General features: G+C 45.6%; 2 protein-coding genes across 2 annotated transcripts; one reads left to right on the top strand and one right to left on the bottom strand.

Moving 5' to 3' along the window:
* Nucleotides 1–37,287: 37,287 nt before the first annotated feature.
* Nucleotides 37,288–48,236, bottom strand: VPS18 (VPS18 core subunit of CORVET and HOPS complexes). Its single transcript, XM_086613360.1, has 5 exons — nucleotides 48,127–48,236; nucleotides 42,177–42,318; nucleotides 41,905–41,996; nucleotides 39,297–41,167; nucleotides 37,288–38,559 (listed from the first exon to the last, which is right to left on the bottom strand). Exons 1-5 carry the CDS (start codon nucleotides 48,215–48,217, stop codon nucleotides 37,831–37,833), a joined length of 2,925 nt encoding a protein of 974 aa, XP_086469486.1. The 5' UTR covers nucleotides 48,218–48,236; the 3' UTR covers nucleotides 37,288–37,830.
* Nucleotides 48,237–57,112: 8,876 nt separating this feature from the next.
* RHOV (ras homolog family member V) lies at nucleotides 57,113–61,595 on the top strand. Its single transcript, XM_086612719.1, has 3 exons — nucleotides 57,113–57,308; nucleotides 60,794–60,852; nucleotides 61,155–61,595. The coding sequence occupies exons 1-3, from the start codon at nucleotides 57,113–57,115 to the stop codon at nucleotides 61,593–61,595; spliced, it is 696 nt and encodes a 231-aa protein (XP_086468845.1).
* Nucleotides 61,596–71,443: the final 9,848 nt, after the last annotated feature.

The following is a 71,443-nucleotide window of genomic DNA, read 5'->3' as shown; positions in this document are numbered from 1 at the left end:
GGTCCCATATTCTGCTCCTCCGAGGTCCTAAAATGACAGGCTCTCCTCTGAGATACTAATGAAGAATTCATTTGACCCAAACTGCTTCCATTCATTCAGTCTTTAGTCACTTACTAACTCGGAAATGCTCCTGTGACTACAAAACATTCACCAGTACTAAAAAGATGACAATTCATGACCCCACACCAACAACCCAGGAAACCCAAGTGACTGGCTGGCAAAAAATTTTGGCCCTTCATGCAGTCAGTGAAAGACGCTGGTTTATACTGGGCATGAGAAAAACTGTAAGGTAAAATCATAGAATCATAGAATGGTTCGAATGGCAAAATCATCATTTGCTTTCACTGGGTCCCCTCACCAGTTGGAGAAAATCTTACTTCTTCACTGGAAAGAGTCAAGTAATTTGGATAATTTGAAATGTGTTAGCCTGGAAAAATTGGGAATTTTTTGTTGATTAGACCCCCACATTTTCTTCTGCAAGGTCTGCTATCTGTGCTCCGCAGTGTCATTCCTGAGAGCCTTCGTGTCAAGCTGCTTAGAACTTGTATGGGATGAAACAGAAAATAGCACCTGGATTGTTGTGGAGTTTTTTTCAATTTTCAGCCAGAAGCATAACAGCACTAAACTACGACATGTAAATTCTTTACTTCTATATATTTTTAGACATTCTTTCAGGCTTAATGATTACTGTTGCCATTAGAAAGACAGCCAAGACCAGCTACATCTGGATTTTCCTCTCCTTAAACTTTAGCTTCAGGAATAAACACAGGTTTTATGAGTGGGGCTGGCACGTGGCATGGAGTTACAGCCAAGGGAAGCTTTAGCTGTCCGTGTCCTCACTCTCTGGTTCCTTTCCTGCAGACCTCAGTGATTACCATGGTGCCATAACCCCTCCCCAGCTCTCCCAAGCTGTCGTTGGGTGGATTAAGCTAAGATGTGATGTCTCTTGGTGCGGAAGCAGGTATATGTAATGGTGTGAGGATGGCAACTTCTGGCACAGGAGCAGGGCAGACAGCTGGAAGTCATGAGTTTGATTGTCAAACTGAATCAGCAGCTGGTGGCTGTGCAGAATGGCACTTTATGGGAGGATGCAAGGCAAATGAAGCTGCCCATTCTGTGTTTTATATCCTTATCTTACCCACTGTCCTCTATAGTTCCCTCCTCCCCTAAGAACATGAGTAACTAGCTGTATAATCAAGGTGACAGCCTGGAAGACGTTTTCCCATTATTTCTAGTAAAAGCAGTGGAGACTCATTTCTTGGACAAAATTATTTTCCTCATTGCTGTAGAACTTGCGTTCTCCAGATGAAATCTGAGTCGTGTCAGAGTCGCTGCTACAGCAGCTTACTTGGTGCTGAGCAGCCAGCTCACAAGGAAGGACATGCTTTGCCATTGAAACAGTGTTGTCTACAAAGAGCAGCGCAAAGCCAAGACTCCAAGTAGGCAGTGCATGTCCCTAGCCCTCCGCACCCCGTCGTTGCAACAGATGGTCGCATTTTTTACCAAAGCATTCCATTATTAAATGAGAAACTTGTGGCTAACAAGTGCTGATCCATGTGATTACATGGTGTATCCAGGTTTTCTCCTTCCCTTCTCTATAGATACATGCAATTTCCTACCCTCACCAGGTAAACAGGCATTTTTTCTTCATCCCAACCAATCATGTTCTAGTTATAGAGACAACATCTAAACTTACATCACAATGTTGGACCGCACGTTCAATATATGTTCCTTGGGGTCTGTGTCCTGATGGGACATAAGCACTTGTGCCTGCCAGTGTCACCAGGAAAGCTCTGTGCTTGCTCCAAAGAAAACAGTCCCATAATCTGCAAGTATATGTGTACATGTGCGTACACACCCGCACGCCCATACACACACACATCTAGTAGGAAAATCATCAGCTCTTTCCCAGCAAGATCAATTCACAGATAATAATCGATTCATGGAAAAGAAACAGGAAAGATAATAAGAGAAAACTGCTGTAAAACGCAACAGTTTGCTACGTAATGCTGTCGCTCGGCCTGCTGTCGTCAAAAGGTGAAAGTTTAAGAATGCAGCATCCTTGCCTCCCTGCACCGCATGAGAAAAGCCGGTGTCACAGGCTGCAGAAGTCAGTTGTTTTTGTGCAGGGTTCCTGTTTGTTACTCATTTCCCCTCCCTGTCCCAACACTCTGCCTCTTTAAAGCTCTTCCAAGATTCCTTATAGGAGAAGGTCTGCTGCCAGCTCAGAGCTTCCTGTTGTACTCTCAGGCAGTCTTATCGCTGCAATCTTCATGCAAACTGCAAGAGGATTTTTTGTTTGTTTGTTTGTTTTACAACCTGGGCCATTTCTAGGGACTAAGCAGTCTCTCTGCTGCTGACTGAGGTGTACACTTTCTCAGAAAATTCATTAGGTAGATTTGTTTAGTTTGCAGGTTCCAAATTAATCTGTGCTCTCGTGATTTCTACAAAATAAACACTGCCATGTTGCCTTATTTAAAAGTCCTTTAAAAAGTTCTGGTCAGGAAATAAAAGCCTCATTTTCTTATCACTCACACAACTGCAAGAGCCTCACTGTATTCCTCAGCTTCACCTGAAAGTCCGTCAACATTCAAAGTTAATGTAAAAAAAAAGGCCTCATTTCCCAGATCCTCCTTAATTTCCAGTGTCTCCTTACCTCTGCACTTGTGCATCTTTCTGTAGAAGCTGTATGAAAGAGAAGCTTTTAAAAATACAATTGTATCAATAAACCTTTCTTACTGAGTTCTACTCTGGTGCTGAATAAAGATATTGCTGCAGTGTCTGTCCTGAGGTACAAGTATCCTTGTGTTGCGAGGATACGCTGGTGCTTCTCCAGTGGCAGCCCAGCCAGCTACCAGCAACAGGGTAAGAGCACTGGCTGCAGCTGCCAGTACAACTTCTAGCCAGGAGAAGTCACCCTGAGTAACAGCTTGAGCTGGGTCAAACTACAGATGCTAAATTTGGCGAGAAGCTGGTAGCATCTTTAAGGAGACCTAGGTTTGGTGCCTCCAAGATGTCTCACTAATTGTAATAGCTATTAAGCATTGATATCTTGGATTATCTGGATTGTAAATGATAGCAAAGTGATCAGCAGCAGGACTTGCACTCAGGAAGAAGTCTCCAAGAGCAGAGTTCAGGGTGGGGAGTCCTGAATCTCAGCTCTGCCCTGTGCCCATTTCTCCGAGGCCATCAGATGCATTTCATGCTTTAAGATGAGAGGTTGCACCTGGGTACATACACACTTCTCATGCTGATGAATAAATAAGGATGCTTCCAGACACTCAGTCTATATTTGGAAAGGATTTTTCTACTGTTTGGGGTTTTTTGTTGTTGTTGTTGTTTTTGTTTTTGTTTTTTTTTAATTTAAAATAAGAACAGCAGGTAAAGGCCTAATATCCTGGGCCAGATCTCCATGCAAGATGAGTCAGGCTGAGTTGGCTTTGCTCTCCACATGAATCACTCACTCGCTGTTGTAGTTATGTCTAGGAACAAGGTAGGACTATCCCCAGAGGCTGCTCTTTGGGGAGAATTTGCAGCATTCCAGTGCTGCCAAGGAGAAGGTACTTTCTTGTTTCTGTTCTTCCAGTGAAACTGGAAGCAAATAAGTTGCAGTGCACAACCAGATGACACAGTTTACCATCTGAGATGCTGCAATGAACGGCTTGGGCAGGCTCAGGGCAGGCTTTGGTATCAGCAGAGGCAGCATTGTCTAGGCATGCCAATACAATGACCCCAAGGAGACAGCTCAAGAAGGGTTGAAAGACCTGAAGAAGTGGCAGTCTGCTCTGTGTTTGCATGAGAAAGGGTTAATTCCAGCTTGTGCCTCCATGTGGCTGGTCCGATAAAAATTGTGCTGAGTGATGGCTTTCCTTTCCCTCCAAGAGGAGAGTGAAGGAGTCAGAGCTGCTCGTGACAATCAGCATGCATGAGAAGCAGCATTTACATGACCCAGAATATGACCATGACAAATACTGCACTGTGTGGCAACATGGGCTAGGGTAGGCGCCAGCTAATGCACGGGGTGGTAAATGCTCCCTGCCTGCAAACAGAGAAAGGAAAGCTCTGTTAAAATCGGTGAAAGGAGAAGGAAATGACAAACTGCTGAAGGAAAATTCTTGCGATCCTAACTGGGCTTTGAGACAAAAAAAAAAAAAAGAATATTGAAGAGGTGAGAAAAGTCCTGCTGGTGCTCAGGAACAAACCAGCACGATGTTGTGTTACATCTCCTCGAATGAATTTGCAAAACAAGAGAGCAATAGGTAGCTGAGAAGCCTGATCTGGCCTCTCAGGCCATGGCAGCCACCTAACTGCCCGAGGGATGATCATCATTACCAGGAATTCATTAGTGAGGGCATGAGAGGAAAACAGTAGCTTTGCACAGATCTGTCCAACTAAGGATGCTGGCCATTTTGCCTCATAGCAAAAGACTGTGGACTCCTAGACAGCACTGGCCTTACAACGCGACTTCATGCACAGTGAGGATCCTGTCTGCCAATAGACTCATGAAACTGGTGGAAGCAAATTTTACCTTTCGTTTCTGAACAGTTTTACTCTTCTTTTCTAATGAGGTTGTTTCAATTGTCCTCAGAAGAGACCTGTCAAGCCAAATCTGGGCAGACTGTGACTATGGCAGTGTCAGATGGAGAAGGAGCAGGTGGCCGTGCCCCTAAGCTCTTTTCTTCCCCCACTGTCATCCTTAGAGAATGGTTAGCAATGCAGCAGCCTTGCTTTTGGCATCAGAAGTTAATTTCCTAGAAAATTATTGAAAACTCAAAATTATTCCCATTTCCCACACAGCAGCAAATAATAAACTATTAATATTATCCTGACTTGAAGACCCGTGTGGTTTGCCAAAGCAAGATAATTATTTGGCTACTTCGAACAGACCCCATCAGGCAGCCTTTTGTGGCATTCGTTTACTGCTGGGCCCCCAAAGCCTCATTATATGATGTCCTGAGGAAGATCTAGAAAACTCCTCTCTCTCCACTATCAGCACAAGACTGTGTTATGCAGTGCCAAGCCATCACATCCACTGTTCTTCAGACTTTGAACATGGTTCATCCACCGGAGCCCCATGGCTTCAGTGTTGGAGATGTTGATGTTCCTTGGGGTGCTGCTACCCCTGGCAGCTCTGGGGGAGATCAGTTCAGCCACTTTATCTGTCTACAGCATAGATGACTACATTTGGTCTAGTTGTCTAGACTCCCTTCTAACAACTGAAAAGACGTAGGGACTTCTAAGGTATGGTTCATTTCACCCTAAAGCAGAGAGCTGGAATAGCCCAGATGGTTTGCTTTCCACTGACTGAAAAGATACCTCCTGTTAAATTTGAGGGGATAAGTTTGCTCTGCCTGTCTACCAAGGCCTAACTCTGACAAAGGATTCAGCTGGGGGTCATAAAGTCCTATTTTCAATGTGAAGTCCTGGGAGAAGCTGAGAAACCTAGGTTGGGTATCTCAGCTCCCAACATGGCATGTGGCGAGAGGAACACGTATCCTGAGGGAGAGCTGCACCACAGCCTGAGCAGGGCCACCAATGCAAAGAAGTGGCTTAGCTGGTCACAATTCTCACCCTGCCACCAGCCGCCACCAGCCTTGCCTGGATGGAGAAAGGAAGATGCACTGGGTGAGAAAGCAAGATAGCCCTATAGCCCAGCCACTTCTGCCCGCTTCTGAATGCTTTTGAAAAGCTACTGCTATTATGCTGATGGTTTGGTTGGTCATTCGTACCAATCCTTCTTCAACATTCAGCCACTGTTTGTCTGTTACCCTTGCAGGTTTCCCTTCCAAGCACGAGCAGCCTCCCTGTTCCAGCCTGAATGTGACCCAGTCCTGCCAGTCCACAGAGGACTGAAAATTTATGCTGAGAAAGGGACAAAGACTGGTTTAAACGTAGAGTAAGTAAGGGCGTTTCCTAGATTGCCACAGGAGCACTTTGCATCCCATTCTTGCCTCACGTTTTCTGTCTGCCCATGTTGGTCATCCCTTCATCTGAGACAGTTTTCAAAGCTGCCAGTCTTCCTGTGCTTGTCACTTCTCCAGTGTTACAAACTTGCCACAAGTCCAGGCTCCTTTTCCAAATAATAACCTAATGGCAAAAGTAGGAGAGCAACAGAGTTCTCCTCTTCCGCTTCTGACCAGCATCAATATTTTGATAACAATGCTTCCCAACTCCCAACCCCCCCCCCTCCCCCGCCATTTGCAGGCCAGTTCAGAGCAGGGAGGGAGAAGTGACAGACAGTATTTTAAACTCATCAGTGATGGCGTGAGGTGAAACTGAAAAGTTTCTAAGTAACCAAAAGGTCTAAGTCTCCTTGAATATTCTTTAGATACTCAACCCCCTAAATCTCAGTGGAAGTCAGAGAGAATGATGGTCTTAAATGTCTGAATCACTTGAGCAGCGGATAGCAGCTCAGAGTCCACTCCGATGCCTTGCAAAATTTCGCCCATTTATAAATGAGCTTTTTTCCTGGCTTTCCTCAGTGCCAATTGAGTGCAAGTGTTGGCAAGACTCACGCTAGTTCGTCTGGACTCCGAACCACTTTGCTGAATGCTTAATCAAGCTGCTCGCCTCCCTCTCCCAACAGAGGCCATTTATACAGCAAGAGAATCAGCTGGTTGATGAAGCAGACAAGTGGAGTGGGGGAGAGGGAGTGAGCTCTTTGAATGGGATGAGAACAGAGCCACCGGCACCTCAAGAAAGTTTATCTGCCTCCAGTGCCAAGCACACACAGTGCTAATCTTTTGTTGCCATGAATATTCAAGCCCAGCTGCCAGCAACAGAGGGAGCAGCTGCAGTGGCAGAGCTGGCAGGTCCCCTCATGGTGCCCTCGCTTGCCGACCCTGGCATCTGGGTCTGTCTGGGTGTGGGGAGGGGGAGATGCTGCTTGCATTGCAGACAATGAGCCATTCGACAGCCCAGCACCATGCTTCCTAAGCAGCAAGAAGTCAGGAACACGCTCGCTCTGGAGAGCCCAGGATTGCTTCTTGCTGACATGAGTATGCCAGATGATCCAGATGTTTGGGGTCATGTGAAGTCCTGGAGGGAAGGGGTGAGTCTGGGACAAGAAAGAGCAACAGCTGGGGCAATCTAAGATTGAAGAAGCCCTGCTGCTGCTTGGAGAAGCCAAAGCAAGACAAAAGCCTGCAGGGCCCCATGGAAAGCTAGATATACACAGCCCTAGGCAGATCACAGTTCTCATGGCGCATTTGGCGACAGGGCATATTTCGTAGCAAAGCATGGCAGGCTGGTGAAACGCCATTAGAGGAGAGAAGCACAGGTCATGGACAAGTTGGCAGGTGACTGTGCTGCTGCAGTGTCATGGAAGAGTTGAAGGGGCTTTTGTCACTCGAGGTGGCAGGCAGCAGTAGGAGAAAGCCATGAACTCTCCTCAGATGGCCAACTCATCCTTCTCCACAACTTAGGGCAGCTTTTCACGGACAGGGCACTGTAAGAGAAGCTCTTCTTCTCTGCATACTCTATATAGGCAGAGGAATGTCCTGGAACAAGTGTCAAGAGACACCAGGTCAGAGCAGACATTCGTGCTGCCATGGCATCATTCTGCTCAGCACCAAAGTCATCAGAGGTAGTAATGACCCTACGCTGGCATTGAACATTGAAGATCACTGATACCCACTTTGCTTAGCAGCTTTCCCCTGTAACACACTGAAATACTCTAGAGAAAAAAGAAATGGACAAAGATGACTGGGGAAGACAAGACGAGGCTTCAAGGAACACCAAAGGCTCAGATGTCTTGCCACCAAACCCAGTGACAGGGTGGTCACTGTCATAGAATGCTGAACAGGGAACAGGCTAGAGACTGCTACTGAACTTGACACTTTTGTGCATTGAAGAAGGTGGTTCCTGGAGCCCTTGCTATGGCCAGATGTCAACTGCCGACATTTAAAAACGTATATTCCCATTCATCTGGGAATTAGTGTTGCAATGTCATAAGCACACCACCTCCTAACCAGGAGTGTGAAGTCTCTGCTCTCTGGCACATAAGTTCCCATCGAGCACAGATGCACAGCCACGAGACTGAGCAGTTCTCCAGACTTTCTTGTTACAGCACTCAGAACTGTGGAGCAGTTGATATTGCGAGAAAAACTACCAGAATCAGAGATACACAGGTCTCACAGGAGAAAGACCAGCCTTTGAAGGCTAGAGGTGGATATTGTGCAGTTACTTATTGATCTCCGAGAAAGGCGGACTGGGATTTTTGAGATGACGATGAGACCTGGGTTTGCATCCTCCCTAACAGTTTCTGTGGGCAACCCATAAGGAAAAATGAGTCAGATGCCTGCCTTGGGACACTTTTTAGGATGCCACATGGATGAGGGTAAACACTCTTAAGAATGCAACTATTCAGCACTGGATAGCAAAGTCATCTCTTGATGCTGATGAACTTGCCAGTTCTCCATTGTGTCGCTATCATTTCAAACTCAGAAAGAAAGTCTATCCTAACTGTATTGGAAATAGGACATCTCAGACAAGAAGGGGGAAAGTAGGAATAAAAGCAGGAAAAATCACATCTATCAAAACATTTAATTTCACTTTATGCTTTCTTTGTCTTTTTCTTCCCAATTTTGGGAACAAACACTAATTTCAAACAATTAATGAAATATTTTAGATTTAAGTAGGAGCCACATTGATCCAGATAAACACAAATGTAACAGTACCTTCTTGAATAACCTAATTTTTGTCTAATTGTAATTTACCTGATTTTCTGGCAAACTTCTCTTCGCAAGTAAGAGCCCAGCCACCCCACAGTCCGCTTGCCTGGCACACATCCCATTCAGTATTAGAATGGACACAGAATATAGGTGCTTCCCATGGATTTATGGCTATCTTTGTCCTTAGATTGATATTAAATGATAAACAGTTTGTGGTTAAGAGCTTTATCCCCAGCAAATCCACCTCCTCCTGCTGCTGCTGCTTTTTCACACTAAGAGGTCAAGGGTTTAGAAACTGATTTCAGACTCCCAAGCTGTTACTGTTAAAGTGCTGATATAGCAGAAGGAAGGGCCATGGTCACAAAAGGTATCTTTGTTTGCAATAATTTAAAAATGACTTCTTGTATTTCACCAGTACTGTATTTCCTTTCTCAAGGTTTCACTTCAGATTGAGCTACATCCTTCTGGCCTTAATATCATCACATATATTTTACTCCTTGTTTTTTTTTCTGTATTTGAACACATCGGTTCCCATGAAATCTAGCAGCACCAATCTGTGTAACTTTGCTCTGGGAGTCTGAAGTCTGAATTACTTCAGCCAAAGTGGTCTTGATGATCTCCTGTTGCTTTGAGATGTTAGTCTGCACTCTCAAATCCAGTGGCAGCCCCAAACACACCGGGTGTGCACACAGCAATGCTGCTGTGCCACACAAGCACACTATAGATGCCATAAACATAAAACAAGGCTCTAGCAAAATGACTCAGGACACAGCTAAACCGCAAGGGACAAGACGAGGCAGATTCCCCTGGGGAAAGTGAAAAGGTGGGTAGAGCTTTACCTGAGCTCACCTTGTGACACAGAGCTCTGGGACAGATTCAGCATGCTCCAGATGTGGCCAGTGTCCAAGCTTGTCCTGCTTTGCTCCATGATGGGCAAACACCAGAAACTGACATTTATAATGTGCCAATTCATCCGTTGGAGTTGCACGCCTGGTTTAAGATGAGATGAAATATTCAGGGCTAGACTACTAGATAGGAGAGGGGCCTGGTGGCTCCAACAAACTACATCCCAAAATGAGAAAGTCCCTACAAACACTGCCAATGCTCTTGCAAGACTCGGAGTAAAGAGTCTGGGATTGCTGAGTAACTCTCACCACAAAGCGTTGCTGTCGTGGTTTTAGGCTGATCCAGCAACTAAAACTCACACAGTCTCTCCTTCTCCAATAAAGTAGAGAGGAGAGAAAAAAAAAAAAACAAAAGGACTGAGGGTTGAGGCAAGAACAGAGGGAGCACCCACCAACCATGGTCCTGGGCAAAACAGGCAGCGCTTTTCTCAAAGCAAAACAGTTTATTAATGATTACTTAGAAGGACAAAGGGAAATAAAACCGATTACTTGAGAGGACAGAAAGAAACAAAACCAGATCTTAAAACCGACATCTTCCCCCCCCCCACCTTCCTTTTCCTCCCGGCTCTACCTCCTCCCCCCAGCAGCACAGGGGGCAGGGACTGGGGGAGTGCAGGTCAGTTCATTCCGTGCTGTTACTGCTGCTTCTTTCTTAAAGGAGAAGGAGTCCTTACACCCTTTTCCCCTGCTCCAATGGATCCCCTACCCACGAGGAAAAATCCACAAATTTCTCCAACGTGAGTCCAGCCCACTGGAAACAATCCTTCCCCACAGATTGCTCCGGTGTGGGCTATACCACAGTCTCGGGTACTTAGGGAGCTGTAGCCACTCGCTCCGGCGTGGGTCGTCACTCAGACTCCAGATGCCTCTCTGCCTTGCCGTGCCCCCAACACGACCATCCTCGGGCTCAGGCATCTTCTCCCCACGGGCTGCGAGTGGGTCTCTGCTCCACCGAGGCCGTCCTGGTTGCAGGGGGGCAGCCTGCTATCTCACCATCAGCCGCAGGGGAAACTCGGCTCCGGCACACCTCCTCCCGCTCCATCCTCACTGACCTGCTGTCGATGCAGCTGTTTCTCTCAGATCTCAGTCCTCTCCAGGTGAACTCAGCCCAGTGGGCACCCCGGGAGTGGGGTGCCCCCGAGTTCCCCAGCTGGCTCCGCCGCCGCCATCCTCCGTGGGCAGCGCCGGCCCGACGCAGGCAGCCGCCCGGCCGGGAGCCAGGGAGCGGGGGCAGTGCCCTCCTCCCTTCTCTGGTCGATCCTGGGCGAAGCACCTTTTCCGGTTCCCTTGTCCTGACTTAAATAGGGCAATTCGCAGAGGCGCCCTATTGGCTCAACCCCGAGGGGGATGGCAGTCTGATCCGGTGGCCAGAACTAAGCCTAACCCGGATCCAAAACCGGGGAGGTCGCAGGGAGCAAAATCCCTCTCCTGCCACCAGAACCACCCCCCCTCCACATCAAACCATGACAGTTGCAAAGAGGAGAAGAGTTTTATTAGGGAGACAGAGGAGGGAAGCTGGCAAAGCCAAGAGAAAGGTGAGGGGTCCTATTTATCAAGAGTTTAGGAAAAGATGGACAAGGGAATATTCAGACTTTATTATTACCTGTGTACTACTAAAAACGGAGTTGAGATGCCACCAAGGTGTACTGAGTACCAGGTGTAGTGGGTTTTATCCCCATCTGAAGGAGGCTAAGGGACTCAGTGCAGCACAGCCACATCTAACTCCCTGGTGCCCAGCATCCAGAAGGGAGTCCAGATCCACAGGCTGGGAAGGCACACTGAGTCTCCTCTTGAGATGGCTCCACCGTGCAGATGTAATTGAGATCCTCCAGACTGGCCAGAGGGGAAGTGTGCCCTTCCCACCGAGGAAGGCAGCTAAGCAGAGAAGGGGATCTGGGCTCCCAAGAGAATGTGGAGTCAAGGTCCTTCTTGCACTCACCTTCTGACTCAATGAGCTTTCCCACACAGTGAAATTTTTTTAACAGGAGCCCCAGCATCCTGTGTCTCTTCTCCAGCAAATACACACCTGGGAATTGGTGAGGTGAGCTCTGAGCAAGGCAGGTACTAAGTTGTTCAGCACAAATAAAACAAACTTTTTTGGGTTTGGTGATTATTTTTAAGGAGAAAAAAAACATAGATTTCAGCTAAGTGGGAGGGGAGAGTGGGAATTTCTGGGTTCACAACCTGAACTCATCTGCCTGAATGCTGTCGAACTCCCTGTTCAGACACCTAACTCTTTACTTAGGCCAAAAAAATAATGAATACAGTTAAACAGCTATATTTTCAATCTGGAAATAGTTTGTGTATGTGTTGTGGTGCGAGGGAGGGTGTCATGCAGAGACTTGTGGACTTACTGTGTTTGGTATACATATTAAAATTTCCCTTCATTCCTCTGGTTTGACATAAGATGAATTACACAGAATGGAAGTGTCTCATTTTTTGGTGATGTGGAAGTTCTCAGCTCTACATCCCACCTCCCACTGGGGGCCAGTTCAAGCAAGAACTATGCCAGGGGGAGCATATATGCTTGAAACCATCAGCTGCTCTTGACATACCTGCTGCTCCCAGAATAGGTTTGCGGAGCAGGACTAGGAGTAAGTGGCAGCATCTGGAAGGAGCCTAGCAAAAGAGGAGGCAGAACTGATGGGAGGATGAATGTGTGACATATACCTTGGGTGCCAAAACATCTCGTTGCAGCCCTGACTTGAAGGTGATCTGTGTGAAGTGGACTGATTCAGATGGCTTTCCTCTGATGTGCTCAAAGGTAGGAATGAACAATGCCAGCAATGGTTCATTCTGCCCCCTCTCTCCCAAAATTCAGCCCATGGTGCCCTTCACAGGGAAGGCTGCACCGCTGTCTGAAAGCCCCTTTCCCCAGGGAGGCTGGAAGCACTCCCTCAGCTCCCTGTTGTCTCCAACACACTGGCCATTTAAGTTTGCTAAGCCTCCCACTGCTTCCTGCATGTTTGATATCTTCCTCTGCCAGGCTAACATCTGGCCTGGTTTTCTGGTAGTTGTTTTGTAACAGTTTCTTAAGATTTTTCCTAGGTTTTTGGTTGGTTGGTTGGTTGATTGTTTTTTTGTGTGGTTCTTTTTTTTTCCCCTTCTTACCACAAATTAGTTTTAATGTCTATGTATTCAAGGGAAGAACCTGTTCAACCCACAGTGGCACTATTTGGTGCACCTTCTAAGCTCTGATCACCTAATCCATTCTTCGCTAGGAAGCAGGCCTGCCAGGAAATGCCCTGAGTCCGTAGGGTTGTCTGCTGGAGCCTGCAGGCAGCCTGAGAAAACTTTAGAGAGAAGGACCGGGCTTGTCCAAAGAGCATCTATCTTGTTTCACCAGGTGCCAGAAACAGCAACTGGACTCCACTCACTGCCTGGTGGGTGGCAATACTCCTTACAGTTTCTACAGCGCTTCCAATTTCCAATTCTGTAGAATTTCCTCTGCGTCTGCTGTATCACCCAGATGCTGCTGCAAATCACATTGACGCTGCTTTAACATCTTTAGTCCTTTGCACTGAAGTGAAAGCAGAGGGTCTTGCTGGCAAATTTAACTGAGGCTTGGCACAGAAAACACGAAGATTTTAATTCTAGATTTTCAAATGACACTAGGGACTTCACATAATGTGTTAAAGGAGATGTATCCTAACATCAGTAATTCTTTCTGTTGCACTCCCTCATTTGCAATTTTCAGAAAAATCTGTGCCCAGAACAACAAACATGGCCAAGTCCTACTATAGCTGAACCTATTCGAACCAAAATCAGTGGCATTAATTTCTAACCAAGACTCATGCAAAGAAGCCAGTTCTCCCCAAAACAAGGACAGACAGAATTCCTGGAGCCTTTCTAATATCACAGGAACAGCCTGGTGCTGATCACCCAGCCTGTGACTCCCTGTGGCTTTTGTCCTCAGAGGAAGATGGGGACACTGCCTTCTCAGATACTAGGGATGACAGGCTTTACCGTGTGCATAGACAAGAAAAGCTAGAGGATGATCCTTCTGCACTCCATGCGTCAGGCAGTACCGAATCCTACGCTCACTAGCAGACAAACCCTTCACTAGCATCGGTTGGCTGTTGAGTCACTCTTTAGAAGCAGGATATCATGAGCCAGCAACCACCCAACACACATGCTGAGACAGCTCAAGGCCGCCCATCTCACCTAGCACCCCTTCAGACCCAGGAAACTGCTGCTGCATTCTCCATGTTGACAAGCAAGCAGTTGCAGTCTCAGGTTTCACACACAATCCAGAAAGCAGCTTGAAACTCCAGTGGAGGTGATGTTTTTAATCAAGCACTCAGATTTTAGAGGTCTGTGCAGCAGCAAGAGGAAGGTTGTGCAGCTGCCCCACTACAGGTTCAAGATAACTGCAGCGCACAGGGACCCCTTGGATCCTTGACAAATGACAAAGCTTCAGTTTAGGCATGAGAAAATGATGAGGGTGCATCCCAGGGCTGGAAAGGGATATGATAGATGCTCTTAAGCCACCCTGCCTTACAGGTGCTAAACTGCTGATGTAGTTCTTTTAACTACTGGTTTTTTGTGTGGTTTTTTTTTTTCCCCCTTCTTACCACAAATTAGTTTTAATGTCTATGTATTCAACGGAAGAACCTGTTCAACCCACAGTGGCACTATTTGGTGCACCTTCTAAGCTCTGATCACCTAATCCATTCTTCGCTAGGAAGCAGGCCTGCCAAGAAATGCCCTGAGTCCGTAGGGTTGCTCTGTGTTGCTCAGATCTGTGTTTTTTAACCTGACCTGATTGCTTGTGCTCTGTGTTTGGCTCCAAAGTTTCCCCTTTCTCATGGCAAATCCATCAATAAAAAAAGTCTGGAGACATCTATAGGACAAGGACTTGAAACTGAAGTTCACCAAAGCACTTCAAGTGCTCACATTGAAGTGGGGCCATAAATCATAGTAAACTGCTCTGAACAGATCCTTGTCCAGCGTAACACTGCACCATGCCATTTTAATATGAACACTGTCTGATAGCCACTCAGGTTTTACCTGCTTCTATGGCATTTAGAGCTTCAAAGATTTAAAAAAAAAAAAAAAAGTGGGGAACCTAAACACGTGATAATGTCTGAGCCTAAACAACTAAAATAAAATATCCACCAAGTCTCTATTTTGTTGCTTTCTTAATAACATAATCATGGCCAGATGTATGTTGCCTATTTCTTCAAAGTAAACTGAATTTTAGAGAAAAAAAAAAAAAATCTCATTTTGCAATTTGCTGGTGCACTACATCAAGCTTATGCCAGAGAAGAGTTGGCTGACATGCAAATTTTCCAGTTCATGCATCTTATGGGTAAATTATCTTCTAGCTATGCTTCTATGCTTAGTTCAATACAAGAAACTTTTCTGCTGGGTCACTGAGAAACTTTATACCATGTCTGAACAGTGATTTCCTGCACGCACAGTGCATACTGCCTTCCAAGTACTGCATCACACACGTGTCTAGATACAGCTCGGTACACCCATACCAGACACAAAGCTGTGTCCCACCCAGGTCCTCCACCTGGGAATGTCAAAGGTTCCAGCAGCGGTGGGCAGTTAATAGGAACCTGGCTCAGAAGGGCTGAATGAACTACAAAAAAGGTAAAGGCATTTCCTGGCATGACACAGCTGTGAAACCATGCACCTGGGCAGATCAAACCAGGGAAGGGATTGAAGCTGGACTAGTTTTGAGCTGCAGTGGAGCTGTAATCCCAGCTGCCCCCGTGGCAGGTGACAACTGAGGCAGAGCCCGGGGTATTTTGTGTGCCTGTCAGTCATGTGCCATCGCCACAAGAGCAGATGGGGCAGGCACGGCACGCGGGGACCTGCCTGTGCAGCAAGTAAATACACAGAGCTCATTCAAGGCACTTTCCCTGAATACACTCACTGGTTCACCCTCAACCCAGTCCCACGTGTGGACAGTCGGCAAATTTGGCCTCAGGCCCAGCCTTGAGGCTGCTCTTAAAATTCAGTGTCGATGCAGCGACCGCGTCAGCTTTAGCATCACATCGCTCAGGAAGCCGGTTTCCCTGCACATGCCGAGCGGGACCGCAGGCTCCGCGCGCTGCTCCCATATGCAGATACATCAGACCAAACGTTTTTCCAAGGTAACTGCTGTTTGCTCCTCAGGGGGTTGCGATTGCAGGGTAGAAGGAACTCAACTCTTCTTGACAAAGCAAGCTGCACGGAAGCGACGTGTTAGCTCACCCCAAACTGCGAATCACTTCTGAAAAGGCAGACCTCTTCCTGGTGTGTTTATACATATAGAGAATCTGCATAAACATGCCACATGTCTAAGCACATGGACACAGCATATGCACCCACGAATACGCACACGCTCCCTTCCGTGTGTGTGCGTGTGCGTACGTATCCCTCTGCCAGCACCAGATTTCTGGCAGGCAGCTCCTTCTGCCCTTGCCCCACAAACAGCAGGCACTAATTCTCCCATCTGCAGACTTCACCCTTTTCCTTGCCTTGCTTTCCTGCCTGCCAGCAAACCATGCCCTCTCTTACCTAGTCTGTCTTGCAGCCTCCCCACCAATTCGTAAACTGGTGCTTTTTAACCAAGCAAATTCCCTGCTGAAGCCTAGTGCCATAAGTGGAAGGACGAAACGCTGCAGCGACTGGACAGCACAGCATGCCGAAGCCTGTTCGCATCTCACCTCTGCCCAACACCCCAGAGGCACAGCTGGGCACACCTGAAAGCCCCGGAACCACACAACCCGAACACGTCACACACCACTTGTCTCTACTCCGGTTACTGCATTGTGTAGCAATGACACAAATGGCAAGAGATCACAAAACACGGGTGTCAAATATGCCGATTTCTAGTTTTCTTTTGTTTTCCAAATTTGTCTATTCGTAGGTTATTGCAATTCCACATAGCATAGCGATGCTTTGGCTCCAAGCCAAAGGCAGTAGTATTTTGAGGCAGCTGACTGCAAGGTTAAAAACTGGGTTAATACATTTTTAAAAACAGCTTTAATATTAGGTGATCATCTGCTTTCCCTATTAGGTCAATCCTTTTAACCTTTAGCTTTGCTATTTAGCTGTATGCTATTCATGCGATTTCACTGTTATTTGTAGACCTGACTTCGTTCCAGCACTTCTATCTTACATGTTTCAAGGGACAGCATCAAATCTAGCCTTAACATCTGCAAAATTAAACCTTCAAGAGGACCAAATTGAGTCTGATTAAAGTAGAAATGTAATTACACTTTATTTTCCTGACTCTACACGTAAGTTTTTTAAACCCATACAAGTGTTAAATTCGGTCTGGGGTGGAGGCAGGGCAGGGGGAAGAACGATTTGTTCTGAATGATTTTTCACTCTTTACCACTTTCAAATACGAATGACAAATTTGAGTCCAAGGCCCATAACATTTGAATTTAGAGAGTTTGTAAGACCATCCTAATGTCTGTCTAAACTACATTTATACAATTATATCAGGTATGATTACCATGCCTCTTTCTAGCTCCTCCTCTCTAAGAAAAACAATCAAACAAAAATGAGAGGCAAAGGAGGTAAAGGGAAAACAATGTAGATGAGGATAACTCTGCAATTTTGACCTAAGACTACTATTACAACAAACAGTCCCAAAGCCAGACATCACATCTCTCCCACATGTTTCATCCCCCTCAAATCCTTCCTAGGTTGTGTCATTTTAAAAACTTGCAAGCTGGGACATTAAAGAGAGGCTCGGCATAAGAGGAAAGCAAGCACAGAAGCACTGTAAAGAATTAATACACAAAGACCTGTGGGATTAGTGGCTGGAGATGTACGTCTGTGCACAGTCACAGAGGAGACTGTGCAGACATGGCATACAAAAAGATTTGCCTTGAATATCAGAGCTTCCCGGTCAAGAGTTTTGCCAGCTCTGCCTTGCAGAATGGGAAGGCAAAGGCAGCACAAGCAGATGTACACAGAAACAATGGCTGAGTTACTGCCCCAACACCAGAGCCCTTCCTCCCAAGTCAGGGCTGTCACAAAGACTGGTTTGGTTTTGTTGGGGAAGTTTGTTTTGGTTTTGGAAGGATACACTCTGTCCTTGAGATTTTGGTTTGGTTTTTTTTTTTGGACAACCAACATTTGGGGCGATGCCATAGATTCCATCAATGCGGGAGCCTGCTGCGCCTTTTCTTTCTAGACTGAGCCCCCAGCCTGCGAGACCAGCATGGTGTCTCTTGATCCTTCCAAATGAAATTAGGAAAATGGGCCGCCTGACTTGCATCTGCCCTACGCTGCACGAAACGGCATTACAGAGAGGGCACATTTGCTAGGAAAAGTAATAAATGTAATTTCCTCCATGAATTAGCTGTGCCACACTGGCTCCAAAAGGGGTCGGAGGGAGAACAAGAAAAGAGCCACTGTCTGTTAAAAATACCCGCCCCTGACTTATCAAAGGAAGCGGGATATCGGGTCATACTTCAAAACCTAATGACAGCAGTTCAGGGGATTTGTTCAGCCCCATTTCTTTAGCTCAATTTTTACGGGGCACTGGGTACCTTAGAGCAAGCAAGGAGCCCTCTGTTCCTTTGAGGAGAAGGTGACTGGAGGATAGACCAAGGGGACGGAGGGGAGGGCAAAGCAGGGCACCGGGTTGTAGCCCTGGCTCCATTGGTGCCTAAAGTGACCTTGTGTAGAAGTAGGAAGAATTTCAGGTCGGCAGAATGTAATTACTCTGGTTGGAAAGTCGCCAAGATTCTGGCATTAACATCCCTACTGCCTGTAAAAAATGCCACAGGGCCAGAACTATAGATTTCTCCATTGCTGGAAAAACAGCGCTGGAGAGGTAGAGGAGCCTATAGGCTTTGTAAGCAGCTTGAATTGTTATAGTGGGGGTTGCAAAAGCAGTTAGACTTTCTGAATCTCTCTTTTAATTTAAAACCATGGCTAAGTTAAAGGAAAACAGTGGACATTTCCCACCTTTCCTCTCTTTTAGCAAAGGAAGAAGAAATTCCCACAGAACCGTGGCAAATACATCCTGGCACAACAGCACACACAGATTATTTGTGTTTGCACCAGATTATTTTTTCCCCTCTCTTCCCCTACCCTCATTGCTTTTTGCAAATCAATCTCACTCAGGACAAAGTCTACAGCAGACACAACAACGCTCGATTCTAGCACTGTCCTGACGCCAGATGAAGACCGAGGAGCTACAGTGCCCCCAACAAAACCAAGGTGAAGTTCCTTTTTCTAAGCACCTCCTTCTATTTTGCCGTGGTTCAGGGGAAGCCAAATTGAGTGCCCCACGCTTGGCCAAAGTTCTAACAGGAGCCTCTGTAGCACAAGAGGCAATAATACCAATGCAGAGCATTGGGTCTTGCTGAGTTTCATTGCAAGCAGAAACATTTTGTACGACCAGGTGTGGAGGTTTCCTATACAGGTCTTCAAAATCAAGGGGCCCGCTCTGGTGCTGGAGGAGAGGAAGGGACTTGCTAGCACAACAGCTGTATTGGATTATATTCATAATTCTCTGAAATGTACAAAAACACTTTCCAGCATGCAATCCTGCGTGGCAGGATTAGTCTTGAAAAGGCAGAAGCGAATTCTTCCCTTTCCTGGCACTCTCCCCTTGACCCACAGGGGATCAATCAGCTTGTAAGCTGCAGAGGAAAATTTGCACACAGTAAAGATTCTTTTCAGTGACAACATTTGGCATTAACTTTTCTTCTTGCAAAAGGCAGAGGCTATCAGTTACACAGAAACAGGCATGCAGTCAGGAGGACAGGGGCTGCCATAAGCAGCCCCGGGGGACTTGGAGAGCCGCATGGGTACTGCACGTGCTGTCATGCTGTGCGACAAAGTTGTGGCTGCACAGTACGACTCCATTTTTAGATCAGAGCTGTGTCTCCTCACATGATCGTTGCACAGAAGAACTTGATAAGTGAGATAGAACGGTCACTGTCACTATCTCTCGCATCTTTATTTTCTTTTTATTTTTTTTCCTTTTTTAAAGCCCAGACTCTGAAAGCAGATCACGATGAAAAACTTGTATTTTCAGAGTTAGCTTCTGTCCTTCTCTGCTACAAAAGAAAGCGTAACAAATGCTGGAGGCCCAAAACAGAAGCAAAAGAAACTCATTTTTTAAGTGTTAAGATTTCTTGGTCTCAGGTATTAGAGGACTGCCCGCCTGAGTGGCAAGACTGCTTGAAGGCCTTGAGAAGCTTGCCTTTCATATCTGAGTTGCAACATCTAAACACACATGCAGGAACACCACATTCTGTCACTGCTTTCCTACAATTTTTGCTCTTATGGTTATTCCTATTTTATGAAAGCTAATGAGAGTGATGCACAGGCTACCTCTATGAAGGCTGTCTTTTTCCCAGGGAAAAATCTATAAACTATGCCCACAGTGATACTGCTCTTCTTTGTACCCAAGAGTCAAATGAAAGTCAACTACTTATGCATAGATTTTTGATGGAAGTGCATTTGCTGCTTTTTATAACATGGGAAATGAGGAGCAGGCTGCCAAAGAAACTTGCACGACTGCAAGGGAAGCAATCAGTGCTGTTTCTCGTCTATGCACGAGGCGTTCAGTCCCAGCATGCCCAATCCTCAGAGCAGAATCCCTCCTTCCTCTACTTTGACTCACTACAATTGCATTTCCCCTGTAGCATCAGCCCACATTGAAGCCTAAACAGTTCCGTGTGCCAAAGAGAATAGTTGTACTGGACTGATTAAAAAAAGATAGATTAAAAAAAGGCAGTAATGAGATGTCACAGAACACGCAGATGAGGCCGTGCTGTAATACAGAAAAACACCCCAAGAAGAGGATAAGGATAGACTCAAGTGAAAAGAGAAGCAGGAAAAACTGACCACGAGCTTGTATTTTGGGCAGGGAAAGGAAGCTCAGCTGGTGCGGCGTTCCAGCACAGGCCAACATTATTTCAATCACAACACGTTTTAAATGGTGAAACAAAGCTGTCAGTGGAAGCATTGCCTTCCTCCGAGGCACTGTGTAGGTCCAGGCCCTGCTGAGATTGTATCATAGCAATTGTTTGATAACGCTGAAGGAACATGTCTCCACCCTGAGCTCCCAAGCCTGTAGCGTAGGGCAGTTAGATAATCATTGCAGATGCTGCTTTTATTAAAAAAAAAAAAAAAAAAGACTTCAGCATACCTTGATCGAGGTGCAAACATGCCATACATCTAAGGGAGCACCGACATTAATCTATTAAATGCTGAGTAGGTGAGTTGCCCCCACAATGTAGCCTTTAAAGTACTCCCCAGATCCTGAGGAATGAAGACATGAACCAAGAGCAGCAAAAAACCACCGAGGATTCACTAGGTGCTCACAGTGAGGTCACTGGATTACAGTATGATAGTCCCAGTGGAACATGAGGAAAGAATATTTTCTTTTTTAGAATGATAACAGTCTAACTTTCTAGCCTCCCCATGTGTGATTGGGGGTCTCACATTTCTGGATCATCTGGATTAGCATAACTTTAATCTGTCACAGTGCTCATTCTATCACCAGCTCTGGCAGCAATCCAGGCAGAGGACAGAAAACCTCCAACACACTTTCTTTGGGAGCCTTTCTCTCTCCATCCCCTTCATATACACGGTGATGGAGCTTCTTCTGACTCAGAAATAAGCCTGTCTTTTATCCCTGTTTCCTCTGCGAGCCTGAAACAGCCACACAGCCATCTGCCACGGGTATCATTCTTCCCATTTTATCATAGCATTACGTGACTCAAAGGCCACAGAGCAGGCAAGTATCAGAACGAGGAAGAGGTACTAAGTTTTTTACACTTTCGAAGAATAAAAGCATTGAGCAGATAGCAATTTATCATACGCTATTTTACTTGGTTTGGATTTGCATCAGTTTTGAGAAAAAGGTGACTGTATGAAGATTCTTTCATTCTGTATCATATTAAAAAAAAGGGGAGGGGGGCGGAAATCATCAATACTCAGTTAAAAATAGACTTCCAACCTTTATGTTGGTCAGCCCAGTAACCGAGAGCAGGAAACAGAGCCCTGCTGAACAAAAACTAGAACTGTGGCATCTCTCATATGTGCTGGCAGATTAAACCGTGCTAGGTATGAAGCAATCCTCCTCCCCTTCCCACAGCCATCCACCATGTTGCCCTCGAGTGGGGAGCAGCATCTCCATTGCAGGATCAGCTGGCAAAGAGGCATAGCAGCTCCTCTACCACCATCATGAAACAAAGTTAACTTCATAGTGTGTTTTTTCGTTATCTCCTGTAAACTATCAAGAAATAAGATGCTCCTCACCGCCAGATCCTCTTTCCTACTTAGCAGAGCTGTTCAAGCTGGCTCAAGAAGAGATTAAAAGTTGTTCTCTAAGAGTTTGAGCATTGATTTTTCTCATCCACTCAGATCCTTCCCAGTCAACACCACTGCAAGGCAACAACTCTGGGGAGAGACAGAACAGCTGGGGATCCTAATCAGTTCAGTCATCTCAGTTTAATCTGCTGCCTATACGCTAGCTGCATCATCCCTATTCTGCAGCTCTTAGCACTTATCTAGAGCTTCAAAGCACTGAGAGGCTTATGAATTGTCCTGCCTCACTACGGCCTGTCCAGGACTCAGGATGTACAGCAGTGGAACGCTTTGTGGAGGACCCAAAAAACTTAACACCATTTGTGGTTGCAATGCTTCCTGCCTCTTATTAAAGAGAAAGATTAGCCTCTACAAGTGTCCAGTCCTCTCTCAGAATTACCCACATCCCCCACAAAACACAGTCAGATTCACTCTAGAGCTGGGCCTGCTATGAAAGGGTCCCTTTAAAGACAAATTAAAAGCGTGCCATTTGTAAATAAAGCAACCTGCACCTCTGAAACCAGACATCTTCACTAGGAAGAAACGGCCTCAAGCCGAAGGCAATAAAATATCTCAGTAGGACTGTTGGAGTTTAAATTCCCTCTTTGAAGTACCACACAGTACTGTTGTTATGTGTGCTAATGAACAGCTCAACATTCTCAGGCTAGTTAAGCACTGCAAGGAATTAGAGATGCCATGTGCCAGCCACTATTTTCTGTGAAGTCACTGGCAATGCTTCTGCTGTAGTTCGACTCTCTGAAGCCTTAAAAGTGGCGCTGCTGAGGGTTTCCATAGAAAGAAGGAAGGAAGAAAGTGGAAGCAGGTGTACTAGATAAAGAATAAAACCCCTGCAATTTATTGCTGAAGAGTGCTAAGCTCCAATTTCAGCAAACACAAGTATTGAGCACCACTCTGGATAAGCACACACAAATAAGGATCAGACACATATGTAGAAATCTGAGTTACCTATTCTCTAATCCCTATTACTCCTTTTGGTTATGTTCATTTGCAAGAGACTAAGGCCAGAGAAAGCATTTAGATACATTGTAATCAATACTAAATCAACTGCTTTTGAACATAAACCCCTGCGCTTCTCTGCTGTCTCAAAAAAAGACTGCACAGGACATTTTTCGCAGGAGGTGCACAGTGTTACCAGGTGGACCAAAGCCAGGATAACAGTGAGGAGAAAATAACTGTGATAAGCTGTTAACAGCAGCTCAGTGGCTTCTAAGCTTAGCCTCACTTTTGCCAGCAGGAAAGGTTCTGGATACTGCTTCATTGAACCCACTGCCTTAAGCATCTGTTTCATCTGCTAAAGAGCAGCATTTTTGGTCTTGTATGGGCCTGAAGTTACATTATTCTGCACAGTAGCCTTGGGAACACTTTCAAGGAAACTTATGGAGAGGGATGCTCTTAAAAACCATTAAAGCCCCTCTGCTTTTGTTTCTGTACTCTACAGGCACTTGTTTGTCCTCTAAATGAACCCTCGTTCTCCATTCCTTAACTTAAAAGGTTGCTGTAGAAGCTCCAGTACATCTTGTGAAGCATTGTAACTAGCGTGACTGCCTCAATCTACATGTGGTCCCTGGGAATTCAGTGCCAGGAGCAGTCCTGCTCAACTTCCCTCAGGAGGAACCAAGCTCAGCAGCATTACCCTCTGTCAGCAGTCAAGTAACCGAGCTCTTCCAACTAACAAATGTAACGGTCTTTTGGAGAGATTAATGGGGTGAGGGGAGATGGACACAGTCCAGACTGCAGCTCTTCTCCTGGAAAGCCTCTCTTCCCCAAGCACACATAACCTTAACCTTGCTAAAGAAGTTGCTTTTGAGAACCAGGGGCACGTCTCTCCAGTCTCTGCTGTCCGACGAAGAGCTCTGCCCTTTACCAGCAGCCTGTGCTGTTACCATCTCCCAAGTGGCCCGTGCAGACTCAAAGAAGCAGTCCTGCCGCAGTGTGTCCCAATTTCCCATGGCAGAGAATCACTAACCCTGCAGCAATACTGCACCTTGAAGTCTGCAGATTACCCTGGAAACAGTTAACCCCAGGCAGGTCTCTGAGTAACAGCAAAGAAAGAAGAAGTATTAACAGACAGTGCTTTCTGAGAGAAACGTAAAAAACCAAAACAACTCCCCCCTGCACACTTGTTTTTACTTACACTCAGATCAGTTCCAAGAAGTCTGTTTTTCACCCAGCATGCTGCTGTCAGGATACACACAGTCTCGCAGTTGACTCCCATTTGTCATGATTATTGTTTCCACCAAGAGAGATCCTGCCTTAGGAATACATGTTATCTTTACATATCCAAACTCTCAGCAGCCTGAGACAGAGTAAACTAAGTAGCTCACTCTTACCAAGAGATGAAAGTCCTTCTCCCTTTTCCCACCTCTTCCCTCCCTACACATTCCTTGTCAGGTCTTACTGACCACTGGTGTCATCCACAAGCCAGAAGAAATGAATGCCAGCTCAGATGTACATGAAATCCCTGCCTCAGGCTTTTCTCCCTCCCTGCAAGGCTTCTGGGCAAGACCCAACTTAATCAGGGGTCACCTGTTCAACGGAATGGCTAAAAGCTCCCATCTCTCTTTAGAAACATCGGTTTCTAACACAGGAAACAGTTCAGCCATTCTCTTCCCAGCAAGTAAACAGAACATATTACGAGGTGCCTCAGGGGCATCTACAAGGACAGCCTGTAAGGCTGTGGTGGGGCTAAATTAGGACAATCATAGGTAGCTTCTGAAAAATACAAGGAACTTGATTTTTTTCCCCCACAGTAACTACTGTGACTAGTTTTCACAAACAGTTGCACAAGTCAAATTAGAGAAGATGGCTGTCATATGAATTAGCATTTGGACTCCCAAGTGTCTAAAGAGTCCCAGCATCACATGAAGTTTTTCCTCTGGCCACAGCCTCCTCGATTTTTATTGCACAGAGATTCTCTGATGTGTCAAACAGAGCATGCACCATAGGTGTTGTGTATGGAGCCACAAATTAGAGTCGCTCCTTATCACTTATTTTCAGGGAATTTACAGGAAGTATGTATCAAATAAAATTGCATTTGGCAAATACAGTCAGAAATTGTAAATGGAAAATACAGAATTAAAAAAAAAGGCTATAACAAATGTGCATGAGCTCAGATGCCCAGGCATCGTTTCCTTAGAAACCAGGCTAAGGACAGGAAAATCCTGTAACCAACAGCAATATCTGTAGCAGAGCATCAAGATTTAATAGTAAAGCCTTGTGCTTTAAGCTCAAAAATAAAAATCCTCCCTTTCCTCCAGATTATACAGCTGCAACTCACTGACAGGAGTAGATAGTGATTGCCTTGTAAGGTTCAGACACTAAAATTAACAGCAACAAGTGCATGGCTGCGCATGATACAGACGAGATTGTGATAAACATCATCCTTTCAAGAGAATTGGCAGGAGGCTGCTGTATTATCAGCACCCAGGATAAAAAGAAAGGATTCTCAGGCAAATCACCTGCATTTACTATTCCATGGAATCAAGTCCAAATTCAAAAAAAACTCCATCTAGATCTTGAACAAAGAAAGGGATTTCACAAAGTAAAGGGGTTTGATGGAAACTCATCCACCGCATCTACCAGCCCACCTGGGAAATAAATGGAGAACTATCCAGCATTAGCACCTACTGCTACCTTTTGAGAAAGATCTTCGACCCAAAGCCTTTGCCAAAATTCACAGTGAATGGCACCAAGATGATTTTTGGGTGAGTGTTACATGGTTTGTTTCATACAGGGACATTTGCTGATGGAAGCAGTCTAAATGCATATAGATTTCAAGCAGTAAAAATCCATAGTACAGGTCTCGTAGCATAGGAAAACAGTGAGATATAAGGCATATCACTCCAGTAACATTGCTCTAGAGTATGTCAGAGAAGACTTCTTCCTGCAAGGACTTGAGAATAGTTTAGATGTAGACTCGTATGTGGCAACAGTGCAGCTGCCTCAATATGCAAAGCAGCAGAATTGGGTTGAAGAACTCCGAAACACATGGAAGTGGAGATTCATTTTTTCAAACTAGGCATTGGACACTGCAAAGGTGATGCTGGTCCAAGGGGGTCAAAGATTTTCCTGCCTTGTGATAGAGCTGGGGAAAATTGTCTCAGAAAATAGAGAAGAGGAAGTATTTCTGACTACATTGGTTGGTTACAAGTCTTGATTGCAAGAGGATTGAATGTTCATTCGTAGCGCTCTGGGGACAATCTCAGACTCTCTGGATAAAATCTTAACCTGCCAGTGGTGGAGAGTGTGTGTATCTTCAGAAATCCTAACAGCGGCTGGAAGAAATGGGTTTCTCCATTACTATTTCTTTAACTGAAGAGAAGGTGCCTGGTTGTCTGACAGTGCAATCTTTGAGCCAGTGGAAACAGAAAAAAACATGAAACCTGTTCACAAGCTGATTATTATGCAGATCAGCAATCGTTATCCTTTCTCTCATTACCTCAAATGCTTTCTGCCATCTGTTGGTAACAAACCTGCATCTGGCAGATTACCAGAGGAGCCCTAATCAATGGGTAATTGGGGTAGAGGATTGTGTGGACAATCCTGGCAATGAAAGCACAGAAAAACTTACAGCAGGAGAAGAAAGTTTGCCTGTCACAAGTGTGAGATTCTACACCCAGCATTTCTCTACCATTCTGACAGAATTCCTTCTTGTTGGAAGGGTGTGGAGGCGGGGAAGACAGAGATTTGTCACAGGCAACGGGATGAATTATACCACCCTCTGTAATGATACCTCAAGCAAAAGGTTAATTTCCAACAGATTATGCCAGCGAGTGCTGCCAGAAGAGGCACAGAGCAGAGCAAGCACAAACACGCATGAGTTTGCATTTCCACGGTTGCCTCTTAGAACCATCTGTTAATAAGACATAAAGGATGCTCTGGACTCTTTCAAGTAATGGCTCCTAATCTAATCTCTTGGTGCCTTCTGATCAAAAATGCTCAAAATATGTCCTCTGCAGCTTTTCCTTCTCCAGCTGTGCATTCAGGGTCCTGCTCCACTCCACATAGTCCTTCCAAGTCTTGATTACAGCAGCTCACATATAATATTTGAATTATTACTCTGGCTTCCAAAAGAAACACAGCTTTTTAAAAATCACACTTACTAGTGCCGAGCTCCCAACAGAGGCATACTAACAGATTCCAACTGAATTTCAGAAAGAGGCCAAGTCTCAAAGTTACCAGATTCCTACAAGTTTTGAGGGAAACAGCAGCTGGGTGGAAAAGAGAAACCCAGCCAGCGCCTCCACTAAGGGAAAGCAAAGGGGAATTTGCTGCTCTGCATTCCCATCGTCAGCTGGCTGGTCAGTCAGCAAATGCTTTGAACTCCTCTGCACACACGGAGCTGTCAAGTGACTACCACTGCTGCTGTCCTTCTCTATTATGAGTACCTAGAGAGTAAGAGACAAAAGTTTAAGCGGTAATTGTAAAGACTTCTGTAAGAATCAGACTGTCAAAGAATGAATCAAAATACAAACAGTACTGCACTGTTTGAAAGATCCAATCCATGCTGTCTGCCCTTCTGCCACTCTGTATAGATCCAGAGGACAATTTCCACTGGAAAAAAAGTTCAGAGCATTTGGTCCTCTCTAATCACATTATAATGGTGCTTGAGATTTCAAGATATCCGAGTTTAACAATAATACAGTAAATCAAAATGCTAAGTAACCTCTCAAAACTAGATAGAAGGGAGTGAAAAAGGCAGTGCTTTTTTGTTTTTTTAAACCATGCCTTGCAAGCCACTGCTGTGTTACACACACTAGCACTGGCCCCAGCAGCTGGCAAGGTACATATATAACATTTACGGCCCAGACACCACCCAGGGAGTGTTGCATTCACTGGAGCATGGAAGGAACAAAGAATTCTTGTAGTAAGTAAGAAAGTGGCCTAAAGAAAAGAAGGAAGTAGAAATCCCTATAAATATCCAAAAGCTGCCAATGCCCACGCATGCTGGGCTGGGATCCAAAGTAACTGTTTTGGGGTGATAAGAATCCTTATTAGGCACCTGAACATGGGAGAGGAGCACCAACACTCAAGCTATAGATGTTAATGAGACTCTGACAGAAAAATAACATCCTCCAGTGATCTAATATTCAGCCTGCGGTGTCTAAAAAGCAAGAATCATAGAATGGTTTGGGTTGGAAGGGACCTCAAAGATCATCTAGTTCCAACCCCCCTGACATGGGCAGGGACACCTTCCACTACACCAGGTTGCTCAAAGCCTCATCTAACCTGGCCTTGAACAATTCCAGGGATGGGGCAGCCACAACTTCTCTGGGCAACCTGCCTCACCACCCTCAATGTCAAAAATTTCTTCCCTACATCTAATGTAAATCTCGCCTCTTTCAGTTTAAAGCCATTGCCCCTTGTCCTATCACTACATGCTCTTATAAAAAGTCGCTCTCTCCAGCTTTGCTGGAGGCCCCCTTTAAGTACTGGAAGGCTGCATTAAGATCACCCCGGAGCCTTTTCTCCTCCAGGCTGAACTGCCCCAACTCTCCTAGCCTGTCTTCATAGGGACTAAAAGGAGACCGAAGAATGCAACTGAAAGTTGGTTTTAGAAACATGTTCCCAAGAGATACAGATCTTGTTTCTTTCCTGCTATGAAAGGAAAGGGGTGACTTTGATACATACTGGATTATGTTAGGGCAGAGAGCAACACCCTCATTTATTCAAATCCAGCTTTTTTTTTTTTTTCAGCATTTCAGGAACATTACTATGATCTCCATCTAACAGCTGCAGCTTGCAATATGCTGGTTCAGTTGCATTTACATCCCCACAGATAGTAGGTATCTGGAGACAGTAAATTTTGTAGTCTACCAGCTTGGACTGCTACCAAAAACCATGGAGTCCATATAGTTTGTGACTCAAATTAGATGACTTAAAACTTTCAGATAGGGAACAGAAATAGAGCTGGCAGAGAGAGCTGCAACACTGCTTTTTTTTTTTTTTTAAAAAAAAATGGAGATATATACTGTGTGACCCCATCTTGAAAGGGGGAAGAAGAACTCAGTCACTTCTGTGCAAGATCAAATAGCTGTTTGTCAATGGAGAGATTACTCTCTCCAGCTATTTTGAGCCTCCCATACTCATTAATGGTATAAGTCAGAAAGAAGGGGGCACGGTGAAAAGCCAAACCCTCTTCAGATGTCATTTGTGGCACTGGAAAAGCAGGGGGAAAAAGAAAAAAAAAAAATCTAGACTCAGTTCATCAACACGACCATGCTACTGTAGGCTATCTCTTTAGATTTTAGTCTCAACCTTTGTTAAACCAACCATCCTATTGCTTTGCTGCTTGGACTGCTCTGAACAGCTACACTAGGCAAGTAAGAGGTGGCATTAATTCAAAGACATGACACCTTAGTCGTGACTCAGTTGTGTAAGCACCTAAGCATTTTAAGGATTCTGAGTATTTCAACATACGTACAGGGTAGTTCAAGAAATAAAAGCACCTAAAAACAAGGTATGACACTCAGCAGCATCTAGGAGAGCTGTTTACACATCAGTAACCTTCTTGAATCCAAAGAATGCTCTGACTTACTACCCTGTTCCTTCTCACTCCACCAACATAGGACGTTTGTAGATCATCCTCTGTGTCTGTCTCTGCAAATGACAATGAGACACCCTTTTCCTCACAACCTTCTCTTGATGCTCCTGTGTGTGACTCAGAGAAAAGCAGTACACTCTTCAGCAAAGAGACACTGGCCAGAAGTAAATATTTTCACAACCTGTACTAATTCTACTGTACTGAAATAAAGACTGCAAGCTACATTCATCACACTACCCTGGCACAGCTTTGGTCTGTCTCCCATGTTTCATCCTTCTGAAGCCAGGAAGTCAGCAGGTCTCTTGTTACTCTCTCCACATAATTATCTTCCTCTCTTCTTTATTTTTTCAAGCTCAGTAGCAGGGAGTTTCAGCATTCATCCCCTATTAACCCTTCCCATAGTTAGTATTTATGTCAGAATCAAACAGCTCTTTGCTAGAGCAGCAAGCAGAGAAGGTAAAAGAAGTGAGTTGGAGACAGAGGTGGCTGCTGAGCTGGTGCCTATCCCAGTGACAGAAGAACGAATAAAATGTACAAGTCAGGCATGACAAAGAAATGGCTCCACAGTCACTCCTGATTCAGGGTCTTATAAAGAGGCAGTCAGCTCCAGAAGCATTCTGACTTCTGAAGAAAGGGATGAGAGAGCTTTGAACTTCTGCCCCAAGGCCCTACATACAGATTTTGGTTGACTTACAGAGAACACTGGCAGGAATACCTATGTTGTGTGCAGAAATTCTTCCCACTTCCTGTTTTCAACCTAAGTTCAGCCTGAACTTCTCAAGTTGCTGATTTTCTTCTGGGCATAACTCAGGGCAGGAGATGCCTGGCAAGCAAATAATCCACACCTTTACTTTTGGCTCAGGTGCCACAGCATCGAGTGACTCCCTGTAACTCAAAGCTGCTGAAACACAATACTGAATCACTCAATTCCATGAAGTTACCACTTTCTAGATACCTCTCCATAAGGATACAAGGGCCACTCAAGATTCTTCTGAAAACTCCCTACTGCTTCTGTGACCACGCTGCAGAGAAAAAACAGCTTTCAGGGAGCTAACTCTGATTCTACACTTGCAAAGAAACTACTGCCAGAGTTTAGGCTTGTTGACTGCTGAATGCTGCTACACATTGTTTCACCTCTCAGCCTCCTAAAACTGGTTGTATGTACAAATATTAGGTAGATCAAGGATCACAACACGTTTCTTGATCAACAGCCAACAACAAATTTAAGAAGGTGCTGCTTATAAACAGAAAAGTCCATATTAACTGATTTGCACCCATACGAGCTACAAAAGAGGACATTTCTGTCCTTCATGTGTTCCTTGAGAAGTCTGAGCTGGAAGAAATTAAAAAGTGTTACTTTAAAGTTTATACTTACTTTCTCACTAAGAATTTTCAACAGAATGAAAACAAACTGGCATATTAGGGGAATGGGTTTCGCTATGTTCCTCTTTCATTAGATGCTTCCTATACTAAATATTTTTTTGCTTTGGAAACCCTGCCACTGCAAGTCTTTGAAGCGCATACTGAGGATTACCATAAACGACCTTTCAGAAGAACACAGAAAAAAGATGACATGGTTCTAGTGATTTCAATCTCATTAACCGGGCAAGCAGGCAAGTGTTTGAAACAGACTGCAGAACATAAGGGAGTGCTTTTCTCCCAAAAAGGCTGCTCAGCAGAATGTACCACTGTAACACAAATGCAGATGTCGCTCTGAGACAGTCATGCTGTGTCACACAGGCAAGTATTTGACAAAGAATTGGAACATCTAGGAGAGTAAGCCTCAACTTACAGTTTCCTCCTCATCCAGTAACATTCTGCTCAGTTCTTTCAAACAGCATGAGCTGATCTAAGTTTGTGGCCCTGTGATCAAGGATGGCAACATATGGTTCAGCTACACATGGAATATTATTTTATTTAGATCAGCTATACACATTAACGTTATCTTGATAGCTACTATAAGAAAAATAGGACAACAGCTATTTTGCTAGAACCATGCTAATTAGTCAAAGACCAACAATTTTTGACTACCTGTATCTTCACGGGCTCTTATCAGAGAATAAGTGTCTTGTTCATGCACATGAAAAACACACAGCAGCCACCAAAACCAGCCAGGACAGCTGCTATTAATTGTCTTGTAAAATCTGTAGAGAAAAGTCCTAAAAAACTAACACAGCAGCCTTTGTGCTCCTCTTTGTCTGTAATGTTGTTAATTCATCCAAAGGCACTGGCCCAATATACACATCCTTGTGTATGAAAAGAAAGGAACGGAGTTGAAACATTAGGTATCAAACACGCCAGATCAACTCTCAGAGAAAACCACAGTGTGCACCTTGTTTTCCTTAAATGTGGGAAAATAAAAGAAAACCTATAGATAGGAACAACTTTCTTACGAAACAAGTTCCACAGCAATCATTTATTTATTTAATAGAAAATCTATTCAATATGTGCACACAAAGAGATGCAAAAAGACTGTTAAATGACTGACTAATTGGAAAACACAGATGTCTGCTTAAGCAGAGTCCAGCAGCCTCCAAGTTCAGGCTGTATTTTGAAGATGACATCCCATGCCAAGTGACCAGCACTTGGATTTCAATTGCACAAAGTGGAGAATATCTACTTTTGAATACCAAACCAGTCGTTCAATCCTTTTCGTATAAGCCACCACCTACAATGAACCATTCAATACAGAGCATGAAACGAGGGTAGGCTATGGTTCAGCTTCTCCTGAACGCTTTCATTGCAAAAACCTCTACCAGTAGCTACCAGGTTACAGATGAAACAAGCAAACTACGTGTTAAACAAAGAAAGGGCTAGATCAAAGCCTCTTCTGAAGACAACCTAGCCTACAGTCAACACAGCAGTGCAACAGCAATATATGAACCCCTGGCAAAACAAGAGGGTCATGCCAAAATTACTGCCAGACACACATCAGGTACAGTCTGTATACACCTTTATAAAACAAGGGTATTTATGTGGTGTTTGGAAGCATATAATGGAAATCTCTGTGCAGTGAGACAGTCTGATGTTGTACAGACACATCAACTGTGCTTATTCCTACACCAACCAAGCTCTGCAGCTCAAGTGCTGAAGTAAAACAGCTCTGCAACCATCATCATCGGGGCCGTGAAGCACTTCAGCAAGTCTGAACCCAATACCGACTTGCTGCAAGTTGGAAACTGTCCTCTTCTAAGCTGCCCGGCAATGACAGAGCCTGTAGGATCAGTTATAGCTGTATTTGTAACCATAGAGTCCTCCTGTAGCTTCCTTGCTCCTAAGCAACCACTCTTACTCAAACGAGCTGCTTCCAATACCTCTGGCCATTACGGAGTGGAAACGCCTAAGTCCCTTTTTCTCTCTCCATCTCAACCAGTTTCAACAGGTAAATCTAACAAGTTGCTTTAGATTTTTTTCCCCTCCTTCCTCCTGAAAGCAGCTGCAGGCCAGGTTGCTTTAAAGCTCATACACCAAAAGGTCTGATGTCTTTCCATGAGATTTGGCTGGGAGTGAAAAAATACAAACACGGAGTTGGAGGGGGGAGGGGGGAAGGGGTATCAGAAGTCTCCAAAATCACTGTAAAGGCATGAAGCTCAAATCCTAGAGGGCTTATAACGTGTAAAGTCTGGACTGGGCATGACCAGAGACAGAAGATAGTTTAGGATCTGAACCCACACACAACCCACTGCAAATTTAAGATGCTCCTGTAATGTTCCACTTTCAAGCCTTAAGCTCTTCAATTTTACCAAAATTCCTATTCCAAAGGAGATAAACTTTTTTTTTTTCCCGTTCAGCATCTCAGTGTGAAAAATACAGATCCATCAAAATCACATTTCCTCTGGGAAAGCTTCTCTGAAGTCAGTCACATGAAGTTCAGCCAAATTATTTTACAGAAATCACCCTTCCCTCTCCTTTCTAGGGCATCCCTTCCCCCATGTACAAGAAGAACAGGAGATCCTGGTCAGCCTCTCTCTGCTTTGAGGATGCTGTTAGGATTCTCTCACAAACTCTACACATACTACAGTGAATCAAGTGGTACTCCATCCACTCTGGAGAAAAAGATTTAATCTGTCTGAATAAAAATAATAATAACTTAAAAATCCAGAGTTCCGTAAATCTTGTATATTTCAAACCTCAAATTTCAGCTCAGCACACTTGTTGCAAGGAAGAGGCTTGTTTTCAGTCTGTCTTCCCATAGCTCAGTACAGGGTTGTTGGATGAAGTGATGCAAGAAACAACAGACTTCCCATCAATTTCCACTAGAAGCTAAGTATTTGCATTTGTAAACATAGACAGTCTATACACTGACAGTGACGAAGAAGTAGTGAATGGGAACTACCCATTCCAAGAACTACATGGTAACACATGACTACAGTCTGAGTCAAACTACAACATCTAATTTCGATGAAGTACAAGATGTTCCTACTCCCACTTGCCTCTTTATTGGGATTATGACCCTACAACTCAGAGGCAAAAGCAAACATACTAGCTTCTCTGTTCGTGCAAGCCGGTGTCCAACAATCATATTACAAACCCAGCGTTACTGGTGCTTTTAATAAAACATACTATATATGAAATCAGGCAACTAAAGAGCTGGCCCACATTCATTTCTCCCATCTCCACTACTCAGACAGGGTGAAGAGAAAGCAGCAAAAATGGTCAGACCCAAGGCCACTAGGTATTCCAACTCTAAGCCCAGGGATGATCTCTCCATAGTTTGCTCTATCAGCCAGGTCTGTAGGAACTTACACTGGAAAGCAACTAAACAGAAGAGGACTGATACTAATTTGTTAACAGTGTAAATCCAGCTTTTGAGATTTGAAACCTGAAAAACAGCGATCTGTGAACTAAAATTGCGTTTTAGTTAAGAGACAATTTTTTTTAGCATCTTTGCCTCCAATAACTAACTACCTTATAGGTCTGTCTCCACCCTCCCTCCCCAAAGGCACTGGGAACCTGCTTCAGTTACTCACGTGTTTTGTACTGCTTTCTCCTGCGACAGAACACCTTTAGCGTCTCGGCAGCAAACCTCAGTATTTAAATGGACAGCAATGACATCTAGTGGCTTGTTGAGAAGCTGCCTTACTAAATTTCCAGCCCAGTCATTTATTTTTAGAAAGCAGATAGAACACGCAGCTCTGTTTCAGTTAGCTGCCTCCAACTACACAGACCAAAATTCTGCACAAACTCTTCCGTAACACACACTTGTTGTCTCCTCCAACTCGCAGCATTTCCCCAGTCCCTTGCGCGAAGCCCAGGAGAGGTGAGGTCATAGGCACAAGTTTGCTCTGGGCTTTGCCTGCACAACTACATTTCTTCAGCGTAAATTTAGCTACAGGTATTAGTTCTGCTTAAACAGGGCTGGGGCTCCCACCCACCCTTTTGGTTATGCTGTGCTCTAGCTGCATTAAACTAAATGGTAGAAGTTATTCACACAGACAAGGACGAGGCTCAAGGCCACATCATTTCTAACAGCTGGTACACAGTTCATTCACAGTGGGAACAAAAAACAAAAACAAAGGACTGTGATTTCCAAAATGTAACTGTGTATAAAATACAAGGCGAAAAGATAAAAATGCTATCGGAGAACAGCAAGCTGTTTGCTTCCCTTCACCCCCCAAAAAACCCTCTTACCTTTTTCACTGAGTGACATTGCAAAACTGCCAACAAGCACAGCTGAGTACTTATTGAAACTTTGGAAGCACGTGGCAATGTCAAGAAAGCTCAGAAGACATCTTTATGTAGCTTCCTGGACTACTGGCACTAGTCATTTAATCACTGTTGGAGTCTTTTGCAGGCATTAATACTCTACACAGCCTTGAAGCGAATGATCTAAAAGTTTTTTCAGTTAACAATAGTGAGGAAGCATGAGATTTGTGGTATATGTATCTGGTGCACAAGCCTACAGGCCTCAGAGAACCCTGCATAGTAGTCATGAAAAAAAAAAACAACAACAACCTAGTTCTAGGACATATTAATACCTAAGACTGGAATCAGTAGGTTCTTGAAGTGCCTTCCCCTACCACTCCATCTCAGGCAAAGACCTGAGGGTTTTTATTTACTTGCTATGCCTCAGTTCCCACAGACACATCCTTCTTCCAATATTATGTATGAGCAGATCTCCCTGGAATGATCTATATGCAAGTAGTATTTCTAATCTTCAGAGCATAATAGAAACATTTAGCAATATGACTTTTCCACAGTGCTAATAGGAAAACGGAGGACTAAAATAATTCTAATATACCAGGAAAGCATCCTGATAAAACCCAAAAGTGAAGAGATGGAACAAGTATTAAGAATGTCTCAAAGAAAACGAGTAACTTGAAATCACTCCCTGTTATCGGAATGAGCTACTACTCATATTTCTGCTAAAGGGTGGAAAAACCAGCCACTTGCCTTTGACCAGAAACTGGTTGGGGGGGGTGGGGTGGGAGGGGGGGGTGTTACTGTCACTTTATAGTGACATATACAACCTTAAATATCACACTGCTTACATGAAAAGATGATGATTCAGGAGTAGCCAGTTATAACAGGTTTAATGCTGAACTTCAAAGACATCACATTTAGTTTTCATCACAAATTCTTCTGGCAGACCCATCAACTTAGAGCAAAATGCTATCTAGGACCAAAGAAAACTATGGCACACAGGGTTTCTGAACCACTGTTTAATGGAACCACTGAAACAGTGGTTTCTGATAACCCAGCAATAAACACTACCAGGTGGTAATGAGACTGCCAATACCATGGCTCCAACAATGGAAAGAGGATTTCAAAACCTCAGGTCTTCCTACTGGCAGCTCTGGTTTTTGTTACGCATGTCACTTTACACAAGTAAAATTCATTCATTCCAGGCTGAAGCTCCCAACAAAAGCCTGGATGTTCCTCTGGATCTCTGAACAGTTACCAAAATTCTTAGGTCAGCTCCTTGCAGAAACCAATTTATATTCCCTTTCAATGATGTGAAGACCCATGTCTACAATCCTATGAACACAGTAAGTGACTAGCAGATTGAGAGAGGTGCTCAAGACAAGCACTTACATCTATGTGAAAGAACTGAAGAGCTTTTACAGAAGACAGTATTTTCTATTGCCTTAATTACAAGAACCATCATTTTTCATTTAGATCTTTCCATTCTTCTGCCAATTACTACCTTTGTGATTCAGCCCCAAACAGCCGAACTTCATTAAAATTTTAGTTTCTTCAAAAATAAACAAGGAACCCTTGCTAAATCGCTGAAGAAAATTTTTTGTTTCCTCACTCACAATGTAGTGATTGTCACCTTCTGGGAAGAACTTTCCAAGTCAGAGAAACAGACAGAAGCATTGACCTGCAGCCATCTCCAGAAAGCATCAAACACTGTCAGGAAGGCAAAAGGCTGCCTGGTCACAAGGTATTGGCTTCAAATCGCAAAACAAATTTCACACCAACAGAACTTTTCTGTAGTCTACCCTTGAGGGAACCTATGACTAGATCTCTAGTCCAGCACTCAAGCGCAGCTTGAAGAGAACCACAGTAGGACAATACAAAGAGGCTGTGCTCCTGCTAGCAGAGTATCAATTGAAACTACTGTATGTATCGATTTTCGTTTGGGGTGAAGACAAAACCAAGACCCACTATACAAAGACAGTCATAGAAGAAATAGGATGGAGAGAAGGAGGAAGGGATGAAAGGCTAGGAAATATTGCCAGAAATAATGGGAAGAGTACCTAGAGAAAATTCAAATGTATGGGCTTGTTCGTAAAGTTTGTGGGAAAGAATGATACACCTTGAAGTGCAGGCAAATAACTTAAGTGTATTATAAGACACTTCTGCTTAAGAAATGTACTCATTCTTGTATTACATTGTGTAGAAACATGTATGTGTAGCATGATGTTTACAAAATATATATGCAAGAGTATTTGTCCTGCTTCTTTCCATGTATGTGGTTATAGACTCTCAGCAGGAAAAAGGAAACAGAAGGCAATTCTAGCTTTGAAAGTGACAAACGAAGACTACACTGCTTAGTGCTCTTCAGTACCTCTTCCTTTAAGCCTGCCTTCACCAAAACAAATACCACACAACAGGGAAGACAAATCATCAGCTGTTCCCAATTCCTTCTGGACAACAAGGCACTCCATTAGCTACACACTGAGAACCCCAGAACTGCAAGCAGCAAACATTTGCTAAAAAATATTCCAGGAGGTTAGCTCTAACTATTGTTCAAGTTCTTTGACAGCCATAGGTATATCGCCTCATTTTTCAAGATTAGTCCACTGTGATCCTGATAACAAGACCCCACTACTCTTTCCTTAAGAGTTCCACAGAAGCCACTGTGTTCCTGCTTCTGGCAGTTATATTCCCACCACAGGAGCTTCACGAGTTGTGAACAAAACCACACTGGTGCATTAACAGTTGCAGATTTGGAAAATTACAGCCAGCTTTGCATCTCCTCTTCGTACTTCTGGGGATCAATAAAAGGCTTGTCAATGGACCGGATCATCAGCTCACCACAGTACACACATTCAGCTGCCACAATGTCATCAATGTCAGCTTTGATTTGTTCCCGGCTCTGCTGCCCCTTCCCCAAACTAATGGTATCTGCATCCTTGGAACGGTGGTGGCTCTTGGAAGGCTGACTGGTAGCTGCCAGCTTCTTCTGAAGATCTTCAAGTTTTGCCTGCTTATAGGCAGGAAGGTTTGGGAAAACTGCTTGGAGGAGACAGTCATAGTGAAACATGTGACCACACAGGAAAAGGTAAAAAGGGCGGTTTAGAAGTGGAAAGTCACAAGCAGCACATTTTTCCTGAGGCTCCACAGAGCCATACTTATTTCTCATTTCCTGGATGTCCTCTCGGATTCTCTTGGCACTCTGTGTGGCTTCCTCCATCTCCCTTTTCAGCTCCTCAATGTGCTTGTTGTAGTCCTCTAGGGAGTTACAGATTGCCTCCTTGAAATGGTCAATAGTGACAAAGTCTGGAAAGAATGGCAGGACGTCTTCAATCTTCAGCAGGGCACAGCTGGAGAGGCAGGCCATTGCCTTCTTGACATCCTTCTCTTCCTGAACAACGTGCCGAGCAATCTTCAACCAGAGCTTCTTCCGGAGTTCCTCATCATCTTCAGGGAGATCTGCGCAGGACTTGGCAAGATCAACATCCACCTAGGAGTTGGACAGACAAGGAAACTGAGTTAAGCTTCCCTATTCATTTATACACCATTCAACTTCAAAGCCTGCTGTCTGTTATAGGAGGCATTAACATAAAACTTTTATTGCTATCTCATTGCCTAGGGCTGCACTACTGGCCTGCTCCCTGTTCACATGTCAAACACCTCTCCTCTCCACTAGTATTCCTCCTTCCAGATTTTCTTGTAACTTATCAGAGAACAACACAGCCCACGCTACAGTAAGGGCAAATCCATGTTACAGTATCTTTTCTAGCCACACATTTCAGTGAAGACATAGGAATGCCAATAGAAAATACTCCAACATCTCCCTGAAGGTCAGACTAAGCTGACAAAGGCATTCTTCTGTGATAATTATCATAGCTAGGAATAGGAAGTAGTTAGAAACCTGAACAATAGCTAAGTAAGTCTTGCATAAATGCAGATATGTTAAAGGTATTCTATGCTAGAGACTGAGCTTAAGATAGACAGTACTCTCCCTTGTACTTTCCATGCCTTACCCTCAATTAGCTTGTCACAGTCAGCTGTCTACTTAAAACAATCATGAAAGCACAGAAGTATGTTAACAGAGATAGGTCTTTCTTCCTAGGCTTAGCTGCATAGCTCCTATACTGATGAGTCTGTCTAGTTCCTCTCAATGCTTGGTTGTTCAGGATAACTTGAACAAGCTACATTCCTGTATATTATAGCATGCATGCACAGACACACACATACCTGCAAGGCAAGATCCACAGCCTCCTCATATAATTCCATCACTTTGTAAATATGGACACATGCATGGTGGTGCCCATGCTCCGCACACAGGCGCAACGCATACTTCAGGTCATAGCGGATCCTGTTTGGGTTGGTTCCTGCTTGCTCCAGGTATGACAGCAGCGAGTCTGGCCGACACAAAGCATAAAGAGACAACAGGTAGTTGTGAATGGCTTGCTGGGTTTCCTCCAACTGATAGACACAGAACTCCATATATCTAATGGCTTCATTGATCTGCTGGGTGCTGGCACTCTGGCTATAGTTAACAAGGGCTGGAATGAGGTTCCTGGCATCCAGTCTAGAGCCCATAGAAATCCAAGCATCAACTACCTTCTTGGGAATGTGCTGGATGAGGACTGGAGAGAACTTGTAGAACAGCTTCTCGTCTCTGTGCCTGGACAGCACATTCAGAGCTTCATCGTATTCATCATGCTGGCAATGGTGAGCTACTACGCGCTCGTAGTCCTGCATGATGACTGCAAAGTAGACCATGTGCTCTGTGTCCCCATGGCTTGCCAACAGCTCATAAATAGATGCCCGGTTATTAAATAGGCAGTCTTTATTTTTAGGACTGCTCAGGAAAGTGCGAAACTTCTCCCGTGTATCCAAATAGAGATTTCGCTGTGAGGGATCTCCTTCCAATATACCTAGCCAGTTCAGGTACAGCTCCGTTAACCACGTGGTCAGCAGAGTGGTCTGTGTCTTCTCAGAAGGCTTCAGGTTACTTAGCTTCTTAATCAGAAACTCCATCAGGGCCTCTTCTTGCTTGGCTTCAATGAACTTAAGGGCAATTTCCTCAAAGTAGTTCTGGGTCAGCGCATAACATTTGGCACTGTCTAGATACCTCTTGTTTTGGAAGCAGTGCTCTGCCTCTTTCGCCAGCACAATATCTAGGCACTCTGGACGGTCTTTACAATACTCTTTGGCTAAATCAAATTTGTTCATATTCATATACATCTTCCACACATCTCTAGATTCCCGCTGGACGTGGTAGCGGAACACTACTTTCTCAGTGTGGATCCATATCTGCTGGACTGTGGGATCTTTGATCATGCGCGTCAGTAAGCCAAACTTCTCCAGGAACAGGTCTTGAAAAACAACCTGCCCATTCAGAGTGCATACAGCCTTCACTCGATCAGGCAGCAGCAACAGGAAGTGGAACTGGGTAAGTACAATGGATATTGGCTTGTTCACAGTTATGTCAATGTCAGAAGGATAAACCCAGACCTGCTCGTCACTCAAAATTGAATCAGGACGGCTATAATCCAATGTACCATATAAAACACCATTTCCCATCATCCAGGCAAAGGAGCGTGGGTTGGAGCGCAGTTTTGGGGTGTAAAAGGCTATCTCACTGAAACCAAAGCTGGCCGGAAACTCCCGGAAGCTGGGCAAATGATCAGCATGCATAGCAAATATGGAGCTGAAGCCTTGCTGCTCTGTCCCTTCAGGAACTTTGCCAACAAATTGGAAGAGTCTCTTTCGAGTGGTGGCTATAATAAAAAATTTCCCTTCTATCCCTCGTTCAATCTCCAAGCAGCAGACTGGGGCAGGACCTGATTCCTCCTCTAGAGTGTAGACCTGTCGGAAGTACTGGTCGGGATTAGTGCTGAAGAGGCTTCCCTCACTGACAGAGATCTCAGCCTCGTAGATCTGCCCCTGGGCTGTCCCCACCAGGATAGGCCCAGTGTTGGTCTCTGAACCAAGAAATTTGTTCCAGCCCACGCTTTCAATCAAGTGGCCCTTCCAGCGGGAGAGTGCTCGCACTTTCTGAACGCTTCTGTTCAGGTAAAGGCATTCACTGGTGTTGAGAGCAATCAGGAGATGAGAGCCTGCCAACGGGAGAGGGGTATGGGAAGGAGAAGGACAGAACAAATTAAGACTGTGCCTAAGCAAGCCAAATTCCTGAGGCTTCTAATCTTCACATTTGATAAGCTCCAATATCAACATACTTAATCCAAGACTTTCCCAGGCATTCATAGGAATGTGGGGGATTTCCATGCTGGATCAGAACAGTAGTCCATGTATTGCAAACTTAAATTACTAGTCCCAGATGCTTCAGCAAGAAGGTATTCTTCTGTTTCAATAACTATTCTAAGGACAAACAATTCCCAGAGTTCTCTCCTATCCCTGGCAGTTGGTGACAGATATTGAGCATCTCTTGCCAAACTTTTGCTTTGATTTTTAAAATCAGTCAAGGCTACAGTCAGCTGCAGATGTTTTACAGTCCTTTTTAAAAATTCTTATATAAACACATACAGCACCGGATGACTGCAAAGATTTCCTTTTACTGATTTTAGCAGCCTTGCTCAGAACAGCCTAGTTGCATGTGTTCATTTCAGAGAGCTCAAAAGCAACAACATACACACAACAAGCCAGTGTTTTCTAATAGCACAGGGCAAATCAGTAGGCAGGGCCCCTGCGCAATGAAGTCCTGCCCACAGAAAAACCACCTGTTCTCCTTATTTACAGAACAGAAAGAGAACTCCATCACCAGTGCTTGTTACGCACATTCAATTGCATCTGCTGCCAACCACTGTCTGTAAACATACATAGTCCATTGCCTCACCTGTGTGGTCCAAAAACATCTTGTAGACTTTGGCTTCATCTTTGCGTCCCAGCTCTACCTGATTAGGCTCATCTGGCTTCCCAAGATCAATCCTGCAAATAGAGACCATGAGAGCAAGCTTCCAACAAAAGTTCACATAGGCGTAATTGCTTGCTGTTTTCCATATTGGGTTCATGGCTTCTTATCCAGTTTGTAACTGTAAATTCTCTAGCAACTTAAGAAAAAAAGGCAATGGAAAACAAGCAATAACTTCAGGTCTCTGGCAGCATTACCTGAGAAGGGTGTCTTTGCCAAGGCTCATACAGAGCTGGTTAGAGGAGACCACTAAGCTGTTAATTTTCTCTGGAGGAGCAAAATCAATCCTTTGCTTGTTAAATATTGGTGTTTCCTTCTCCAGTCGTGCATTCACATATCCTGGAGAAAGAATACAAATGCTTAAAACCAAAACAAGACAAAACCCCACAGCAACCACCCCACACTACATCAAAATCTAACCTGAAAGACTAGAAGGATCATCGCCTGCTCTGAGTTTTACTGAAAAGGCAGTGTGCTCCAAGGATCATGAACACAGAGAGCAGCATTCACATAGATATGTGTAACAGGAAAGAAAAGCAGTAGTACACTTTGCTGTCTTGTCACAGAACTGCAAACTTGTTCACAAGCATTAATTTGAAAGCATACAGAAGGAGAAGCCTTCTCCTACAGGAGAAGCCACAAAACTGTCACATAAAGTGCGTAAAAAGCTGAAAATGAGAGAAGAATCACAAAGTGATTTGTTTTCCTTGGTTGACAGTTTATTTGTTCAAGACAGGAAAGAACAGCTGGTATTACACAAGACACGAAGAGGGCTCCAGTTTGACACTTCCATACAAGCCACGCAAGAGACCACTGTGGCATTAACCAAAATATATTTCTCTCTTCTTCTGTGTTGGAATTGAATGAGCTACCATACTTGGCATCCATCATTCACAAGCTAAAGCTATTTTTAAAGCCATATTGTGGGTTTTTTTGTATTCACATAGTAGACTTCATCATAGAGAGAAGTCTGTTGGATTATTTGCTGCAGGGAACACAGCTGGAGGTCACAATGACACTTTTACCATAACCCTGTTTTACCAACTATAACACTAACCTAATCACAACTTTCCAGCTGTTATTGGAAGGCATGTGAACTACTTATTAGAGCCAAAATGATAACCAAGGCCTGGTGATTGCTGAATCAATGCTCCAATCTTGGCATAAATTGCTTCCTGAGCCAAAATCCATTCAGATTGGTTTACTGTTTCACGGCAAATCCCAAGATGGAGCCAGACTAATCTAATTCTCAGATCCTTTCAAAAACCATGCCCGAATTCTAAGAAATGTCCAATTAAGTTAAGATTAGAGTTAAGGGTTGAAGTTCGACAAGACATGGACACCTTACAGGACACGTTTCATTGTGGCCAGCAGGTCAAGGGAAGTGATTCTGCCCCTCTACTCTGCTCTCGTGAGACCCCACCTGGAATACTGCATTCAGCTCTGGAGTCCCCAACACAAGGAGGACATGGAGCTGCTGGAGCAAGTCCAGAGGAGGGCCACGAAGATGACCCGAGGACTGAAGCATCTCTCCTATGAAGACAGACTAAGAGAGTTGGGGCTGTTCAGCCTGGAGAAGAGAAGGCTCCGGGGTGATCTTATTGCAGCCTTCCAGTACCTAAAGGGGGCCTATAGGAAAGCTGGAGAGGGACTTTTTGTAAGGGCATGTAGTGATAGGACAAGGGGCAATGGCTTTAAACTGAAAGAGGGGAGATTTAGATTAGATATAAGGAAGAAATTCTTCACTCAGAGGGTGGTGAGGCACTGGACCAGGTTTCCCAGAGAAGTCGTGGATGCCCCATCCCTGGAAGTGTTCAAGGCCAGGTTGGATGAGGCTTTGAGCAACCTGGTGTAGTGGAAGGTGTCCCTGCCCATGTCAGGGGGGTTGGAACTAGATGATCTTTAAGGTCCCTTCCAACCATTCTATGATTCTATGAGTTTAAGCCCAACCAAGCAAACCTGAAAAATCAATGAATTGAAAATGGGAGTGTGTACAACCAGAGTAAGTTAGCTCATGAGACTAATTAAGTATTCAGCTAGTTAGCTTAGTCCAAATAAGCTTGGGAATCCTGCCATCCATAGGAAGGCATGTTGAGTGATTACTTATGAAGGAGATCTAGGTGGGAAAGGCAGAGAATAGAGAAATAAGGTCTGACTTGAGAGAAGTGACGTACTTATGCAGAAATATGTTGATAAATAGATAAACAACTAAAACTTAGAAATCTATTGCTTTAAAAGCCTCTTATGATCTTCAGTGCAGATGGGCAAAGCACAAGATGCTGTTCAAACTCTAAGACTCGTTTCTTTGGCTACAACAAAGGCAAAAGTCCAGCCATAGGCAAGTGGTCAACAAATTGAAACTTTTAAGACAGGTGAACCTGTAACACCATGCAGCAGCACAGAGAAGCAGTAAGACAGATTTAGTTTTCATTGGAGATGGGTAGACCTCTGCACCTGAAAACACGGGACTTGCAGAGACCATGCCATTCTGTTCCTAAATGAGAACAGCACTCTATGGTCTTCCTATGAGGAAGCAAAAAACCACAAAAGAGCTCAGATATACCAATCAACTGCAAAAGAAGAAGGCATTCATATAAAACGAAAACTAAGTGATGATACTGATTAGCAAAATCCTGAAACGTATGTGTGTCCACAAACAGATCTTATCACAAAGTTTCATCCATATCTGTCCCATGAGACGAGTTTTCCCAGTGACTGAATTTCCCATATGCACAAAGTCTTACGCAACCCTCTGACAAAGACAACAGTAGAGGATCTCAGTCTGACCATACCACATCAAGCTAGAAAGCAAGACAGACAGATTGATACAGTGCTAGGTTAACCCATCTGCTTTGCTCCATGTGCGGGTGAAGGATTTCTAAAGGAAGTAGATCCACAGAGCAGTTAAGTCTGGACAGGAAGATTAAAAATGAAAAGAGCTCTAGCAAATTAAGGCCACTTATGGCCAAAGCAGCTAACTAGGAAGATGTAAACTTAAAAAAGAAACCTGGGATTGTATCTCAGAGGAAACGGACTGCTTCCATCCTAAAGAGCACAGCCCTGACACTCTCTAGACTGAGTCTAACAGCACCATTTCAAAGCACACTCAGTACCTATAACCTCCCCCAAATTTATCTTGAAAAACTCTAATTCCAGCCCTGTTGCTGTTGAAAAGGCCAGTGTAGTAGTAGAAAGCAGCCTGCTAACACTACAAATCCTTTAATTGTCTATTTCAGCAATGCCTTCTCCCTGCCTCTGCCTCGACATTAGATCAGCTGCAGGACCTTTAAAGGATTCTTGTCTTAGAGGGAAGATGTACATGCAGGAACAGACAAAGCAACAACAATCTGAGTAGGCAGCCTTTTGCTCAGCACATTTGATTTTTTCTTACACGTTGATCCGCATCTTAAACATTACCCACTTATGCAAATGTGCGTTCCTTTATTTCCAGTTAAGCAAAACAGATGTTCTTCATTTCAGATTAAGCAGCTACAATGCTACAGCTTAAATTTGCTGGTATGAACTGTGGTTCAAAATATGCAGACAAAGTTCCCAAACTGCAGATTCAGAGGATGTCACAATTAACCAATAAATATAAATACATGTTCATATATATATATTAAAAGGAAGGATTACTCTGATGGGAAAAACCCACATACCAACGGATCTCCAATTCACATTCATTCAGGCAATCTTGATTTTTTTTCAGATTGTCACCAGACAAAACAAGATTGACTGAGACAGCAAGGAAACCCAACACAGGAAGGAAAGGGAACAACCAGCACGTATACACAGGTAGGTGTTTAGAGTTGGGGTGGGTTTTTGTTTGGGTTTGGTTTATTTTATTCAGTCATAGTTCAAGTCAGTGGATTGGACTTCAGTATTCTGGAGTCTTTAGAACTGTATACATTACAATTAAAACAACTGTAGGATCATCATCACTAACATGAGGATTTTAACTAGCATCCATAACAGCAGAAGGATGCACTTCTTTAGCTTACAGTTCTCTACACAAAGGAGATGTCTATTGTATAACATGCATTCCTTTCGAACACTCCACTCCACTCCTTCAGCCTGACCCCAATGTCCCTGTTCAGGTGAGGTTCAAGTGCAGCATTTTCCTCTCTGACTTCCAGGCAAATCTGCATTATTCCTTAGAGGTTTTAACCTGTTCAAAGATCTAAGCTCACCAACATCAGTCAAGTCTTGAGGGTCAAAATAGGTCTTCTCATGCTGGAACTGCAGTACCTCAAGTTTACTCTGCAGCAGTACCTTAGGTTGGCAACCAAGTCACTGCTTGGTTATCTACAACTTTGAGGAAGAGCACCTGCAGTTTAACAAGTACAGGGGTCAACTAACTGAAACAGAGGAATAAATTTTAACATCTTCTGAAATTTCCGACCTAACCTTTAGGACTGCTTTCAGGAAGTTAACTATTTACTTGCATCTTTTTCCAAAATCGATTTGCTTAAACTTCAGATTGTTCACAACTTCTACCACCCAAGTTTTGTTTAAAATCACCAGGTGCAGTCTGGTTTATGAATAATTAAACCCCTGATTAGGCTGTGCCTTTGCAATTAAGCAGTTTCCAAAACTTCCTTTGCCAACATTAATTGTCAGCAAACAGGCAGATTTCTCAACTGTAAGACAGCCATGACTGAAGACAGTGTTGCAGCAGGCAAGAAGAAAAGCTGAGTCCTTGAAAATTTATTTTTGGTGGCATAGCTTATCCCAACACTATTTTGCACAACACCTAGTCAAGATACTTATTCTTTATCTAACATTACACAGTAAAATAACTGTGCTATGCACGTTAAAACAAACATGAGGAACATATCTACTTCAGTACCTAGACTCAGAGTAATTCTGTCTGTGTATTTATACTCAAAAATATACACAGAATGACATAATTCATCAATTCTTACCACATACATAAACCTCACAACCTGGTTTCCCCAAAGGTTAACAGTGGGTAACACTGAGAAAAAAACTTGAAAGAATGTGTCCGTACATTTCCAAACTTGTAACTCAAAAGTGGCAGCTCTGCATAGCAGCTGGTACTACCACGGCAACACCAGATAGAACAAAATTCTCCCATAACCTACATTTCCCTACCACACTCGATAAAACATTGTGAGGTAGCATCCAATAGGGAACAGTTATTGAACCTAATAAACCTCACGTTTTTCATGGGATATATCTGCCATTTGTTTGCTTTCTCTCACATGAAAGAAACAACTGACTGGTCATCACACCGTTCCTTTACATTGATTGTATACCTCCCTGAATAGTACAGTATACCAAAGCTTCGCAAACCTTGAAAGAAAAAATAGTGATATAGATTGCTTTCCTGGTAATCTTCTTCAGCAGTAACCTGCCATCATGTAGCCAGTCTAAGGGAAACACTCCAAACAATGAAGGCTTTGGTAAACTACCCCTGGGCTCAGAAACTAACCCCATGAAGGTACAGCTGTGCACACAACAGAATACTTTGGGTGTGTGGGGTTCTTCCGGGGGCGGGAGGGAAAGCAAGCTAATGAGATGATCTCAGACAACTACCACAGCTCTGAACTGAATGGCACTGAGATGTGGTTATAATTTGTGACTATGAAAGCATGCCACTTCATGTGCACGTGTTTCCAATACACACCACTTCATGGCACAGTGGTGCACAGCCTTATGAAGCCCTCCAACAGATAATAAGCACATCAGTTTTGCTAAGATAACCTGCATCACCCCTAAGCTTCATCAGGAACCATGTGCCCCCTGAATGAAAACGTGTCACACGACAAATGACAGAAAAACAAATCGCAGCTGAATGTTACGTCACATACACAGCGATACAGCTTTTCCTGGAACCATTCCCCACAGCCTGACATGCCCCGCGCGTCACCTCGCCCCCAACTAATGAGGTGCCACATTGCCTCTCCCCTCCCAGTGGAAAACCTGCACACGGGAGGCTCGGCCAAGGGGCTAACGGCGGCAGCAGGCCTCCGGCCAGGCGGGCGGGCGGGCGGACGCCGGGCCTAGCCCTCCCCTGGGGAGGGACACGATGCGCTCAGGGCCTGGCTGTAACCACGGCGCCGCCATGCCCCCGGGGGCCGGCCCGGGCAGAGGGCCGCGTGGGGGGCGCCGCCGCCCACCTACCGGAGTGCGGGATGCCCACACTGGCGCGGGTCTGCTGCACGGAGGCGGAACGGTAGAGGGAATCTTCGTACTCGTCCAGGATGGAGGCCATGGCCCCCGACGCTCACCGGCACCCCCGGCCCGCGCCGGCCGCTTCCGCCAGCGCTCAGCTGACGCGCATCACGTGGCCGCCTGGCGACGCACTGCGCCTGCGCCGCGGTCCCACCCGCGCTGCCCGGCGCGCGGGGTGGGATGCTGCGTGGGGGAAGCGGCTCTTCGCCCGCGAAACGGCGGCGGGGTGGCGGCTCCTCTCGGTTTCGCCGCTGTTGGTTCCGGACCGTGGTGTCCCTAGCGACACGCTGAAGATGGCTAACGGGCCTGCGCCGCGGCTGGCGGGCCCGGGGCGCACGTGCGGTGCCCGCGGCTTCTCGCAGCCCTGAGCGCGATTCATCGCCGGGGGAGCGCTTCGGCACCTGACCGGGACCGCGTGCTTGGGATGGTGCTGCAGGCAGGAGTGGTTCTGCCGGTGGCAGCCAGGAATGGGCTGGTTTTAAACACGCCGGTAGAAAGTCCCGTGTTACGACTCCTTTGATAAAATCGTGGCTTTATTGCTAAAATAATGACTGTGGCACAGCATAGGGGGACGCAGCATGAGGCCGTTCTTGAGCTCTGCTAGATTTGCTCTGCAAGCTTATCACGGCTTCCTAGGCTGTGTTGGACTCAGCTTCTGATCACTAAATAATACTTCAGAGCTGTGGTTTTCTTTTGTTCTGATTATGCCGACAGTTGCTATTTACAGCCTTACACTCTAGATTAAACAGCTGAATTTGTAACAATGACCTTAACAAAAAGACTAATCTCTTATACATCACTTTTGGATTTCATCGTATATACAATGAATACAGATGTACATGTATATACCGCATGTATACTATATACTGTCTAGTATATGTAATCTTCACAACACATTCTGGAAGGAACAGAGGAATGTTGTCTCACAGGGTACAGGACAGTTTGCAACACAGAGAGATCCATTACAAGATAGAGGAGGTCTTCCCAAACTTAGCTTGCACATCAGGTGGCAGTGAGGCACCACTAGTAGCAGTGGCAGGTGGTTGGCTTTGCACAAACAAGGTAAGTTACATCTCCTTTTTCTCTGCCCTTTTACTGGACACCTTGCCCCCATAAACTAGGGCGGTGGTCTGTGTCACTCTGCCTTAGGCCACGGCCCCAGCGCTGAGCCAGACATGCAGGTTCCACGCTAGCTGGATTCCTGGAGGCTCCTATGGCATATCTCCATGGGGTCACCTCTGCCTGCTTTGCTAAAAACATAAGATGGCTCTTCTTAACTCAGCCTGCCTGCAAGTGCTGGCAGGAGCCAAGACCCAGCTCCAGCCTCTGCTGTTTATCTTCTTTTTGTGGTAGCTCTGAGCCAAAACAACAAAACCACATTGCTTTGCTCTGCAATCATCCCGATCATCATAAACAGCAACTATTCTCTTTCAGCTTCTCAAAAGGTACACACAGATTATGTTAGCTTTAGGGTAATGAGGTAGGAAGGGACTTCTTCGACTATTAGATCTATTTTCCCACTCTTGTAGCTACCACATCATACAGTCCTTTCTCTATTCCTATCAATCTGTGTCTGAAACTGTGGGTATTTTTTCCCCTGACTGCTCCACCTGTTCAAGATGCTAACTACTCTCATGATTTCAAGCTCCAATTTCCAGTCTAACAGAAGCTGTGGCTAGTCTGAATCCATTTGTTCTTGTTCAAACACTGTCCTTTGGACGTTTTAGAGCATTAATTTGCTTTGCAAAAATCATCACCAATCATAGCCTTCTTTCAGATGTACCAAATCCAGGATTTACCAAACCAAAAAGTTCTTGCTTTTCTCCTCTTAAGAAGAGAAGAAGATCTGTTGCATCTTCAACTCATGCTTCTGTGACAGGGGTGAGCATAGCTTGACCCTTCATTTCAAATGAGGTTTCCTCCCTGTTGCCTTCAACAATGATGCTTATACTTTTTCTGGTTTTAGTCACATTTTTAGCAGTAGAAGACTGAAGGGCTATTTGATAAGGAGGAAATAAACTATCTCAAAATATGTCTGGACATTAGGCTAATCTGAAATTTGTGCACAAATTTCTCAGTGTCCAGCTCTGTGAGGTGTTTCCATTCAAAGCCTAAATCAGGACATATTTTTATAATCTTGGTCGGGTCCAGAAATGGAAGACGTTTTCTTTCTCATTCTGGCAGATATTATTGCCAGATAGGACTGATAGCTCATGAGAAACCTTGTCTGATTTTAAATTGGTTAAATTGGAAGCCAGATCCTCACCTTATTTGGAAATGAAACATCAGCCTAAAGCTAATCCAGGCCCACAGGCCTGCTCCATTCATCTGCACTGTCATCTGCCATGACTATTTAATTTACAAACATGTGCAATAATTATATCCCAGTGCTGCATTCACAGATTTCGTATTCTGAAAAGAAGGAGAGAGCAAGGGTTACAGGCAAAAGATTTATCAGTTCTTTAATTTGCCATGAGTGTGTGGAGAATCAGATGATTAAATTTTGTGTGTAGTAGTGGTATAAGTCTATGAGATGGACTTGTGGGAAATAATTAAAGGGAGCGATTTTGGTGATGGATTTGGATTGGAAACCTAAATTCTGGTCTTGGTTTTGTATGGCTGTGATCACACTCGCAGTAATTTTGGCTTAAACGGTTAGCATTTTCTCCAAGCTGTGGACACAACTATCAACATCTAGATGCTATTTGACATGCTAATCTCTTCAGCTGCCTTAAGGAACAGATTCTAGATAATGACATTGACAAACACATACTGTGTCCAAGGTCTGGATTCCCAGCAGATGAAGTCTGTCTAAATTTGGTCTTTCACAACACTGTGTCTCTGTCACTTGTGGCTGTCCAGCCCGGCTGTCCAGCCCGTATTTGTGCCAGTATTAGTGCATGCATGATTGCAGAGCAAGCCAGTTTGTTGCCCCGCAGCAGATGACTGTGTGACCCACGATCCAAACACGAGTGCTGGTGCAGAAGAGAGGGCAGGAAGACATGCCTGTGGAAAGAGTTAAGGGCAGAGCAAAGGCAGCTCAGATTTAAATGGCTGGAATGGCCCCTGAGATAAGCTAGTGACACGATTATAATTTGAATTAAACCCTGGGCTTCCTCACAGATTTCCACTACAGTTGTGGTACTGATTGTCACTCCACCTCACTATATATGGAATATTCCTTCACGGTGATCAACGTAAAAAATACACTGCATTCATAAAGGCCATAGGCAAACAGGTTTATTTTCCCAAACACAACAGCTTCCATAAAATACCAACAATGATGTAACATACAGCCAAGCTCTCAAGACTCCCTCAAGGTACCTCTGTCCTCCACCCAATCAAGAGACTGTCTCCCAAGAGTGACAATTCCCCAGTGACACAGACAGCGTCTTTGAGTGACCACTTGATTCTATGTATAAATTTACCACAGTAAAAGAAAGTGCCATAGCTGCGTACCCATGGGTATCATGGTTACCCATGAGAACCTGAACTGGAACTTATATGGAAAGCCATACAACAATAATAGTTTACACTGGAAAAGATCAAAGCTCGAATTGAGTTTGCCAGAGCCCACCTCCCAACCATTAACCAACCTCCCAAGCTCTCCAAACTCATTGTCAGAAGCAAACCTCCTGCAGCCCAGCAAATGCTGGGAGGAGTTGTATGATGCCAGAGCAGCGATGGCAGACCTGCTCACCATAGCTCCTCTGACACTGTAAGAAATTTTCCCACCAGTGAATTATCAAGATCTGTTGATGCTTCACGTGCACTCCAGAGCACGCTGCCCTTCAGTAACCAACACCAAGTGTCTTCATGGAAACCATGGGCGTAACCCATCACAGCCCTAGAATGAGCATACAAGCACCAGAAAGGACAGAAAGATGTTTTTACAGTGAGAAAACTTTTTTCCTATCACCATCACCCTGTGGCTAATCCCTCAGTTCAGATCCTCAAGGAAAGTCTAGAATTAGAAAAAATTGAGAACTGAAACTGGTAACTTGGCAGAGACAGTGGTCTTACAGCATTTTATGGTTTTCCTAGTGATCTCTCTTCAACCCAGCCCCTCACTGTGTGGTGTTAACTGCCTGCCTTTCCCGGTTTCACATAGGCAATATGAACCTTATCATCCTCCTCTTGCTAATTCCCTCACCCCTTATGGTTAAGTGCTAACTCCTCTTTTTGCATAAAGTGTCTAATTGATTGATGTTATTAAATTAATCTTGAAGCATTGTCTCGCAACCTATCCTTAGTCTGAAGTTTGCTGTTTCTGTTTCAGACTGAAAGAAAGGGTTTTGAGTGCCTTAAACCTTGCCCACTTTTTCACATTTGTCAGTCGATTTATTAAGAGATGTACTTTCTCCAGCAGATGGCAACATACTTCTAAATTATTTATAGAACATCTGAGACGTAGGGCTCCTTCCCGTGCAAGTCAGGTAGGAGATGAATTTGTCTTTCAGAAAGGGACTGAGTACAATATAGGTGATTATCTTTCCTTGGAACATTTAAGAAAATATTTTTGAAGCTAGTGGCATTGTCATTTCATTTAAATTTATTATTTTGTAATCTTAAAATGTAGTATAATATTGTTGTTGTAGCTCTTTGCCTCTGCATTTAACTGGACTGGCAGTGAGCAGATGAAGCAGAACATCTCTGTGCATCCCCCATGGCATTGCTTTTATTTCTAAGGAGCAATAAAGTAGTTCAAGGGCCAGGACAGCGGGAGCTGTATTCTTTACATTGTTTCTCCCCTTTTTTTGTTGTTGTTGTTTTGTTTGTTTTTTTTTTTTCTAAAAGTCACACATCTTCAGTGCACACCAGAAATACCTATTAGCTGCTATAGAAGCATAAAGTGGTTTTGTTGCTGTGGACTCAGAAATTATAGAACTCCTATCAGTCGAGAGCTCTATACAGAAAAGGAAATACCAGGATCTTTCTTCCTTTGATTTCAGCTGTAGTAATTTTTCTGTGAATAGCTGAAGGCTGATTTTCCACTGACTTGTGCGTTGTAGCTACTTCTGCCTTTGCAAAGGTGATGGAAAATGATACGAAGAAGTGTTTGACATCACTTCCTGCAGGTTGTAGTGACTAGACGAGGTACCCCTCAAGGGAAAACCAGAGTCAGGCTTTTGTCTTCACCCTTTTGTCTGTCACTTCTTTTAAGTGGTAATTGCGCTTGATTTTTCCCAGGGAGGATGCACACTCAGGTGCATGACAAAACGCTGGTGACTCACCACTGGTTGTCTCATCCCTTGCGATTATGAAGGCAGGTGGCTGGGCACTGGCTGTATCTCGACTTCTTCAGCGTCTCTCTTGGCAGCACAGCATCCACTTTGCTCTGGCACCTGCGCTCCGGTTCAGCCCCTCTCTCCATCCGAGACCCCCACCCACCTGCCCCGCTGTGTGATGGCATTGTCGCCTGTTTTCATCATCCTCCCATTTCTCACTGTTTTGCGTTTCCTCACACGTAGCACTGGGGAAGGACTTGGAACTGTGATCATCAAATGAGGGCATCATTTGCAAAGGGAGTGTATTGACATACGCAGTCCACTTGTACAAACACAGGTAGAGCTGAAGGCCAGGTCTGCTCAGTACCCGTATTAAAAGCAGCTGATAAATTTTTCTCTCTCCCTTGGGGAGAAGGGAGCCCTGCTATTTTTAAAACTGAGATCTGCCATCTCCCACAACATGCAATGCTTTTTCTGAGGCAATGTGAATAGTTCAATAAGTTTTGCAAAAGACTGGGATAGCAGCTCCCACTCTGTGACTTTCAGGCAGATTGGGCTATGGTCACGCGTAATTAGCAAGTTACAAGTGAGATCAGCCAGAGAGGCAGAATATGATGTTGTCGGAGGTGGAGTATCGCTCAGGAGGCAGTGAAAGTCAGGCCCACTAGCTGTAAAAAATCCCAGCATCACAATTTCCCAATGTTGTCACACTGCACTTCAGAGGGGAGATAGTATGGAATAGCTTGAGCTGGTCCATAGCTTTGTCCCCACTGCAAGAGACGAGCCCTAGTTTCCTCCTCATCCAAATTGGCTTAGTTATTGATTTTAACTTAGTCCATAGATGGACTTTTCCTGCCACAGCTCCAGTGAGAAAGGTGGCTGTAATTAATAGAAATGGGCAGAAAAGCAAGTGTCTTCTTTTAAATTGCTGCCCTTTTTTAATAATAAGACTTTGTACAGATGTGTAAAGTTTGTTTGGTGAGGACAATCACACACTGCCTAAATATATACATTGATTTCCTCTGTAAATCACTGTGTACTCTAATGGAGCAGCTTTTCCATTTAATTTAAGAAACTACATATGAAGGTGCAGCCCAGCTGAATAACAGCTGAATGCCAACAGTACCTGAAATCTATATTTGGTCTGCCTGAAAAGAGTTTGATCTTCTGCACTTCATTCCCAGTGGACGGGAATTCACATCATGAGGAACATCGTCATAATTGGTACTAATTATAATTCCTGGGAGAGAGGCCAAACACAGCCTTGCAGACTGCGTGTTTCCCACTCAGCCAGAGAGCTGATCTTGGCAGAGGAGCACATCAGGGAGGCAGCGTGCAACGGAGCTCTCCTGCTCTACCTGCTGCGTATGCAGAGCCTGTCCCTTTGGCTGTCAGTTCATCAGGTCCAGGAACAGGAAAGACTTTCCCTGCAAAAAAAACTCCAAAACTGTGAAAAATATCTTGCAAAATCAAAATGTCTGACTCCTCGCTGCGTTGTGAAACTAAACCTCCATCTTCTGTTAGCTGTCAGGAGCAGCGCAAGACCTGAGAAATGAACCCGTGGGAGCTGCTCTGTTTGTTTGCTTAATCACTTAGTTTAAATATAGATTAAAAATCACTTAAGCTCATCCACAAGTTGTGTGTCAATCAACGGCTGTCAGAAACTGCAAGGGAAAAAGAATATAGTCACAGAAGGAAGATATTTTAGGAAAGGAATGAGAGAAAAAGGGATTCATTCAATCCTCGGAGTGGGGCAACAGTGTATCTTCCTAAACAGCATGTAGGAAACATAAGTTGCCAACTTCTTTTCATGTCTTTCCCCCTGCTACTGCTGACACTTGCCAATGTTGAATAATTTGGTGAATAATGCCACGTTTACATTCATTTCTTCCAATTAAATGGAAATGTCATAGTTCATGGAATGTCAGCCTGTGCCTGAAACGCACTGAAAAACCTCTGCAAGATCCTTGCTCGCTGTGCTGCCTGCCCTGGCTGCGGCGTAGCGTGTCCTTGCCAGTCCCGTCGGAGGCACAGCCACACCTCACACACTGCAGAGTATCGCCTGTCCCAGCGTTTTCTGCCTCTTCTGGAGCAGTTCAGCTGCCACCAGGCTCTGAACTAACGCTGAAGAGCGTGGCACAGGAAAAAGCCAACCTAGTACAAGGCAGACGCTTCAGGCAGCAGCCACTCGCAATGGCAAGACTATCTGGCACATGTTTTAGCAGCAGCCTAGTTTATACCGTCCCCATTCTTTGTAGCTATAGAAATTTAAGGTCACGCTAGTAAAAACACAGAAGAGGTTGATTAAAGCAAACTGCTAGAGAAAACTGCAAAGAAGCCTTCTTGCTGTTCCCAGGGATGCTTGTGAGTTATCTCCAGAAAGTGGACATGCTTTGGAAGTGGAATCAGCCAAGACGCTTAACTCTGGGGAGCTACAGTGCTTGTGACCTGCCCACCATGCAGAAAAGCATTTCAGACTGTGCCAGACTTAAAGATGTCTTCTCAATGTTAACATTAATATAGGTGAAGCACCTGGGTAGCTTCTCAGTGTGGATGCAAACAGCAGTGAGACACAAGCTCAGGAACTGCTAATCAACGGCTCCTTGCAGCACAAGTCTCCCTTTCGGAGAGCTCGATGAAGGACATCATGTAACTAAATTGGTGGCATTCATCGAGGGCCAGAGTTTAGCTCCTCCATTAGGAAACAGTTCCACTTTCAAAGCCGGTGTTGCAATGCCAGGTGTTGCGTGCGTTAACACTTTCCCTCCAGTGTTTTCAGTCGCCTGTTGGTGTTACAGTGGGGTGCAATGGCTGCTGTGATAGTGTGGCCGCGTCTCTGCTTTTAAGTGGTGTGCTCCTACTCTTCTGTTTGTTTAGTCGTTTTCCTTCAGGCAGTGAGCTCCCCAGGGCAGGGATGGAGCCATCTTCTCAGCTGCCAGGGGCACAGGGTAGCGTGTGAGCTACCAGAGGTGAATATGAAAACAGGTGGTAGTCTGGGAACCCCTGCACTTATCCATGCAGCTGGGAAAATACGCTTTGTGGCTTTTGCCAGCATGCAGCAACAGCTTGGCTGGGTCAGAGGAACTCGGTAATGGCAATCATGTAGTTAACAAGTGCGATGTATTTTTGTCATGTGTTTTCTGTTGTCCCTCACAAATATTGACCAGCACTGTTGATTTTATTCCCATCCTTCCAGAAATCACAGATGCTCCAGGTGGGGCTACCGGACAGTGGAAAGAAATGCATCGGCACTGCTTCATTTGAACGGAAAAGTGCGGACACGCGCGCACACACACACACGATGGGGAGGTGGGGGGACGGGACACCGCGGCTTTCCTGGGTGTGCACGACACGGAGTACGGCGTGGCACCTGCCGAAATCCCTAGAGGAAGCGCTGCTCGGGGCCATCGCGGCGGGAGGGGGTATGCAGCACCGGGGCTCTCGCCCGCGGGGCGGTGGCGGGAGGAGGCGGCCGGGCCGGGCTCCCCTCCCGGCGGGGCGGGCCGGGGCGGGACTAGGGAAATGGGGGCCGGTTTTGGGTGCCGGGCGGCAGGTGTAGCGATGAGGAGCGGTGCGAGGCGGGCCGAAGAGGGTGGCCCCGCACGGCAGCGCGCATCCCCGACAGCAGCCCGCCCGCCCGGGCATGGCAGCGACCCCGCCGCGCCGCTCTCCGCGCTGAGCCTCGCCGAGCCCCCGGTGCCGGTACCATGCCCCCCCAGGAGCTCCTGGACTACTCGCCCGCCCTGCGGAGACACAGGCCCCCCCGGGGAAGCGGCCCGGAGCTGGGCATCAAGTGCGTGCTGGTGGGCGACGGAGCCGTGGGCAAGACCAGCCTGGTCGTCAGCTACACCACCAACGGGTACCCCGACGAGTACCAGCCCACCGCCCTCGACACCTTCTCTGGTAGGCGCCCGCCCGGGCTCCGCGGTGCCTCGCCCGACCGGACGAGGGGGGCGGCGGGGGGTGAACCCCGCCTGGCGCGGCGAAGCGCTCCTCGGGACGCGGTGTGCCCGGGGAGGCTGGCCGGCGGGGCGGGGGGTGAGCTTTCCCGGTTGGACGGGCCCCCGCCGGGGCTGCACCAGGGGGGCTTAGCGGGTGTAGGGTGAGCACAGCCTGGGGGGGGAAAAGCCCACGGGCGTTTCCTTCAGCTCGGACCCAGTCCCTCAGGCGTTTTGTGAAGTTTCGCAGGTGGAAAGTCCGGCATTTTGCAGCTTTGTGTGTCAACAGGGCATGTGTCAAGTTGGCTCGCAAGTTGTATGAAATTGGGCGCTTTCCTGGTTTTGTGGTGGTGTAATGACCAAATAGAAGGGGACTTAATGTTTTATTGTTGTTGGGTTTTCGCTTCAGAAATGTCACAGCATTGCACAGTAGGCTTTCTAGCTTCAACAGATACTCAGAAAAAACATCCTTTTCCCCACACCTCCACTGAAGCTGGTGTTGGACAGAGGTTGCCAAAAAGTTGAAGAGCTTCCTGAGTCTGGCTAGAATTGCCTTCCCTGTCAGCCGATGAGCTCTCTTTAGTTTCCACTTTTGTAAATGCCATCTTTGTTCTTGTTCTCCACTCCTCTTCTTTTGGGCTCCAATTTCTAATATAAACCCTCTTTGAAAGATTTCTGATCTTCATCTGATATGGAGAAACACAACAGTACATGACAGCATAGATTGGTAGATCAGAGATGGGCTCAAGTCAGACCAGAAATGGTCTGAGACTTCTAATGTGTCATAGTTTCACGGGTTCCTAAAGGGAGCGTTTTGTTTGTCTGAATGTCCCTCCAGTTGCTCACTCTTACACTGGGAATTGTTGATTTGCCTTGACCCTCTCCAAGCTCTTCCATTGTCATCTGAAGGAAATGAACTGGGAACACGCTGCTGTTCAGGGTCCAGCAGCCCTTTGGGAACAGATGTAAAGACCCCTCGAGTCCTCTAAGGGAAAGATTACTGCTCTCTCTAATCCTTTTACACTGATGTGTGCAGTTTGGGCTAAGAGAGACTTGGAATTACCATGGTTATTAGCCTCCACGTTTTTGGAAAGGGCAAATCCATAGTAAAACGATCCAGAAAGTTAGAGGCAGTATGAGTTCAGAGTCTCTCCGATTAGCAGCAAGTAGTTTGAAGATAGCTGCACATGGGTTTAGCCTCACTCTGAACATCCAAGTACCGAGCCTGGCTTCCAGAAGTGCATTGCATTTACAACTGACAGAAATAAAAACCATGAAAAACGCATCTTCCAAAGTTCACTTTCTGTCTATTAGTAGGAAATGGGAGAATACAGACGTTTCCCTTCTCACTGCTACTCTTAACCTGGATAAACTTGAAGAAAGTCCCTCCCTGGATTCACGAAGCACAGTTCGAGATCCATTTTAGAAATTTCAGCCCCATTCTTTCCACTCTTGGGGAATACTTGCAGTTGAAACCACCAGCAGAACTGAGCTTCACAGTTTACGTCCTAACCCTAATTCTGGTCAATGGACTGTAATGCCAATAACAAAATAGGAGAAAGTATTTTGTTATCAGAGGAATGGCTCTGGGACTGTGACCCAGCCACCTCTGCCAGGGTGCTACCTCCTGCTGGGTGTCACTGCCAGGTAGGGCAGCCTTGAGTGAAACCTGTACCCTGTGACCTCTCTCCACCAGGCTATCCTGTTCTGCCAGCCCCTTTGCTATTGTACCGAAATCCAGCCTCATCCTGAGGGTGTGGACCTTGTGAGGGCAGTATTTGGAGGGCTGTCGCAGAGCTGCTAGCGTAGCTTAGGCTAGCAGCAGATATGAAAAAACCTTGTGCAAGCACTGCAGCAGCAGGTAATATACATGATGCCTTTCTTCTGAAGACTGTAAAATGTTTCAGAGATGCTAATTCCTTCTCTCAACACACTTGTCTTACAAGAAACCAGATACTAGAAAGGCAAATGCCCAGTGTCTTGAAGATCAAGTCAGGATCTAGCAGGTTCTTTGATCAGGAACAGGTTTCTCTTCCTCCTGTGGGGCAAAGATATGGTAACAACCCAACTGTTTCCCAGTCACAAGGAAGCAATGACTTTCAGCTATGCCGCGAGGAATGGCACTGTGGTGGACGCACCCACCCCTTCGTTTTTCCTTCAATCTCAGTCTCCCACTGAACTTCAGATCATCTTTTGTCTGTGCCTCCCTCCTTCTCCCCAGACTGCTTTCAGCAAGAAGGAGTGCTGTCCTCCCAGAGCTTGTGTTAAACTTGTGTTAAACTTGTGTTAAACTTGTGTTAAACTTGTGTTAAACTTGTGTTAAAGTGTTTCTGTCACTTTTCTCACCTGGCTAATTACTTCAAGAATCACAAGAGATCGATCCTGCTACTGTGTCAGGGTTGGTTTGTTTGTTTTTTACCAAAAGGACAATAGATCCTCCTCCTGGGCACAGCAAGGACATTTAGCTAGCTCCTGTCAAGTGCCGCCCATTGTCACCTTAGTCAGGATATCTGCCTCTATTCACCAGAATCAGCCCATCCAGAGTTGTCAGGACTTTCAAGTGATTTTTCCAGCTCCTCCAACCCCTTTCTCCTTTTCCTCCGTTCCTAGCCAGTCTCTGTGGTGTCTGTGCGCTTAAACATCTAACAGTTTAATTCCAGATTTCCATCAGAGGTCCTGCCAGCCCTCAGTCTGAGTCAGCTGATACCACATGAAGGCTTACTGTGATTAGGGAGTGAAACGGGAGGGGGCCTTACATGTGTAACTCAGCAGTTTTTCGATGTGTGGATGGTCTCTGAAGGTGATTTCATTCATCACCGTTTCCTCAATAGCTTCTTCATTTCAAAGTTGGGTTTAAGTCTTTGCTTTTCCTTAGCTGGAATACTTATGGAAACACTCTTTTCTTCTTAGTTTGTCTCCTTTTTTTTTTTTTTTTCCCCTTCCTTCCCCTTTTATGGCCAAGTTTCTGGCCTCAATGAGAAAAATCTCCAATAGCTTGTTTAATGGCAGCTGTTTTGAACTTCTACCCTGGGCTGAGAAGCTAGGAGCAAGTTGCTGAAGTTCTCCATTATGTTTATCCTTATCTGCTTTCTTTGGGTGTGGAAGAAAAGCAAGCTATTCTCAGGGCACTATTTGGCTAAGAGCTCTTCTTCTCAAGAGAAGCAGTAATGTGGAATGATTATTCCAAAATACTGGAGAAGAGCCCAAAACACCTGAGGGCTAACCAAATCAGAAAGTCTATTGCAGGTCTCTTTAATGTTCCCAGTGCAAACCTCATCTGTTTTAGTGAGGTTTGGGAGGATGCTCAGCAAGGAGGACAGACTTGAGTGACTTCAGCATGTCTGTTCAGTGGAATACAAAACAGAACACTCAGAGGAAAGAACTGTATGAATGTACATCTGTATGCTGGACAACTGCCTTAGACTCATCCTTATTCTCTTCCTGCTACAGTGCAGGTCCTGGTGGATGGAGCTCCAGTCCGGATCCAGCTGTGGGACACTGCAGGACAGGTAAGCTTTATCAAAGCAGCTGCCAGCTCTGATTCTGTGGGACAGGGTCTGTTTGCAGACTTTGGAGGAAGGCAGTGTTTAACTGGGAAGGAAGGAAATGCAGTAGTCCAGCATCAGCCATTGACTAGTATGACAATCACAAATGAGTGAATGACAGACTCTGTCAGCAATGAAACTTTTGCCTGAACCGTGGCATGGCCACAAAGTCAGAATGATGCTCTGCCTCTGGAGGTGCAGTGTCATGCTGTTAGGAGATCGGTCCAGTGAAGACTTTTTTTCCCCCTTCTCTCCATGTTCTACAGGAGGACTTCGACTGTTTGCGCTCGCTTTGTTACCCAGACACTGATGTCTTCCTTGTCTGCTTCAGTGTGGTAAACCCAAGCTCCTTCCAAAACATTACGGAGAAATGGATCCCTGAGATACGAACTCATAACCCTCGGGCACCGGTGCTGCTGGTGGGGACGCAGGCAGACTTGCGGGACGATGTCAATGTCCTCATCAGCCTGGATCGCTACCACGTGAAGCCTGTGCCCCGGCCTCAGGCAGAAGGTCTAGCTGACAAAATCCGGGCTGAAGCCTACTTGGAGTGCTCAGCACTGACCCAGAAGAACCTCAAAGAAGTTTTTGACATGGCCATTGTCAGTGGTGTTGAGCACAAAGCACGGCAGGAAAAGAAGATGACTGCGAAAGGCATCAAAACTCTCTCTAAATGTCGCTGGAAGAAGTTCTTCTGCTTTGTCTGAAGCTGATTTGAGCAGGGGAAAAAAAAAGAAACACCTGATGCCAGTGTTGGCTCTGCACCTTCTTGGAGTGACTGCTCCTATGGCCCCAGCAAGGAGGGTATGATAAGCTGCTGGGCTTGGAAACCTGGCTCTTACTGGGTTACAGTATCAGATGCCTAGGAGACATGAACTGGATTTCCATTGTGCCGGGATGTGGAATGGTCCAGGCCCAGCCCACTACCTGCTGGGCACGTCTGTAGTGTCCCAGACTAATGGGAGCCTTTAATACACCAAGACTCAGTACCCTAGAACAGGCAGGTTCCTTACATTGTTCAAAACGATCAGCTTTCTGTCTGAAGCTGACACTTTTGGAGTCCTGATGCAGCATAATAAACGTAAGGGACTTTTGAAGTCTGCCTATGTTTTGGCTGATTTACAGGCTTGGCAGAGAGTAGGGCAGGGGCAGTTACAGGTGACTGCAGTGTGGTCAGACATGGGCTGTTGAGTTTGTAACACGAGACTTGGGTTGCCTCTCTGATTCTGCTTGCCAAAGTAGGTAGAAGTCACTTGGCTGTGAAAAAGCAGTGCTCTTTCTTAAAGGCCCTGTATTGTGAGTACCTTTGAGAAGGTTTTTACCTAAATAAAGGCTATTAGCAGGCTGAAGGGAAAATGCACTGGGAGCTACAGCAGTTCTTTAAGCAAAACATTCTCTGAGAGGACTCTGTAGTCCAATGGGTGCCAGTTCTATAGTCCTATCTTAAGAGGTAGCCATGAACTTGGGGACCTATTTTGAAAGGACTTTTGTGTGCGTGTGGTGTTTTGAGAGAACAGATGAGGAACAGTGATGAGTGGCTCTGTCTGTCTAGCAGAGACAAAACTGCGTCAGCAAAGGGTTTGTAACACTACCAAGGGGTGAAATGCAGATGGAGAGCCATGCATGTAATGAAAGGAGAAGAGAGAAGGAAGAAAGAGAAGGGAATAAAAAGGAAAAAGAGAGTGGAAGGAAGAAAGAGAGATGGAGAAGGAAAGAAGAATGAACGTTGTTAAATGAAAGTTGCAATTCTGCTTCGTTGAGATGCTAGTATTCAGGGAATCTTCTAGGGACCTGGAAAATTTGCTAGTGATCTCAATTTCAAAGTAATATTATCCATACATTAAGTTCTGAATCAAAAGGAGGGGGTGTAGTGACAGAGTTCCTCTTGGTCAGTAAAATCCTCAGTTTCAGATCTACGCAGGAGAAAAGAACATTACCCTGTACTGTTTTTCCTGAGGCTGCAGAACAGGAATGGAGGGCTGAGGGCTTCTTTCTGTTGTGCTTCTCTTTCTTAAAAGTCACTGCTCGATCTGCTGAAATCCAAAGCAAAGGAAATCCATGAAGTTCCTGCCAGAGAAAAATATTCACTATGTTTGCTCCATTCCCCTCTCACCTGTTTCTCAGGAGATTAATTTCATGGTGAGTCTATTCACATTTTATTACAGAACTTGCATCAATTTCTAAAACTTCTTTCACAGAGACATTTCATTCTGGTTTATGTAGCAGAGAGCATGACAGGTCTGTCAAGCAATGCTTTCAATACTCAGGGGGTTCTCTTCATCTGGCCATGGCCCATCACTTGGTAACGCTCTGCAGTAATGTGACAGAAGGGGATACAGCTGTGGATTGTTCGCCCTGCACCAAAAGGAAGCACACCCAAGCTCATGGGCCTGTAAAAAAAAAAAAAATGCAAGTAATGCAGCCTAGCTCTGGATCCAAACGAATGTCTGCAAACATCTCTCAAAACATCTCTTCTTGTAGTGTAGCTCATGTAGTCCCCAGGACATGAGAGAAGCCTGCTGTCTCCCTGGACGGTCTCATAGTATGAGAGAGGTGGGCAGATCTTCTTGCAAAGGGATGTGGCTCACAGCCTTGGAGCTGCTTGTAGGGAAGGGCTTAGAGACCCGAAAAGGGTGGCATATCAGAATGAGCTGAATGTTGAAAGGACTTTCCAGACTGAAATGCCATCTGTGTCCAGTGAGGAGTCCTAAGAGCTGGAGAACACAGGAGGCGGTAGCGAGAAGTGACATGTCCTACACACCTCTAGACAGGACACACGCTTCCTGAGCAAAGCTCTTGCTCAAGCAATGTATCCCTGTGTGTATTTCCTACTTGTACAGGCACCTTTGCTGTATCACTAGTTCAGTTTGTCTATTGGGTCTTTATGCATTTCTTTAGCCTGTGAGACCGAGAGCTGTGGTGTGACCTGCTAGGGAGCACACCATACCCCTACGGAGCAAATCCATAGGTGGAAAGAACACCAGCCTCCCTCCTGCTAAGGAGAGTAAGGGTTGTCCTGCAGTAGCTTGGTGTGAAACAGGGATTATTTCATTCTGGAAGAGAAACTGTACTGAGAGCTGCTTTCTTCCTCTATGATTATGTCTAATATTTGTACAAATAAAATTTTTTTATGTCCTCAATTTGTGTTTGTAATTTTGTCAGTGTAAAATAAGCTGGGCTTTAAGATGGAGAAGGAGTTATTCAATTTTACTGACAATAGCATAAGAGAGAAATGACCCCACTTCTCCCTCCATGTCCTAAGCCCCACTAGCAATGGTAAAAATCCCCTCATAGCTGAAAGCTTCCAAGATCCTTCTATTGCCCCAGTTAATTTTCCTCTCCCTCAGCAGCCGCTCAGGGTGGAGGCTGCCAAGGGAGATGGAGTAGCAAACATCCAAGGCTTTCAGTGCCTCTCCCTAGAAGCCACCATCCAGGGACCAGTCAGGAGGCCCTCCCAGCACTCACTGAGACAAGCCCATGTAGGGCTTGCATTTGGAGCCTTAATAACAGCATGCTGCTCTGTCATTAGGCTGGTAGGTAATTTAGCGACCAGCTTTATTTAACTTACCTTGGTAGTTAAACACTACTCAAGTGCTGAAAAATTTTGTCTGTGCCACATAGGACACAAAGGCTCTATCCAAGATAGCTCACAGGACTCATCCATTTAGCCTTATCATCAGTGTCACAGGTAGGTCAGGGCTCCTATCTGTCCACATCCGAGACCCCATAGCTGCTCCAGAGGCAGACAGCTGGGAAGTCAGAGAGGTAGAAAAAGAAAATGGACAAAACCCTTAGCATAGCAGAGGTAATGAACAAATGTGATTCAGAAACTAAAAGGGAATTGGAAATTACTGCCGATAAAAAAAAAAAAAAAAAAAAAACAACACGTGATTTGGGAACTTGGTGGTTTGATTTGGGTTTTTTTTGTTTGGTTGGTTGGTTTTTTTTACGAAGTCTGAGACCACACTGTCCTCCTGCAGTTCGTTGTTTGCTAGATGTAAAGCGACCTGTGGGATTATTTGAAACCGGCTCCCAGCTTTGCAGCTTCCGGGCGCTAAAGTTTACAGACAAACCTGTGAATGGAAATAGCAGGAAAGTGTGAATTAACTTTATGGGGAGTGAGTCATCCCACTGAGCCATATCCTGTCATGTGCACAATAAGCACCCTGAAACTGAAACCCACCAACAAAGCTGAGGTCCTGGGGGTGGGGGTGAATCTGTCTCATTAAATGGAGTGTCCTACCAAAGCCACCCGAGGCATCTTTGCTCTAGTCCTCTCCACGGTGCAGTACTGGACCTGTGCTACTATCTGGCTCTGGTATAGTTTGGGCTTGTTTCTGCATTGCAGTGCTGCTTGACCAACCTGTATTTTCAGATGATGCTGGAAGCACAGGAGAGTTCCTGGGAGACTGTTGCTAACACAAACCACCCCACCAGGCTGGAGGAAGTTAGCCAAGCCCATTACTAGGCCAGCACAATTCCACACAAGTGCCACTTACTTTAATGCCAGAAAGGATCCTTATGATTAGTTGATCTGACTTGATCCATAGTGCAAAGCTCAGCATTAAATGCCAAAAAAGACAATGTGCCTATAAGGTGGAAACTCCCTAGTACGTACGTTCTGGCTCAGGTCTCTCACTTGGATCCTGGTCAGCAGGCTCCTGTACAGTCCTGCATCCAGCAAAGTAACTCATCAGGGCTTTCCCACCAGAATAAGCAACACTGCAAGTACTTCAGTAGAGGTATGTACCACCTCATGTAAATCTGCATGAAGCTGGTGCATTAGCTGCTGCTTTCAGCTGCCATCTCCAAAGGAGCTGAGCTTGAGTGTCAGCAATGGTAGGAACCTTAGCTGTGCCAAGGCGGCTCCCAGCTGGCAATGCTTTCCACAGCTTCCACTGAACCCTAACTGGGAGTTAATCCCAAAAATAATACCAAGTTTTGTCTTACTCAACGCAGCCTCCTTCCAGTGCCAGAAGGGCAAGTGTGAAAGGTCCCTTCAGGAGATCTTTAGGTTATATCCTTTTTACTTTGAAGGGACAGGCTGAATTTTTACGAGGTCAGGAGCTGACATGAGTCCAGCAGCAGGAACCTGGCTATGCTTGAACCCTGTTGAAATGCAATTACTGGGACATGACACCCTCCTCACTTCCTGAGAGAGGTACGATTGCGTTAACAACCTTATCATCTTCTTAACACCCCCCCAATTTAATCCTCAGGTGCTAACTAGCTTTTTCTTCAGATTGTTCCAAGTTTAATGCTGTTTATCAATCAGGCAACCATTTCCAGCTTGGAAGCAGGGGTTGGCTTGACTTTTCCCAGCTGTAGTGGCAGCATAAGTAGCCCACTTCAACTCTGCTCCTAATGCCTTCCTGCCCCTGATTTGGGCTCAGTTGGTCCCCTTCTGTGGTCCTATCTGTGGCCTCTCAAAGAGTGGCGTGGCAACACTGGAGGAGCAGGAGCAGGCAGAGGCACTGCTCAAACAGGCACTGGCACCACAAGAAATGTTTGTCCTCTCGCAGCCTGTGCTTCAGTCAGATTGCTGAGAGTCCTGTGCCCCCAGGAGGCTGCGGTCTGCTTAAAGATCTTGGCTGTCCTTTACATCCTTGCCTCCCTCAGAGCCGTGCTAAATCACTCTGTAGCGGGTCTGGGAGAAAAAGCATTTCTAGAAAGAAACCACTCAATTTTTACAATACGGACCCAAGATTGTCCTCCCTGTACTGGAGGATGCTGGTTGAGACCCAGCTCCCAGTCTGCATCTGCTCCCAGAAGAGGAATCAAAGAGCTGGCCCAGCCAGCACCTGGGCCTCCTGGAAGCTGCTTACTCATGCCTCTGCGGAGTCCAGCCCTGGGCTCTCCCGTTCCCACTGTATAAATACAGCATTGTACTTGCAAAGACCTATTGCACAAGAGAGAAGGGTATGTTTCAACGTATCCCTGAGACAGGTTCCCTCTGCTGCAGCCCCACGTGATCCCCGTTCCCAGGGTGACACCGTGCCCTTTCCAGCTCCCGGACTGAGCTGCTCGGCATCCAAACTTGCTGGACTTGTTCTGGAAGAGCAGGAGGACATGTGGGTCCTATCCTCCCCCTCCATCCCCTCACCCCCAGTGCTGCCCCTGGGGCAGTGTTGTGAACTGAAATACTCTGGTTTCTGCTGCTGTGGAGGAACATCAGGTGCAGGGAAATTTGGCTCGGGGACAAGTTTCACCACGAGTCACTGAGCCAGGCTTTTCTTTCCCATGAGATAATCTTGGGCGGGGCAGACAATCTCTTAAAATTAAAATACAATGAAAATACACGGGCTTCCCAGGGCTTAGGGTAAATCTTTCTTTCCTTGTTTTCTCACAAAGCGAGCCAGGCACTGCTGAAACCTTCCCCGGGCTCATGGCGCAGAGGGCAGTGCTGCAGCAACAGCCGCTGCTCAGTCCCAGAGCCAGGCCCGGCTTTCTTGCCAGGGGCTGGTGCCCGCCACTTCCCCAGAACCCGTCTGGCAGCAGGAGCCCACTGGCAAGACACAGTTCTGCTGGTGGTGAGGGTGGGAGAGCAAGACCTCCTGTGGAGGCACCTCCACCCTCCTGGAGTGGAAGATGGATGGGAGAGCGCGGGCTGGCGAGTTCGGCACGGACGGCAAAGGGCGGGGGGTTTCCTGCAGCGTGGTGGTGGCGGCACTGCCACCTTTGTGCTGGTAGCACGGGGACAGCGCTGGGGACTTCCACGTGGCCACGCACACTTGTGCTGGTGGTGCCATCACCACTGCTAAACTCTGGGAGGGCTCTGGGTCCTCAAGTCATGGGCAGCCCTTCCTCCACCATCCCCAGTGAGTGTCTTGCCCTGCCGCCCTACTTAACCCTCTGCTTCTCCAGGTGAACTCCTGGTCACGTAGCTCGGTGGCGAGAGGGACAGAGGGAGAAGCCAGGGATCTCGCTGGGATGTCACTGGCGACGAGCGTCAGCACGTCAGCCCTGCAGACCAAGGTGCTTTCTCATCAGAAGGGACAAGTCAGCATCACGTGCTGCAGCCGGGTCTGTCGTGGGAGGATTCACTTCTCCCAGCAGAGGCTCCATCCCTGCAGGGCCAGACGGGAGACAGGCTGGGAAAATGCTGCCCAAGCAGTGAAAATGGGTTTCAGGCGGAGCTGCGGAGCCCTTGCTGCTCTCCTGCAGCGAGTCGTCTGCCCGGCCGCCCGCCCGGGGAGCGGCTCATGCCCGGGGAAGGCTGGTGGCGGCTCTCTGCAGCACAGCAGCAGGCCGGGGGGCAGGAGGAGCACCCGGCTGTGGGCAGAGCTTCAGAAACTGCGCATTCATCTTCCCTGCCAGCAAGGCAGCAAGCGCCCGGGGCAGCCCGATGACGCACGGCACACCTGAGATCATTTTCATGGGAATAGACCCGTGAGAGACAGCGAGAGGAAGAGTCAGGGAAATTCTCCCAGCACTTCAGTCGGTGTCAGCATTCATGGGGCAGATTTCACAAGATAAACAGAAGCCTTTAATAACCGCATCGGAGGGAGGCTTTGAAACCCTGTGAAACCTCTGCCAGGAAAGACGAGCGGCAAAGGCTCCTTGCCCAGCGCCAACGCCACCAGCCAGCCCGAGACTCGGCGGCCACAGAGAAAAAAACAGGCTTGAGAAAACCGAACCGTAAAGATCCGAGCGCAGGTACCCAAGCTGTACTCCCAGCTGTGGATAGTAATATGCACGGTGCTATATATAGCACAGATGAATATTCATTCCTCTCGCCAAGGGGTTTAAATAACATGGAGCAGATGAAAGATGCCAGCCACTCTGGAACATTATCTGGGCAGCAGCGTATAATCTGAAGGAAGGGCAGGAGAGGACATCTAATGTCATGATATCTTCTATAGGATGATTGGGTTTATTTCTTGTAAGCCAAATAGATTTGCAGATTAACAAGAGTTATTAGCATCTAACAGTAAAGTCATACATGTACGAGACTCCTGTCAAAGGATGCTAAGCCTGAAATTCAGGGACTCCATGCTAAACAATAAAATACAACTATACCTTGGGACAAACAGGGCGTCCTGCAGCACCTGGTTGGCTGCATTATGAGAAGCAGTAACAGCAGTGTCCTACCTTTCCATGCAGTGCATTCATTCACTATCTCCAAACACCTCTTTTTAGATGACAAAGACACTCCGTTAGATGCTGGGAGAGAGAGGAAGTCTAAATATAGTCTAGGTCACCGGAAACATGGAAGTGCTAGCCCTGGCTTTAACATAATTTCCCTGTGTGGTTTTGGGTGAATAACTCCCATCCATGGGATGTGATACACTTTTATCAACTGGTATTCATCACTGTCATTAATATCCATTATTGCTGTCTATGAGTTTCCAGAGAGATCTGGAAAACCAAATTCTCTGATTATAGCTCCAGCTCTGGGATTCAGGCAATTAAGGGAGAAATCCAGTATTCATTTAGAGCAAATGTCTCCAACCTTTACAGCTGTTGAAGGAAACCTGAAACCTCATGGTCTGGAAAATTAGGACATGATTAAAAGGAAGCCCTATACGTATTGTTCATTAAATGATATTTATGGCATCTTGGTGACGTGGTAGGAGAGGAGGAAGAATGAAAGGTGGTGTCTTCATATAGCTAGTGCTATCAAGTCCCCAGAGATAAATAGAGATGGACCCAAAATGCAGAATGTGGGACATTTGTGTCTGGCTCCGCTGCTTCCACCTGGTGCCTGTAGCACAGGCAGACCTATCTGAGCACAGCCACAGCCCAGGTGGATGAGAGGCCACCATGCAGGAGATCTGGGAGCCCAGCAGCAGGAACTGTTCCCAAACGAGACTTGAAACTAGCTTTACTCATGAGTGGAGAAACAGCATCTCAGCCTGAGTCTACCATGTTGTAGGATGAGGACAGGAGGAAGAGGCGTTCTGACTACTGAGACACCTCTGCACAGTTTAGGACAGAAGATCAGCAAGACAAGAGCAGCACATGTTTCCAACAAGACCAGTTCTCTGCGTAAGCAGACGATGGCCCGGGCAGGCACACCTATGCCCATGCTGAAGTTTGTGCTGCTGGGCTGTCATGGTACCTGACGTGGCTGGATGAAGTTAGCTCACCACCACCAAGCTCTGATCACGCTTCCTAACCGAGGTGCAGACAGACTCTCAGGTGCAAAAAGATGCACCTGAGGGGCTTGAAGCCCTCCCACTGCCACTTGCTGTCAGGCACAGGTTGGCCCATTCCCCCTCCCTCTTCCAGAGGTGAGACGGGTGCGGGGCTGCTGAGCAGCCAGGGTGTTCACCAAGAAGGAACGGCGTTCTCTGGAGTCCAGCCTTCCTCCTGCCTCATCCAGAAAAACAGTCAGCCAGTAAAGGGATATTTTTGCTTCTGCTAAATATCAGTGCTGACTTCATTGATGCTGCCCTTCCGTGTTTTATTTGCACCTGCTGAAAAATCTTTGGCCACATCTGTGGTCTAAATAATTACAGCCTCCCAGCAAGAAAGGATGAGGGGGCAGCACAAGCATCTGAATATTACAAACGGGACTCTACAGCAAGCACTGGCTACTCTTCCCTAAACTCTTTCTATACGTCAAGGAGCACAAAAGAGTAGGAAGAGACTGAGTCCTGCTCTCAACCCTCCATCCTACAGCATGGCGTTGTTGGTAATTAAAAACTACATCTCAGCTTAATTTTCTTCCCATACTTGGCTGTACTCTATCTTACCCTCATCTCAAAGAGGCATGTCGATCCTTTCAGATCCTCACTGGAGTTCACAGAGGTTTGCCAGAGTTAATCAGAGGCAATTACTTCTGCCTCTTCAGGCAGGGATATCAGACCTGAGCCTACAGTGACTCATTGCAAGATCGCTTCCCCCTGCAAGGTTCTTCCAGACATCTCCTTTGCCTGGAGACCTGAGCTGCCTTTGGTCATTCTATGCCTGGGAAGCTCTCTTGGCAAGGAGCAAGACCCAACTACAACCCAGCCTTGCGTACTCCACATCCATGTCCTTTCACCTCACCTGGTGGAACCAATAAGAGGGCTACAGACTGTTTCTGGCCAGGAATTATCTAACCAACATTTTCACATTTGGATAGATTAGCTTTTTCCAATGGGTTTTTGGGTGGAATGGTCCTGTTTTGGTGACCATTCACTGCAACGCAGCCAAGGCTGCTGGACCAGAGGCCTGTTTTTGGCAGCTGGTCTGGATGAACTCTGGAGCAACCCAACCACACTGACCACTCCTGACTCAGACATCTCCAGGATTTCCACCTTCCTGCTGAGAACGAATGAATCACACCTCCAGCCCTTGCAGCTCCGAAGCCTTAAGAGCCCTGGCTGGAAGGAGATCCCTTTCAAGATTCCTTGGCTCTGTGGGAAGGGAGATTCCTCAGAGCTGAACAGAGCATGCTGCTCCTTTCATTTAGGAGAGAAAGGACTCATGGTTTCCTAGAGGGAAAAAATTTCTATCCTACAGAAAAGCTCAGGGTTCAGTGCGCATCATAACAAAAATCTGCTTTAGAATATTTGCCAGAAATATTCCAAAGTGGTAGAAATATATGCCCCAGAAAACAAACAGAGTT

Source organism: Tauraco erythrolophus, chromosome 6, assembly GCF_009769465.1.
Source record: "Tauraco erythrolophus isolate bTauEry1 chromosome 6, bTauEry1.pri, whole genome shotgun sequence".
Classification (NCBI taxonomy): domain Eukaryota; kingdom Metazoa; phylum Chordata; class Aves; order Musophagiformes; family Musophagidae; genus Tauraco; species Tauraco erythrolophus.
The sequence above is the reverse complement of the archived record's forward strand: the minus strand, read 5'-3'. Positions and strand labels throughout refer to the sequence as shown.

What these genes read in the sequence shown, in the direction of transcription:
- VPS18 (XM_086613360.1), bottom strand. Translation starts at nt 48,217, where the DNA reads ATGGCCTCCATCCTGGACGAGTACGAAGATTCCCTCTACCGTTCCGCC. An exon ending in GATGTTTTTGGACCACACAG is followed by an intron (nt 41,168 to 41,904) that starts GTGAGGCAATGG and finishes TCCCGTTGGCAG; the next exon opens with GCTCTCATCTCCTGATTGCT. An exon ending in CTGTGGATCTTGCCTTGCAG is followed by an intron (nt 38,560 to 39,296) that starts GTATGTGTGTGT and finishes TCCAACTCCTAG; the next exon opens with GTGGATGTTGATCTTGCCAA.
- RHOV (XM_086612719.1), top strand. Translation starts at nt 57,113, where the DNA reads ATGCCCCCCCAGGAGCTCCTGGACTACTCGCCCGCCCTGCGGAGACAC. An exon ending in CGCCCTCGACACCTTCTCTG is followed by an intron (nt 57,309 to 60,793) that starts GTAGGCGCCCGC and finishes TTCCTGCTACAG; the next exon opens with TGCAGGTCCTGGTGGATGGA. An exon ending in TGTGGGACACTGCAGGACAG is followed by an intron (nt 60,853 to 61,154) that starts GTAAGCTTTATC and finishes CATGTTCTACAG; the next exon opens with GAGGACTTCGACTGTTTGCG.